This window comes from Primulina huaijiensis, chromosome 3 (assembly GCF_012295235.1).
Source record: "Primulina huaijiensis isolate GDHJ02 chromosome 3, ASM1229523v2, whole genome shotgun sequence".
Classification (NCBI taxonomy): domain Eukaryota; kingdom Viridiplantae; phylum Streptophyta; class Magnoliopsida; order Lamiales; family Gesneriaceae; genus Primulina; species Primulina huaijiensis.
In genome coordinates, this window is record NC_133308.1 from 18,517,724 (window position 1) to 18,589,812 (window position 72,089).

General features: G+C 35.1%; 3 protein-coding genes across 7 annotated transcripts; 2 read left to right on the forward strand and 1 right to left on the reverse strand.

Annotated features, from left to right (window-relative positions):
* Positions 1-4,399: 4,399 nt before the first annotated feature.
* Positions 4,400-7,374, reverse strand: LOC140973573 (glutamyl-tRNA reductase 1, chloroplastic-like). Its single transcript, XM_073436483.1, has 3 exons — positions 6,924-7,374; positions 6,149-6,390; positions 4,400-5,898 (listed from the first exon to the last, which is right to left on the reverse strand). Exons 1-3 carry the CDS (start codon positions 7,207-7,209, stop codon positions 4,759-4,761), a joined length of 1,668 nt encoding a protein of 555 aa, XP_073292584.1. The 5' UTR covers positions 7,210-7,374; the 3' UTR covers positions 4,400-4,758.
* A 23,061-nt stretch (positions 7,375-30,435) lies between these two features.
* Positions 30,436-32,856, forward strand: LOC140973574 (peptide methionine sulfoxide reductase B5-like). The gene is made up of 3 exons (XM_073436484.1): positions 30,436-30,861; positions 32,081-32,237; positions 32,335-32,856. The coding sequence occupies exons 1-3, from the start codon at positions 30,524-30,526 to the stop codon at positions 32,497-32,499; spliced, it is 660 nt and encodes a 219-aa protein (XP_073292585.1). The 5' UTR covers positions 30,436-30,523; the 3' UTR covers positions 32,500-32,856.
* A 5,905-nt stretch (positions 32,857-38,761) lies between these two features.
* LOC140973575 (K(+) efflux antiporter 3, chloroplastic-like) lies at positions 38,762-60,042 on the forward strand. 5 transcript variants are annotated; one of them, XM_073436489.1, is made up of 20 exons: positions 38,795-38,889; positions 39,024-39,088; positions 39,842-40,225; positions 40,603-40,704; positions 48,171-48,251; positions 49,142-49,243; positions 50,179-50,256; positions 51,425-51,493; positions 51,674-51,724; positions 51,806-51,919; positions 52,008-52,109; positions 52,386-52,520; positions 54,498-54,679; positions 54,760-54,895; positions 55,582-55,653; positions 55,729-55,827; positions 58,325-58,486; positions 58,823-58,912; positions 58,990-59,151; positions 59,614-60,042. In XM_073436489.1, the coding sequence occupies exons 2-20, from the start codon at positions 39,053-39,055 to the stop codon at positions 59,869-59,871; spliced, it is 2,415 nt and encodes an 804-aa protein (XP_073292590.1). In that variant the 5' UTR covers positions 38,795-38,889; positions 39,024-39,052; the 3' UTR covers positions 59,872-60,042. The 5 variants fall into 5 exon arrangements, with proteins under 5 accessions (XP_073292588.1, XP_073292587.1, XP_073292586.1 ...); XM_073436487.1 differs by lacking the exon at positions 39,024-39,088 and having other exon boundaries at positions 38,762-38,889; XM_073436486.1 differs by having other exon boundaries at positions 38,775-39,099; positions 58,990-59,127.
* The last annotated feature ends 12,047 nt before the right edge of the window (positions 60,043-72,089 follow it).

Consider the following 72,089-nt stretch of genomic DNA (forward strand, 5'->3'; position numbering starts at 1 on the left):
TCCCGTACCCTCGATGCTACGTGCATGGATGAGTGGCGACTTGATGTTGCGTTGCTACGTTCCTGGCATGGGTGGCCACTGTTACTGTTGTTGATGCGATTCATTTGGACTCCGTTTGGTATCCGTTATCGGTTGTTACCTTACACGCATTGCATTACATTGCATTGCATCGCATTTTACTTGATTTTATTTCATGTCAGTTATATTTGTTGTAATATTACAGGTTCGTCGTACTGGGGCCCGACCCCTCGTTTCTTTTTATGTTGTGGTTGTTTTTGATGCCATAGCAAGTTATCCAGGAGGATTTGACGCGTCTGGTGGAGCGTCAGGTAGTGGTGCCCAGTCTTCAAGTCATGGTTGAGAGTTCCCAGATATATATACTATATTATGGAGTCATACATTTACCGGAGAGATGTCCCGTGTAGCTGTACTGTTATTTTTACGATGTTTTGAATTGATAGTTGTGTGATCGAGCCTTGCCAGCTCTGCATGTGTTTAGTCCTGGCCAGTGCGGCTATAGGTTGTGAATTGATGTTATGACTTTATTTCGAGTATATAAATATTATTTGTGATGTTTTGTTTTTTTTTTTTTTTGGGATGTCCTATTTACGAATAGGTCAATGCCGAAATTTCTGTTGGCCCAAAATGGAAAATTTTAATCGCTTTCGCTGTTTGCATTAATAAATCCTGGTTGTTTGGTCATTACATATTAATCAGGAGCACGGGCCCCCACAATCTTGTGCTAAAGCCACGAGTAAAGTGTCATCATACTTTTCTTTCAACCATGTATCATCGATAGTACGACTTTTCTCGTACATCTATATCCCCTCACAGAAGCATCATATGCTAAGAACATGCACTTGAATATATTATGCCCGTCTACTACTAAATTTGTTGTGCTACCTGGATTAATTGTCTTTACCATCTTCAAATAAGAAGGAAGAAGAACAAAACCTTTTTCCAGATCACCTCTAAAGATATCGTGAGCAAATTGTTTGCCTTTCCAAGCTTTGTAATATGTAACATCAACCCCCTGATTCCGTATCATTGTCATAAAAAGATTTCGATTGAGGTGTCATTTGTTGCCCCCAAAAGTTCTCTACCAACATGTCATAAACTACAGATGAGCTTGCTTGTTGGTTTTGTTTTAAGCCTATTGTCACAAGTGTGTGTCTTGCAGTACGTACGAATCTCAAAATGTGTTTCGTTGTCACGTTTTGAAGTCCAAATTCTCCTGCTGAAACCTTTACTTACACAATGAACCGCATATACACTTGAGGAAATTTCACACTTTCAAACTCAAAAGAAGAGTTCAAAGCAATTTTGGGTAATTATTTTTTCACGGTAGCATTATTTTAAAATTCATGACCAATATAAAGGTCAGAACCAGAATCTCAATATCATCTTAATGCATAACAATGTGCTCGATATCATTTTGCTGAATGAAGACATTATCATCCACATGCACCTCAGCCATGTGCTCTTCATTTTCCCAACTGAGCACATTATTTATTGCTATTTTTGATTTGAACAAACATTATTCACATCTTCGAATACCTCATTGTTGCAACAACGATCATCAGAGACAAAAGTTTGATCAAAATAGTCATCATACAAATATTTTTCATTACCATTATTGTATTCATTATCCATATGTCCATCATTCACATTTATATCAACAGGCACAATGCAATCAATTCCAACAGTATCAAAATTTCTATCCATCTCAACAACATCCAAAGTAGCAACAATATTGCGTTCAACTTAAACATAAAGCACAAGTCTGTCTCTTGCACAACCAAGATATAAGTACGCTTTCAAATCATTATCATTCACAATATACATAGGGCGAATATTGCAAAGCTTCACATCCGGTAAATAAATCAATCTCAATTGTTTTGTGCCACCTAGATTCATAACTCTGTATATCTCACATCGTAAATATTCCATCGAACAAATTTCGGAATCCACAGGAATGGCTATCCACTTACTAGTAGACCATTGACGCCATTTAAATATATTATTTTCATTACTTTATCATTCAACGTCATATTCAAAGACAACGACTGTTGGCATATCCTATAAAATTATAAACATATGTTACATGTTATAATCAATCCAGTGTATAGAAAAATTATTAATTCAAAATATTTATTTCAATAAAAAACTGACCAAAAGTGATGGAACTCGACCGAACATTATGAGATGCGACACAACATGATGAAACCCGACCGAACACGATGAGATGCGACCTAACATGATGCAACACAACCCAAAATGATGAAACTGAACCAAACATAATGTCACTCGACCCAACATGATAAAACACGATGACGAAACCCGACCCAACATGATGTCACTCGACCCAACATGACGAAAAACGATCCAACATGATGACTCACGACCCAAAATCATGACACTCGAGCCACAACTCGACCCAAAATATATTGTAAAACCGAAGCAATATCCGGCCCAACATGATGCAACTCGACCAAAACCTCTAACAATGCTGAAACGCAGCTCCAAAAACACGACCCAAACCCTTGAATCAACCTAACACTTGTAAATTACAGACAACATTTTCATTTTCATCGTAAACAAAGAGATCATTATAAAAAGTTGGGTATAAATAACATCTACATTGTAAAATTATACTTATGTTTTTCAAATGATCTTTGCTTCAATAATTCTTTGGTTTCTTTTCAGGGAACATATATCGGGATCTTAAAGTGGAGGATGAAATCAAATTATAAATTGATAAGATCTTACCTAACTCTCTTAATTAATGCATTAATAAGTCCACTCTCTTTCACCAAATAAAAAAAATTCAAACACATTTCATTTTAATTAAATTTCAAATGAGTCATATATTTTTTCTTGATACGAGATTTGAATATATTAAAAAAATATTATGTTATATATGCTAATTTATATTCAATTTTTAATATTGCTAAATTTGTTGATGACGTGTAGGATTTTTTTAGTAAAACACAATAAATATATTCAAACTATACAATTACAAATAAGACAAGGTATGACAGATTAACCAGTTTTTTAGTTATTGTACGAACAATATTATTCGTGGATCGTTTAACAAAAACAAAAAATAGTGATCGAAGTTTTAATGGGAGGAGTTTGCAATATTCCCTGATTGATCTTGCGATGGATGAGTCTTGTGTTGCAGATTTAATAGATTCAAGAATCATGAATGCATCTGATTCAAGGATTAAGTTTTTGAGTTTCAATTCCTTTGTTCAACTTGAATCTTCCCTAATTCATAAAGCTTCGGCTTTCAATGGATTAGATTTTCATGAAAACTGCCGTGAATAGCCATTAATACTTCTCCAAAATCGTTTTTGATAATGGCATGCTTTACCAGTGTTGTAAAATTCATCGCATAGAAGTTGCATTATTTTAAAACTTCAAAATTTCACCTGAAGTCAGAATTAATTTTTTTCCTTTTGAATAAAAAATACAATTTTATATTTTCAATTTTCAATAAAACTTAATACAAGACGTTAAATCTTTTCCATTTAAAATTAGTTTTGTTGAACGAATATTCTACTCGACTCGACTCGACTCAACAAAACTTATGAAAAATATTATTTTTTATGTCAAAAGTATCACTTTTCATTACATATATGGATTAAATCGATCTGTCTAATGAATATAGATCCGAGAGACCACCACACAAATAATCAACTTCATCTAAAATTAGTGATTATGAATTTTTCTTCTTGCAGATTTCAAAAGCCGAGATAAAAAAGTTGAACCAATAGTTGAAGTACTAAACACGCGGAATAAAAAAAACACCATCTTTTTTTTAGTTTTTATTTGATATTAATATTTCATAATTTTTATTAAAATTTCAAATCATTTCCCATGAATAGTATTAGATGAACTTGATATAAAAGAATCCATTTTTCTAGTTTTGATATTAATATTTCAAAATTTTAATATTTTTTAAATTATTAAAATTTAAAACTTCAGATCTTTTTATCTTTCCTCAATATCAAAATTTATGCAATTTACTTTAAAATTTATTATATATAAAATTAATTTGCTGGAAATAATTAAAATCATATAAAAATATAACACATATCTTCACGTTTAATTTTTGGTAAACATACTTAAAATATATAATGCTTGATCTCAAAGTTTCTTAGAGATTTTTAGAACGTTGTCTTAACCCAATGAATCAGTTAAACCTTTGCTGGGCAAGTTTATAGATCAAATACGTGTAACTGAAATTCACGTTAATCTTGTTATTACAAACTAAAAAGGAAGTCAACGAGCCCCAAATGCCTGCCCATCAAGTCGCAAAGCACCTACAACAAATTAATACATGGATGCCACCAATACTCAGAAGGTAAAGAAAAGATTTGAATGAATGAATGAATTAGACGCCAACCAGGTTGGCCAGTAAGGTACATTTTCGTTTATTTTGTCACGATATACTCGTGCCAGGTAATGATTACGTAAATCAATAGTTCAAACCGCACTCAAAGGTAGGGCATTTCCCAACTCTCCAAAATAATGCCAGTCTTTGAATCTACACTACTCGGGCTCGACTAGAAACAATAATCGACACAAAAATCGGGGACCTCTAAACATCCCTTGGGTGTGTTCATCTCTATACAAATTATGGGCGGCTCGGAAAAAATGCAATAATTATCAGATTAATATCAAGCTCAAGTGGAGGAGTCGTAACTGCAGAAAAAGAAACAACAAATAGTTGCTGATGCCGAGAGATGAGGCTCAAGAATCTTCTTTCTGAGTCTGCTTGACCTTAGCTCGTATCTTCTGCTCCAGTATTGACATATCTGTACCAAGGTCGAATATTCTGTTAATGACACGCATGTTTTCCAGGACTTCATTCAAACCCCGTTTGTCAGCTGCGTCACAGCGCAAGTTTTGCATTGGACCATGGAGGAGCTTGTTCACAATTCCTGTGCTAAGATCATAAATAGCTTTCTTTTGGTTCTTTGTGAGATTGCCGCCTATTTTTGACAGGCACTTTTCTACCTCGGGAGCCCTGATATCGTTTGCATAGTCCCTAAGATTCTTGATGACTGGAACGGTCTCAAGTGAGTCCTTCCATGCTTCGAATTGTTTGACTTCATCTGCGATGATTGCCTCAGCTTCCATTGCTTTCTGCAATCGGTCCTCCTTGTTGGATGCCACTACTTCCTTTAAATCATCAACATTATACACCAGAACATTTTCAAGATCCTCAACACATGACCCCACATTCCGAGGAACAGAAATGTCGACGAATAGCCTCTGCCCTCCAACGATAGAGTTCACAGGGGGAAGCATCTGAACTTGATCTTTTGAAAAGAGAAGAGTTTCTGAAGCAGTACATGTGAAAACCACATCTGCTTCTGCAGCAGATGCTAACATTTCCGAGAGAGGCTTATATACTATCTCAACATCTTTCAATTCTTCACAGATCGAAGCAACTCTGTCCTGTGTTCTATTGACGACGACTATTTTCTTGCATCCCTTTGCTGCCAAGTGCTTGATCACAAGCTTTCCCATCTTGCCAGCTCCAACAACCAACATTCTGGCAGTGCTATGCGAGATCTCCAGAAGTTTGATCGTTGCAAGCTCCACTGCTGCTGAACTAACCGATACCGACCCTCTGGAAATATTGGTCTCGGTTCTAACTCGTTTTCCAACAGTGATAGCTTGCTTAAAAAGTCCACCAATTCTACGGCCAAACCCACAGACTCCTTGTCCGGTTTTAGCAACTTGTTTAACCTGTGCAAGAATTTGGCCTTCTCCTAAGACGAGGGAATCAAGCCCAGAAGCGACTTCAAACAGATGTTGTGCAGCATCTTTATTGTAAAGCAAAAATCTGTGCTGACAGAGTTCTGAAACTGGCACTGCGCTGATCTGGAGAAAGATGACCAAATTGAGCGCTATTCATATTTTTATACAACATAGAGACATAAATTTCATATTTTTCTAGAAGGTTTTATAGGACAAACACCATTTGAGGAAAAAGGAGGCAACTATTTTATGGGGGTATAGCATCAAATTAGCCTCAAGCAAGTTATACAACAGCATAAGCTATCGCCTATTTCTCTTCAATATTCAGAGTGAAAAAAACTAAACATATTATGAGAATGGGGAATATCATTACCTTAGAAATCCATTCGGTAACTTCTTTTACCCCACGATGTTGAGAAAGAGCCACCACGTAAATTTCCATTCTGTTACAAGTACTAAGAACAGCAGCTTCCTCTATATGATTTAATGAGCAAAGTTCTCCAATCGCTTGAGGCCATTGTGCTTCTGGAATAGAAAGCTTCTCACGTATCTCTATGGGCGCTGTAAGGTAATTAAACCCCACAACCACTATACTGCTCTTTTCCCTTGTATAGCCTGAGACAAAAATCATATATTTTCTAAGATCATTTCCCATAAAATTTTTATCATCTACTTAACAAAGCATTGACGAGTGATAGAATAACCAAAATAATCATAAACTTACTTATTCTCCAACTCCGTATATAACATGTTAAGCCATTAAAGTAGGTATCATTAAAAACCAAGATGGATGGATAGTTGCCAAAAAATAGCTTAACTAAATGACAATTATCTTCGTTTTCGACTTCTTATCAGAACAGATGCACAAAACTACTCACCATTCTTAACAAAACCAAGAAGATTACAACAAAGTAGAAGAGAAGATATATAAGAAAATGGCAAAAATGATAGAAGCAAGTCAAATCAACATGGCTACCATGCGGTCGGTTCAAGTGGGAAAAGTCAAAAAAACAAGCTTCAACTCAAAATCCACAATTGAATCCCCTGAGTCGCCGCCCAGAATTTATCATCATACGTACAGAGTTTCGTTATTACATATCAAAACACTAAACAAGAGCTTGAAAAATGGGAAAAAGAATGAAACTTACGACCGGCTCCGGATGTCTTCAGGAGCTCCAGCGCCGAAATGGATCCAATAACTCCACTCGGAGAAACCTGACATCTAGGCCCTACTTTGAAGGAACCCGTTTCAGAAACCACACGTTTTAGCCTAAAATTATCATCAATCATCCGCGGAAAACAAGCCACGGAAAAGCAAGACATATTCCGAATGCGTAGGCCATTGCTGCAAAAATACATCTTCAATCTAAAATCGGAATCAACGTCACAGTGATTAGAAAAAGAAGAGGTCGCGAAGCCCCTCGCCGCAGCCATTGTAGAATAATGAAGGTTTGAATTTCCAGGCGAGGGGTTCGGGTGGGTGGAATTTATGCGTGGGGGAGGTCAGAGGATTAGGTGGAAATGGAATGGGTTTGGCTTTTGGTTGTCGCGATGGAGGAATTTTTCAACTGTGGAAATTTGGTCGGAATTGAACGATTCCTTCAAATCCTACTTGCCTATCTTTTTTAATCCATTTATATACCTTTTTTCGTTAAATTAATTATAATCTTATTTTCTATAATAAATTTTGACATTTTCATCAATTAAATGACAAATATCGTTGGCATGAAGTATTTACCAAAAGTAATTTTCACTAATTCATATCCAACTGTATGCATGATTCGGTTAAATTGTGTGTTTTTTTAAAAAATTGACATGCGATGTCGAATATTTCAATAATTTTTAACCAAAAAGAAAAAAGAATGATCAAGCAGATATCAAAAAATTAATAATATATTTATAAAATTTAAATTGATAAATAAAAATATATAGAACGTTTTGTTTTTCGAATGAAAACCACAGTCCAAATCGTACTAAATAAAATCAGATGAAACACTAGTCACCCTTGATGATTGGAATGAAACAATAGTCACCATGTGCCTAAAATGTTACACTAGTTATTTAGCGAGTTAATTTGTAGTTTAAGTTTTATCGATTCTTATATAAAAATAATTTTTTTATATAATGTTTTACGATTTTATCCAGTTATGATATTTATTTTATATGTATAGTCGTGCAAGATGCATAAATAAACTCCTTGAATATATTATATGTACCATGAGAACTGTCTCGCAACGTAAGGTCATAAAACTCATTAAGAAGTGCACATTATATTCTAAATATGTTCTTAATCGAATCAACAACCTAAAATAAGAATAAAGATCGCTTGACCTTGAGACTAATATATTTGATGTAAACGACATGTTTAATTGGTAAGAGCATAGAGATGTTTATCCATACAAATGAGTGATCATATAATGATGCACTAAACAACCCTCCTCCGACCTGCCCAAGTGGTTATCAATTATCGAGTAAAATAGTCTGCGGTTATGGTTATATGCCATCAGTGACCCGAGAATATGTAGAAGCTCTATATACTAGCATTCACTTTGATCCGTTTACCGACTCAATTGAGGGTCATCAGTTAGTGAGGGTTGGGTATAGTTTCAAAATATGTAGGAGCCAATACATTGTAGTCGATGATTCACTGTTTACCTGCGGGTGAAGATATCATATGTGATATGATGAGTTAATAATGCAAGAAATATCTGACCAGAATAAAACATATGCATTTCGGAAATGTGTTTCCTCAGTTGCACATATCATATCATTGTTATTACTCAAAGATATATCACATCGTTATCGAATTCATTCACAACTCTCGATATACAAATAGTTGTGGATTCGATAAGGACATATGAGTTGAAAATGTCATATTGTACGGTAATTATAACTTAAGGTTATTACAGTCACTATCAATGATACCTAGAGGATCATGGACGACGCTAATAGACGCTCTTAACATGATCCAATGAGTGCAATCAGATTTGAGTTTTGACATTCTTGATCAAGAGGTTGATGAAAAGAATGAGGCTAATTAGGATAAACCCGAATAAGAATAAATATTGTTTTGAATCACATGAAGTTGTGAACCCACGACTAGTTGTATCCCTGAACTATTAAAAGTCACACAAGTATCGAATTATATGTTCATGTTGAGTTAGTCAAGTTGAAAAACTTGAATTTGGCTACTATAGTTTGATAAAAATCAAACAGATTGCTTATAAAAGAGTTTATAAGTTGATTTCATGTATTGAAAGTTGCGGAAGTTAGCTGAACTGCTAATTAAGTAAGAGAAGTGGAACTTGATGTTTTAGTGAAGAAGTTCACAAAACTAACAGCTGTTAAAAATAGATCAGTGAAAATTTTGATCTTCGAAATTTTCATTTTTCGTTATATGAACAAGATTTGTACACTCGAAACATCAACGTTGTCTGATCGTCGATCGAGGTTATACGTTGTCTGATCTTCGATCAAAGTTATAATGAGTTCACAACTATTTATTTAGTAAATTTATAATCTATTGATTAAATAATAATTTTAGAAGTTGTGAGTACTAATTGCAAAATTATCATGAAATATTATAGAAGANTTACTCACAGATTTTTGGCAAACAAAATTTTGTCCACCAAATTTTTTCTCCCCTCTCCCTCACAAAGAAAAAAATCAGCCACCCCAATTTTTCACAGGGAAATTTTTCGGCCACCTTCCACCACCGCCCCGACGCCGCCTCACTACCACCGAATTTCTAAGATTTCGGCGATTCAATCTCGACGTAAATATTTGTAAGATTTCTAGTGCAATCTACATGAAGAACATAGCTTCTGATCGTGGACCTGATGAGGAGATTGAAGAAAGTTCGTAGAGAATTAAAAGAAGGACCATCTCCGATTAAAATCTGGAATAGTTTTGTGTCTAGCGCAGAATACGCAAAGGTAAACAGATCTAAACACCCTATAAATGTTTTAAATCATGCAATGCCCAAAGAAGGTTTCGAACGTCCAAAAAAAAATTTTAACTTTCCGTTGCGCCTTGGGTGCGAGAAAACGGTATCCAACAGAAAATCTAGACACTCGTGATTATAAAGGACTTCCGATCAATTAGCTTGTGCATTGTCTGCTACAAAATCGTTGCTCGAGCCCTAACAAACAAGTTACGGCCTCTTCTCAAGAAGACAGTGTATGAATTCCAAAGTGCCTTCATCTCAGGTTGACTGATTTATGCTAATATTGTCTTTCGTTTTGAGATTAGAAGCAGGACAGCATGGCATAAAGGATATGCAACATTAAATCTCGATATGAGCAAAGTATATGATAGTAAAAATAACTACAATTTAGATATCTAGTGGAAAGGGTGGTAAATCGAATTCAAGGGTGTGGCTGCAAAACCTTCTGAAATCAGGGTAAGGAGACTTTGATCAAATCAGTTCCCAGTCAATTCCCATAAGTGTTGTTTCCGAATCCTCAAATCACTTTTCCGCATTGGAGTTAGACATTTCTAGTAAGTGCAAAAAATTTTGGTCATTGGAGTTACGCAAATCAGGAATGAGTGAAATTTTTCATGCGATCTTTTATCGGTGCTTCGGCCGCGAACGCATCAGCGTTTTTTTCAAAAGATTTGTGTTTCCATGAGTTGAACAATTTCTCTAATTTCAATGGATCAATACCAGATTTTGGTAAAACTAAAATTATGTTTATTTTTTCTTCGGTCGTCAGGAAAAAAAATACATATCGGCTCTGGTGATGATATTGATTAATTTATTTTATTTTTATCAATATGATAAAAAGAATAATTGTAGATTTGACTTGATAATTATTTTTCATATATAATTTTAAATAAATTTAGTTTTTTTAAAAAATAATTAATAAATTAAATTAAATAATCTTGAAAATAAAAATGTGTACCTAGTTGAAATTTTTAATGGTAATTTGACTTAAAATGCAATTTTAGTTAAGGGTAAAATTGATTTTAAAATTTGATCATGTACTAACTTGAAAATATATAAATATTTCATGTATCAGTTAAGTCATTTACAATAATTTACACACCAATTTGATATCTAATCAATAGTTCTCATATCAAATTGAATTTAACTCCTCGAAAATATATCTAAAGTATCATTTTCTGGACATCCTTTATTATTGTGCAAAGGATAATCGAATAAGGAGTAAGGACCGATATATCTGTCTTATTTAGTAGTCTTAGATAGAATATCAAATTATTAATATATAATTGTATTGTCAGGAAAAGAAAATGAATTTATCCAAAAAATGTTAATTGAATAATTTGTATTATTTAGTTGGTTGAGTAGAAAATTAGTGATAAGATGTTTAAAGGAAGAAAATTAAGTAGAATAAAATTATAGATTGAATTTAACTTTATTACATAATATAAATATGCAATAAATATTTATATAAAATAAATATAAATAATAATTATTAATAATTGGGTAATATGGGCGGCACACGCTGCAAATGCCTCCCCTGTGTTAGACTTAGACCAATCAGATTTATTTCTTTATTCCCCCCCCCCCCTTCATTTTTCATGCACGTCGATGTGTGAAAAGAATCATGGTTTTGATTTTGACAAACGCCTAAAATTTATATCACAATTTATCTTTTTTATTTAATTATTTATCAAAATTATCATCCCTAAATCTTAATTAATTTTCAAAACCTACCAGTTTCTTCATATTAACTATTATTATTTCACCCGTATAGTATATGATATGATTAAAATTTAAATAATATCAAAATTTTGACTATGCAATTGAAACATAAAAACAAACTAACTTGACAGTAGCTAATACATTTAACATCTGAAAAAATTTATTACAAATTATGAAAAATTACATTAAATACAGCATTTGTCGTTGAATTTTCTTGGTTACCGTCTGCATCACATATTAAAATTTTTAGACTCTTAGGATTTGTAACTTTGGATACATCGATGTGTAAGCTGGTCATGACTGAAAACAAGTTTTTTAAAAACCAACCTTACATGGAATAACGATTATCTTTGACTTTTATTAATTGCCATTGAAACGTCTGCTATTTGTTTTGTTTAAAATGTACTAGAATTTTTTTTAAAACCTCTCACATATTTCGGCCGAATACTTAAATAAACTTTAACATTTCATGAATATGGACATGTTGACGATGATATGAAAATGTTTGTAGAAAATGGTTATGTTAAAGTTTATGCATCTGCATGAAATGTTATTTTATGTACATGTATTTTTCACTGATGTATGTGATATGTATATGTATAATGTTGTTATCAAGATTATGGTGTGTTGAGTATTTAGATTCACTAGGTAAGATCGATGCAGGTGAGTGTGATGTTGAGGGTAGTGGAGGTCTTGATGCTTGATCTGTCTGGACTGGAGGTGCACATAACCCGAAGACCAACGCTTCTACTTTTCCACATTTACGTTTATGATTTAAGTTAAAGATTTTACGACTTTTAATTATGCTTTCGAGAGGTTTTTGAGAGGTGATAGTATGGGCTATACTTTTCAAATTATTGTTTTTTAGGTTTGGTTTGTTTAAACTATTTTCATGGATTTTTCAAATATTAGTTGGTTGTTTTATTTTAAAATGATCCAAAAATATTTCATATATTTATTTAAGTATTCGGCCGAAATATGTGAGAGGTTTTAAAAAAAATTCCAGTACATTTTAAACAAAACGAATAGCAGACGTTTCAGTTGGTATCAGAGCAATGATTCTGTAAAGGGTTGTGCCACCATCAGTGCCGGGAAGCTCAGTCGTCAAGCCTCAAATTTGTAAGTTTTTATGCTTTATATGGTTTATATGTTGTTACCTGCATAATCACATGAATAATATGTTTATGTCACATGTTTGATAAGTTATATGGACAAATATGTTTTATATGTTTAAAGTTGCTAAATGAATTAGGATATGATGCATGATTAGAAAACTTGGATTTAAATGCATGTTGGTTACGTTGGAATTTGGAAAACATTCAGATATAATGCCTCCTAGACGCGCACCTCTTGACAGACAGACAGAGACCACCGAGGATCAGAATATTAATGCAGCCCCGCCTCCTAATGGGGATGCTGCTACACGCGCAAGAGAGGGGATGGCTCGTTTCTTCAAGCAGCAGTTACAGCAGCAGATACAGTAGGCACCTGGGCCACAGCATGACGTGAATGATAATTTCCGGAGGCTAGGGCCGAAGGAATTTTCTGGCACTACCGATCCCTTTGCTGCTGAGGCATGGATTCGTGCACTCGAGGTGCACTTTCGTTATCTGAATATGGGGGATGCTGACCGTGTGAGGTGTGCCACTTACCTCTTTAGGGATTACGCTTCTTTATGGTAGGAAAGAGCCGAGCATGGTATTAACCTTGCTACACTTACTTGGGCTCAATTCAAGGAGATCTTCTACGAGAAATTTTTACTACAGATTTTAGAGGGCGATTGAAGAGGTAATTTATGACTCTCCGTCAAGGAGACGCTTCTGTTGCTGAATTTTTGAAAAAATTTGATAGGGGTTGTCACTTCGTACCCCTTATTGCGAGGGATACTGATGAGAAACTTAGACACTTCATGGATGGTCTACGACCTATCATACGAAATAATAAGATGATGATGCGTCCTTTGAATTATGCTACTGCTACTACTTATGCATTTCAATATGAGCAATCCTGGAAAGACATCGAGTTTGAGATGCAACGCAAGAGACAGCAACACCAACAGCATAATCAGCCAAACAAGAAGCCATATAAAGGTCCTCCTAGACCTCAAGGGCCTCAAAGCCCCAAGGTCAAGTCAAGAAGCAAGGACCGCAAAAGCCGCAACAACCTGGAGCACCGAAGCCTATTGATAGGCAACCATACAAGGAATGCAATCGCTTTCACTTTGGCAAATGCATGCGGAGATCTTTTCGATGTTTCATATGCAAGGAATAAGATCACAAAGCTGCTGATTGCCCTAAGAAGAATGCACCTACTGTGGGGAGAGCATATGTTATGCATGCTGAGGAAGCCGAGGAGGAGGCAGACACTACGCTCCTTACGGGTAACCTAGTCATTTAACATTTTTATATTGCTTTTACTGCATAAAATGTTAACTTGCTTATCAGAATGGAATTGAGATCAAGACTAACCTAGTAGAAAATTAGGTTGCATGTTCTACCTTAGTTTGAAATTAAGATATGATTATAGAAACCATAGAATTGATATTAATTTTTGGAGCCTTATTTTATGCAAAGGATGTAATAATTCCAAATTATAAGTTTTAAGACCAAAAATTTAAAGAAAAATCATAATTGAGGGTTTGTAAAGGGTTTCGAATTTATTAAGGGGTCTAAGTGCAAATGATATGAATCCTCGTACGAAGAAAAGCAAACACGATTAAATATGAATCGCGCCCTCAATTCAATAACGAACAAGGATCGTTGTTAAGACGTTCCGATCTTTTGATTCAAGCAATTACGTGATCTTCACCCCTAAACTACGTGGTTTGGTAATAAACAATCACAAAAGAAACAACCGAAATCTCGAACGAACAGTCAAAGAACTCATCTTTGACAATCCACGTAAGAAACGATCGACAAACGCCACAAATTTAAAACCTTGATAAGTTTGATTTTGAAACAAAGCTAAGCCTTGAAAAGTTTTGAGAGAAAAACTCAAAAGTTTGATATTCAATCAATAATCTGAATCGTATCTCAATTTTCGTCCAAATATGTTTTAATAAACAAGAGATATCACAAATCTAGTTACCAAAAGAAATAAAACTCTAATTTAGAAAAAATCTGCGCCAAATCGTATAGGACACGGACCCCGTGTGGAGGTCCGGAGTGGGGTCCTTGTAGGCTCTGTAATTCTCCATCTCGAGTGTAATTGACACGGACCCCGTGTACAGGTCCGTGCTCAGGTCCGTGTAGGCTCTGGATTTTTCATGCTCGAGTGTAAGGGACACGGACCACATGTATAGGTCCGTGCTCGGGTCCGTGTAGGCTCTGGACTTCTCTTTCTTTGAAAGCGTATGGTATTCGGGAATCTTCCTCAATTGTTGCTTGAATAATGTTCCTTTGGTCCCCAAGCGTACTCTCATGCATCACGAAGCCTTCCGCACTCTGCACCTCATTTGTAAGTCCTTCTCCTTTGCTCATAAGCCCATGCAATGCTTTCTTGAACCTCTTCAGTCGTCCCCTCGTGATTGGTCCCTCTGGCAACTCTAAAGGATCCCATGCTTTCCTTGGAGCTTGACCATCCGTGTTTGCATCAATTGATATTCTCGAAGTTTGATATTCGTTCTGGATACCATCAGTTAAAAGTGAAAGAGGGGGATGTTCACAAGACAGTGTTTTGTACGAGATATGGGCACTACGAGTTTATGGTCAACCATTTGGGTTGACAAATGCGTCATCGATTTGCATGGATCTCATGAATCGCGTATTTCAGCCTTATCTGGATCAGTTTATTATAGTATTCATTGACGATATCCTGATATATTCCAAGAGCAAAGAGGAGCATAGTCGTCATTTGAAGACATCACTACAAGTACTGCAAGATACAAAGTTGTATGCAAAATTCATCAAGTGCGAGTTTTGGCTTGCTCTAGTGGCATTCTTAGGCCACATCATTTCTTGTGATGGCGTTGAAGTTGATCCAAGTAAAGTTGAGGCAGCGAGAGAGTGGCCAGTACCGAAGAGTGTTACCGAGATTTGCAGTTTCTTGGGACTAACTAGCTATTATCGCAAGTTTATTCAGGGATTCTCATCTATAGAGGTACCCATGACCGCCTTGACGAAGAAGAATGCAAAGTTTGTATAGGGATCCGAGTGTCAAGACAGTTTTGATAAGTTGAAGCAAGCCTTAATATCAGCGCCAGTATTGTCTATGCCATCGGGGCAAGGAGAGTATGTCCTATATACCGACTCTTCTAAACTTGGTTTGGGCGCAGTCTTGATGCAAAATGACCGAGTTATAGCTTATGCGTCGAGACAGTTGAAAATTCACGAGAAAAACTACCCTACTCATGATCTTGAGCTTGCAGCGGTAGTTTTTGCATTGAAGATTTTGAGACATTACTTGTATAGAGAGAAGTGCAAGATATTCACCGACCATAAAAGTTTGAAATACTTCTTAACCCAAAAAGAATTGAATATGCGACAACGTAGATGGCTTGAGTTAGTGAAGGACTACAACTCTGAGATTAGTTATCATCCAGGAAAAGCTAATGTTGTGGCAGACGCATTGAGCCGAAAGCCAGCAGTTATCACACAATTATCACTCCAAAGACCGTTGCAGTCCGAGATACAACGGTTTGATCTTGCAGTGTATGCTAGGGGCGAGGCCCCTAATCTTGCCACATTGTCAGTACAGTCGAATTTGATAGATAGAATTCGCGAGGGACAGCCTACTGATGACTGATGTGCAATTGCAGAAATAGAGAGCAAGAGATGAAGCCAAGGGCCGTAAGTTATACTCTGAGGTAGATGATATAGTTCGTTACCGAGATAGTTTATGGGTTCCTAGTGACGATTCTTTGAGAGATCTCATTATGAAGGAAGCTCATGACACACCATATTCCATTCATCCAGGAAGCACGAAGATGTACAAAGATTTGCAGTTGTTATATTGATGGCCGAGTATGAAGAGAGACATTCTGCGTTTTGTGACCGAGTGTTTGACATGTCAACATGTCAAAGCAGAGCATCAGAGACCAGTGGGAAAACATAAGCCACTCCCTATTCCCGAGTGGAAATGAGAAAATATTACGATGGACTTTCTTGTGGGATTGCCGAAGACTATTAAAGGATTTAATGCTATATGAGTGATAGTGGATCGTCATACGAAATCAGCGCATTTTCTACCTATTAAGATGACCTTCACCATGATTCAGTATGCAGAGTTATATATTCGAGTAGTTCGTCTGCATGAGATTTCTGTATCTATTGTTTCTGACAGAGATCCGAGATTTACATCATCTTTTTTTGAAGAGTCTGCATGCAGGGATGAGGACCAAGTTATTATTTAGTACCACATTCCATCCTCAAACCGATGGTCAGTCCGAAAAGGTTATTCAAATTTTAGAAGATCTACTTCGAGCTTGTGTGATCGATTTCCAAGGCAGTTGGAAACCGAAATTACCTCTAGTGGAGTTCATCTACAATAATAGTTTTCAATCATTTTTGAGGAACTTTATGGAAAGAAATGTAGATATCCTATTCATTGGGACGAGGTTGGTGAAAGAAGAGATATTGGTCCGGATGTGATTGAAGAGACTTCCGAGCTTGTAGTCAAAATTCGTGAGAGGATGAAGATTGCACAAAGCCGACAAAAGAATTATGCTGACAAGAGACGAAAGGACCTAGAGTTTGTAGTAGGAGACCTTGTTTATGAAAACAACACCTATGAAAGGTGTTATATGATTTGGCAGGAAAGTAAAGCTTAGTCCAAGATTTATAAGTCCGTTTGAGATTTTGGAGATGATTGGAACACTAGCCTATAGAGTGGCACTGCCACCGACGCTTTCTGGATTTCACAATGTGTTCCACATTTCGATGCTGCGAAAGTACATGTCGAGTCCATCACGTGTGCTAAATTATGAACATCTACAACTAACTCTAAATATGATTATGAAAAAAGAACTGTCCAAATCTTGGCAAGACAAGAAAGAAGACTCCGGAACAAAGTCATTCCAATGGTCAAGGTCAAGTGGCTGAATCACTCGGAAGAAGAAGCTACTTGGGAAACCGAGAGAGACTTGAGGAGTCACTATCCAGAGCTATTCGGTAAGTTATAATTTCGAGGACGAAATTTTATTTAAGGGGGGGAGGAATTGTAAGGTCCAAATTTAATGCGACGTAATCCAACTACATGCAAATCTAAGAAATATGAAAAATGATTAGTAATTTATGTTAATTGCTAAATTGGTTATGTGACATGTTTATATGATGTTTTAGTAGTTTTCTACTTACATGCACTAAAACGTAAGTTTAAGGGTTATTCGAGTTGAAATCGAGGAACGCAGATCGATGGTTGAAAAATGAAAAATGTTTTTATTAAATAATTATTTTTAATTATTTAAAATATGATTGATATTTTTTCTTATTTTTGAAAATAAGGGAGTTTTGAGGTGATTTTAAATGTCGGGATGTGATTTTTACTGGCGTTGGTTTTTCAACAAAATAATACGAACGTTTTGACAACTCAGCTAATAATTTCACGAACTTTCTTAAACGAAATATTTAAAAATGCACTAATGGCTTAATGGGCCCATGGTACCATGTTAATGGGGCTAAGTTACCATTAGTAGTATAATTAAGTATTTAAAGTGCAAATTTCATTCCGTAACCTACCAAACCCACGCCCCACTTCTCCCAAAAAATCAAAGCACTTTCTCTCAATTTACACGGCACACACCATAATATTCAAGAGGAAAAGCTTCGAAAATTTCAAGGAAATTTGCCCAAGGTTTCTCGTTGCCGTTCTTCGCTTCGTCAACGGATATTCGTGCGTAAATAATGCAAAGGCACGTCATATTTCTTTGCTTCAACATCTGTCACACTATAGTATTTATTTGAACATGTTTTGAAAGAAAACAAGGCACTCAACTTGATATTTTCGTAACTATGCTTACATGTGTATTAAACTCTTGAATTGTGGTTCCAAAATCATGTTTTTATGTTTTTCAAAGGGTTGCCATGATTAAGATATGATCAAGCATTGTTTTACACAGGTTTAGAGTCCTAAGAACACACAAAAAATGTTGCACATCAAGGAACGATCAAACTGGAACCAACCTCGGCTGTGCATGCAAGATGGGCTCGGGTTGAGTTCTGTTGGAAGCACGGCTGGGCACGGCTAGGACCAGAGGAGTCTAGAGTCACGTGAGGGGTCAAGGGTAGAGTCCTAGCCACGCTAGGACTCGATTTAGGGGGTTGGGGGAGGAGTCCTAGCGAGGACTCCACCCGCGCGCAAGCGCATGTGCGCGCGGCTGCGGGAGATTAGGCTCGGCCATGGGGTTTTGGGCTGAGCTAGGTCAAGCCTTTAGGGTCTTAGGAGGGTGCTCGAGGGGATGGTGCAGGGGCTGGCTCAGTCGGCTAGAGTCCTAGGCGTGAAACAAGAGTCCTTGCCTTGGAGGAGTTCTCGGCCATATGTGTTGCTGGTTGGGGGCTTCGGGTTTGGGGCTAGGGTCAAGTCCTAGGGATTAGCTTGGGTCCACTAGGTTCCTAAATGGGCTAGGAATGGGTCGTCTTGAGGTGGTTCGAGCGTGGCTCGATGAATTAACAAGTTGGCTCGAGGGTAAGCATTCGATGGTCCTAGGGTTTCTTCTTTGAGAAATAAATCAAAACCCGGCTCATGGGGGTCGAGTCATGGTTCACGAGAGCTAAAACAATATAAAAAGTCTAAGTTTTAAATTTAAGAATTTTATATTAAAGTTTGAAATTATTCGGGATTAAAACACCTTAAAAATGAATAATTAAATATTAATTAGAAATTCTAGTATTTAAGTTAAATAAAATTATGAGAAATTTAATTTAAACTTAAATAATTATTTGGAACATGTTAGACTCAATGGAATTAAAAAAAGTCAAAAACATGAAATTTTACGTCTAGGGGTAAAACGGTAATTTTTACACCCGAAAAGTAGTAAATATCATGGCAGTGTCCTGAATGCTGTTATACATGCTAATATGATCATTTTAAATGTTTATTAAAATTTATATATTAAAATATTATTTTTAAATGTTTAAGGGTTTTTACGATGAAACGATAACGTTAAAAGACATGTTGCATACTTGGTTTAAAAGAAAAATGTTAAATGCATACTTAATTTTTATAGAGTGACGAGAATACGAAACGTTGAAAGAAGAAATGTAATTGTGACTAATACGATGATATGTTGGAGATATCGTGAGAGAGAAGGTCTCAGTGGGAGCCCGACGATCGTATTTCCGTGGACACGATATGATATGATGATACGTACGTAAGGCTAAGGCTCAGTTGACGGGTGAGAGTGTCGCTGATGTCCGCGCCGCCCAGTACTATGGTTACATGTAAATGGATCCATCGCCCAACACGTAAACGAACACGAAAGTCACAATTAAGGATCTGAATTCAACTAAAGGAAAAAGGAACACGTATATGTTGATGATAATATGAATATGGACATGTTGACGATGATATGAAAATGTTTTTAGAAAATGGTTATGTTAAAGTTTATGCATCTGCATGAAATGTTATTTTATGTACATGTATTTTTCATTGATGTATGTGATCTGTATATGTATTATGTCGTTATCAAGATTACAGTATGTTGAGTCTTTAGACTCACTTAGTGTGATCGATGAAGGTGAGTGTGATGTTGGGGGTAGTGGAGGTCTTGATGCTTGATCTGACTGGACTGGAGGTGCACATAACCCGAGGACCAGCGCTTCTACTTTTCCGCATTTACGTTTATGATTTAAGGTAAAGATTTTACGACTTTTAATTATACTTTCGAGAGGTTTTTGAGAGGTGATAGTATGGGCTATGCTTTTCAAATTATTGCTTTTTAGGTTTGGTTTTATGTTTAAACTATTTCCATGGATTTTTCAAATATTAGTTGGTTGTTTTATTTTAAAATGATCCAAAAATATTTCATATATTTATTTAAGTATTCGGCCGAAATATGTGAGAGGTTTTTTTTAAAAAAAATATATTCTAGTACATTTTAAACAAAACAAATAGCAGACGTTTCAATATCAACGGTTATGTAGGCATCATTTGATTATAGGGGTGTGCAACAGTCAATTTGGTTTGGTTTTAATAAACTTCGGTTCGGTTTTTCGGTTTACGGTTTTTCAAATGTCTAATACTAAACCAAACCATTTTAATTCGGCGTGATTTGGTTTTTTTGTATTACGGTTTGATTATTATGGTCGGTTATTACGGTTTGTGTAATAAATTTAGTTATAAATGAAGTTGTATGTTATAAATTTAAAAAAATATATTAAAAAACCACAATCAAACTGGTTTTGATTATCTTACAAAAATAAAAATAAAGTTATAAAAAACAGGCTATAATTCTTATAATCAATTTGTTAAGTATCTCACAAACATCAAAATAAAATAATAAAAAATATAGATATGACTGTTGTAAGCAATTTGGAATTTGGATATGTTGATAGTGAATAATTCCAGCATTGGATCCATCAACTCGTGCAACAAAAATCCTCATGTGTAGGGAAATTAAAATATCAACCTATTATGAAAAAGAATAAGTTCATATAGATTAGATCAACTTAACAAACTTGATTACAAGTCATAACTATATATCAATAATGCAAGAATCTCTTCCATCATGGATAAAATCTAGAAAAATTTAAAAACGGTTTTCGTCAACCAATAAAAAATAAAATAATTATAATTATAACATAAAAAGATATGAGATGCATTGATACTCACCAGATTCAAGTCGCTCAAGATAATCTAAGTCTTCTTCTACTTTAACGGGTGAAGATTCATTTCGAAGTCAATATTGAACACAAACAAGAGCTTGCACCAATTTAGGAGTCAAAGAACTTCTAACTGAATCAAGAACACGTCCTCCGGTACTAAATGATCTTTCCGATGCCACAGTAGAAATCGGAATCACTAACACATTACGAGCCATCTCAGCAAGAGTAGGAAATCTAGGTTCTTCATTTTCAACCAGAGTAAAATAACAAATTGTTCAATTGCAACCTCATTTTCTTCACCAAGGTACCTATCCAACTCTGTTTTAGCATCCATACTTCCACTCGTTGCTTTATGTCTCAAATATTCTTGTTGTATCAGTGTTCCCATACGAATGCTTCCAAAATTTATACTTGATAAGTCCAATGTGTTACAATGTGAATCGGATGAGACTCCACATGATTTTGAAGTTATCTTTCGATACTCATCAAATAAACAAGTCATATATGTCTTAAATTCATCTAGAATTTTCTCCTCCTTTTCTTGCCCATACATCCTCAGAAGAACAAATGCGACATAATAAAATTTGAATCGAGGATCATGAACACAAGAAACAAAAATCATCTTATTCATATTCTCTAGAACACCCCAATACTTGTCAAATTTAGCTTTCATTCTCCTTGTCATCAAACTCTCCCTCAAGAATTGAATTAAAAACTCCCCCTTAAAAATATAACTATGTACACCAAAAATTTAGCAGCTTTTAATCATTCAAGCAGTTTAGACGAGAAATCTAGAGATATCAATTCAATCACATAGAAACTTCACTAGATAAACATGATGTTTTATTTAATCAAATAGGCCTCCTTTGTATTATACATTTAAGTACATCAACAATTATAAAGGAAATTGCTACTACAACAGCACATTTTAAAAAACATCAAAATATCAGTAATTGTATGCATGACAGAACTGAATATACCAACAAGTGGTTGTCTTGAGCGATGCTGCAATGATCTTGAGTCTTTTTGCCAGAAGAACAGCTAACTACCTTGGACATGATCTTTGTGCTGCCAAACTGGTCGAGCTGACTCAAACTGGACTCAACTGATGTTGAACCGCATTGACCATCTACTTTGATATGATATGTTACACTGCTGATGATTAAGCTCCTAATCATCCAGCATTTCGGCGTAGTTGGATTTCGTCTATTGATCAGCTGTACTGGTCTGTTCGCGACTGAACCTTGTCTTCCGATCAGTTTTGCTGAATGTCTGGCATGTAAGACCTAGAACCCTGCAGACTGATTAAAGCCCCAAAGCTCGGAGTCTAGAGAAGTGGCTACAATGTTAGTTGCAGAACCAATCCTCTCTACTCTTCGCAATGAGCATTAGATAAACATTTTCAAATATTTTCGAAAATAAAATAAAGTACTTTTATATAAATTTTAAATTTATTTTAAGGTAAAATAATTTTAGACAGTTTTCAAATGTCCTTCTTAGAACAGCTAGCTCTGATACCAATTTATGGATCAGTTCTCATACCTGCGAAGGTGCTTCAAACACTATATTCTCCATGAACTGTAATAGCTCGTGTTCTAAGAATGTAAAAACAAATGAATTAAATCGATTTTTGTTTTAAACCAAGCGGAAAATACTCGAAGTAATCTTTCGTTAATAAAGCTGTTTGTTGGATCGAGTGCTGGGCACCAGAGGTGCTTCAAACACAATATTCTCCAAGAGCTGCCATAGCTCGTGTTCTAAGAATGTTTACACCGATGAATTAAATCGAGTTTGATAGAGTATCAAGCAGAAAAGTACTCGAAGTAATCGTTCGTTAAAAAACACTGATATTTTTTTATATATTGTGCAACTGAATAACTGAAATTGGTAGAATCATTTGTGGCACATATCAGTTCATTTATGGTGACAACTGAACTGACGGATGCTCTAACTGATCAAATCAGTTGAAAACAAAAGTTAAACAGTTAAAGAACACATGATATATTTATGGATGTTCGGAGACTTCAACTGCTCCTACGTCACTCCTTCTATCTCCTCGGGTAGGATACACTAGAAGACTTTGATTTATACAACTCTTTGTATAAACCAACCCAGCTTAGGACTTACACACTGCCTAACTGAACTCCTAGAATAGACTGAAGGCAACACCTTCCAGTCAACACTTGTTTAACGTATGTGTGTAAAAAACTACATACACAAGTTTATTTTCTTTGTGCAAGAATGTATTTTGGGTGATGGTGTGTGCGTGTATGAGAACTGATCTCTGAAAAAAAACCCGAAAGGTGTTCTCACACAATGAGGGAAATATGCTTCTAATATAAGATGATAACACGTTGAAGTGTTCTCTCAAATTTGGGCTGATTGCTTCTTTCAAGCTGATAAGCATTAAGTGTGCCCTTTCTTTATTTTGCTCACTCATTCTTTGGTCTTCACTGATCTTCAATTTATATGCAGGAAACTGATCGTACAGCAAGACTCAATTATTGTATCCATTGCATCTTGAATTTGTTCCTTGGATTTTGTGTCTTGACTTTTCCGATAGTTTTCTGGAACATTTTGGCTTTAAGCTTTGCTGCAACGTCCATTATTGTACTATCAATAGTACATATGATTTTGTTAGAGTAGGTGCACGTCGAGCCAAGTCTTGGCCGAGTGTTCACAATGAAACTCTATGTATAAGCAATCTTTATTTTAATAATATTTGAAATTATTGTTTTGGGACATCTTTATCTATATACCCATGCTAGTTGCATATATAAAGCCCTTGAATATACAAATAGTAGAAAGAATATGAGATGCTCATATGATGAGTATCATGAAACTCATATTTGGAATACTGTATATTCTAAACGGTTCCTAGTCGATTCAGCCGCCGCTAAGAAGGATATAGGCCGCTCGAGCTTGAGACTAGTATCTGCGATGTGAGTACCATGTTTCATTGGTAGGGGACATTGTGATGTCCGAGCATGCAGATAGGTGCTCCTGGTAGAGTGCACTGAACAACCCTCCATTAAAGGACTTTCCAAGTGGTTCTCACTTATCGAGTGGAAAAGTCCTAGTTTATGGTTGTACACCATTAGTCCTTATGACCCGGGACAACATTGAGACTCTATGTGCTAGAATTACACTTTGACTTGTTTACCGACTCTCATGGGGTCATCAGGTGGCAAGGTTGGGTGTTCTGTCGAAACATATAGGAGTCGATGCATTGTAGTCGGGGATTCACCGCTTACCTACGGGTATGGATATCCTATGTGTTTTTCATGTATATGTAGTTTGAAATCTCTGATCAGAGTATGGTGGTAATTATGAAAGGGGTTTCATAGATTACACCATCGATGCAACTACGACATGACACATAGTATCGATTCATTGACAACTCTCGATAAACCAATGGTTGTCGAATCGGTCGGGATATATGAGTTGAAGGGACCGTACTGTACGCTAACCATAATTGAATGGTTCTTGCAGGCACTATCATTTGATACCTAGGGAATCATGTAAGCGATGCTGCTAGGCGTTTAACATGATTGGTTGGGTACTATCAGACTTGAGTTCTGACGTTCTTATTATCAAGGAGTTGATAAATAAGAATGGAGCAATTGGGGTATGCTCATATAAGGACATGTTTAGTCCGAATCACATGGAGATGTGAACCCACGGCTAGTTGTATCAATGAACCATTGAGGGCCACACAAGTACTAGCTTTCTAGATCCCGTTGAGAAGTAAAATAGTTCAATGTGTTGAACGGCTTATAAAGGAGTTTATAAGCGTAAGGAAAATTAGAAGTATGACTTCTATAAAGGAGAAAATAGTTCAATGTGTTGAACGGCTTATAAATGAGTTTACAGGCGTAAGGAAAAATAGAAGTATGACTTCTATGAGAGAAATATAAATTTTATTTTTGGAAGTGTTCCTAAATTAAAAGTTTGGCCAAGTGAATAATGTATTTGAAAATTGTGATTTTCATAAACATTATTATGGACTAAATTAAATTAATTCAAGTGTTGAATTAATTATACACTAGTGGACCTAGTAGAGTCCAAATAATTAAATTAATTCAAGTGTTGGATTAATTAAATCATATTGAGTCTTGTAGAGCTCAATTAAAATAATTATTTAACTAGTGGGACTTGGGTAAATTCAAGTAATGTTTAATTAGTCTCAAATATGTTTGAGATAATTAAAATTAAGTCCATGGATTTTTAATTGTTAAAAATCAAATAACAAAGCATGCTTGGGAGGTGGAAGGTTGTGGATTACTTTTTATTAAAATAATACAAGGCATGCACCTTTTGATTTTTGCTTTTCTCACAACCAAGACAAGAAAATTAAATTATTCTCCCCTCCACCAAAAAGATGCAATGGCCGAAAATTTGCTCTTGTTCTCTCCAAGTTTTTCCTCTCATTTTCTTCTTCAAGTGTTGAGGAAAGAAAATTCTTCTCATTGAAAAATCCTCTTAGTTTTCTAGTGCAAATTAAGAGGGGATCTACCTAGTTGGTGGTGGGCTTAATAGTTGAGCAAGGAGTGCTCAAAGGAAGCTTGAAGATAGTTTCTACCATTGAAGAGCTAAGGTGTTTACACCTTAGTTGGAGCCATACATCAATCCTTGTGATTGATAGGTACATTTCTTAACACACTATGAATGTCATTTTGTGTTTATTGTATTTGCTACACAAGAATGTTGCTGGCCGAAAATTTTATGCTAAAATCAAAATTTTTGTGCTTCCGTTGCGTTTCCGGTCACCGTAACCGATCCCTTTTCAGATTTGTATTTTTGTGCGTAGCTGGAATCCACTTAGATAAGCTTGTCTTGATCTGCAACTGATTGATTCCTAACTGGTCATTTGAACTGATTCTTCAGTTGGGCTGGTTAAATCAGTTGAACTGATTTCACTCTTTCAGTCGAACTAGTCAGCTGGGCTCTTCATCAGTTGAGCTCTTCATCAGCTGACCGGGCTTCTGAAGTTCTCCTGCTGAACCACCTATCATCTGGACAATCAGTTGAACTGTTATCTGATATATCTGTTGAGCTAATCAAGTTTAGGCAATCAGCTGGCACTTTCAATTGCGTTTCGATAACTTCAGTTTTGGCTCAATTAACTGATCAGTTCGAAGACTTATCAGTTCCATTTCCTGCGCACTACAGTAAATCATTCGAAACAAAATAAAAAGTTTTGTTAACATCAAAATCAAGATTGCGAACATGAAATGTTCCAACACTGTTGTATTTGAAAGCCTTTTAACGTGTGTAAACTGAATAACTGAGAAGAAGGGGATCAGTTCTAGCATATATCAATTCAGTTATGGTGAAAATTGAACTGATAACAACTCGAACTGATCAAATCAGTTTGAAGTTAAACACACAAGATATGTTTATGGATGTTCGGAGACTTCAACTGCTCTTACGTCACCCCTTCTACCTCCTCGGGTAGGATACACTAGAAGACTATGATTTATACAACACTTTGTACAAACCCACTCAGCTTAGGACTTACGCTACTGCATAAATTGAACTCTTAGCCTAGACTGAAGGCATCACCTTCTAGCTAATACTTGTTTTACGTCTATGTGTTAAAGACTACATAAATAAGTTTTACGCCTTTTTGCAAGACTCACTTGGCTATTCAATACGCTCTTTTCTCTGTATATCTGAGTGGTGATGTGTGTGTGTGTGTGTGTGAGAATTGTTTTATGAATACAACACGAAAGTGTTCTCACACACTGAGGGAATTGTGCTTCTAATCTAAGCTGATAACACGTTGAAGTATTCCCTCTGGGCTTATTGCTTCTTGTAAGCTGATATGAATTGAGCACGCCATTTCTTATATCTTTTCACTCTACTTTTTTTTTTTTGATGATCTTGGTTTGTATTTACAGCAGCAATGCGATCGTATACCAAGACTCATCAAATATGTCTGTTGCAATTGAATTCATTCCTCGATATTTGTTTTGTCCTTTTTGACAGTTATTCTGGAACATCTTGTCTTTAAGCTATGCTACAACGTCCATTATTGTCCTTTGACTAGACAAAAAGCTTTCCATAATGCACGCAGCTGGATTCCATTTAGATAAGCTTGTCGTGTTCTGCAAACTAGTAGATTCCTAACTGATGTTTTGAACTGGTCAGTTGAACTAGTTCGGTGAAATCAGTTGGCTCGTCAGCTGAACTGATTTCATTATTTTCAGTTGAACTGATCAGCTGGACTCTTCATCAGTTGAGCTCTTCATCAGATCGCCGGCTTCTGAAGGTCTTCTGCTGAACTACCTATCGGCTGGACAATCAATGGAACTGATCTCTGATAATTTTGTTGGACTGGTTCAGTTCGATCAATCAGTTAGCGCTTTCAGTTTGCGTCTCGATAGCTTCAGTTTTGGCTCGGTAACTTATCAGTTCGAAGCCTGATCAGTTTCAGATTTCTGCTCACTTAGGTAAATTTAATAGAAACAAAATAACAAGTTTTGTTAACATCAAAATCAAGATTGCGAACATGAAATGCACGGATTCTTCGATTTTTATCTAATAACGACTTTTTTTGAGAACTCGGCTAATATTTTCACAAACTTTCCCAAGCAAAATACTTTAATTTTTATCTAATGGGCCTACTATACTAGATTAATGGGTCTAAGCTTGCATCATGTGTTTTATATTAAACTTTCAGTTAATAACCCCTCAAAAAAACTCACGCCCCTCACCCTAGAATACTACAAAGACTCTTCATCAGCACACAGACTTACACACACCACACGAATTTGAGAGGAACATTCACGAAAGCTTGAAGAATTTTAGCAAGGTCTTTCCCTCGTCACATCCCTCGCATTGCAAGCCGTTTTTTCGTGCGTAATAAATGTAAAAGCACGCTTTAATCTTCATTCACTAATCTTTCACACCATACTATATGTTTTGATACATATTTGCATGAAAAACATGATACACTTTGTATTTCGTTTTTATGATATAAACATGATAAAACTAGAGTTTTCATCTTTTAAAACTCTTCCTTATGTTGCATAAAAGGGCTGTCATAATAGGGATATGAGAAGAGATGTTTTTTAACATGTTTAAGGGCCCTTAGGTGTATGTTTAAAGGCTAGATAAGATAGGGCAATAAGATGAAAAAAAATTGGTTTGTAAATGGGTTAGGGTCCGGATAAGGTTTCCTTAGAGGGGCATGGCCTTAGCTGCTGTTAGGACATGACCAGTAGCCCTAAGGGGGCTGTATGATGGTTCTAGGGTGGCCACACGATGGCTGGTGTGAAGGCAAGGGGCTAGGACGCAAGCATGAAGTCGCGCAAGCCTCCTAGGGCACGCCTTGAAGGGTTGGGCACGTTTGGGGTGTTAGGTTCTGTCCAGTAGCTTGCTATGGGTTCGGTTCAGGTCCTAGGGTTGATGGTTAGGGGTTGGCCATGATGGCTAGGGCTTAGGCTTGAAGAAACTCAAGGTTGGCCAAGCTAGGGTTCGAACCTAGGGCAAAGGAAAGTTCAGCAATTGTCCTAGGCTTGATCAAAGGTCTTAAAGGGTTGTATATGGTATGATTAGATGTTAATAAGTTATGGTTCAAGTTTGGTTAGTTTCGAGCCCATTCGGGTTAAAACCGAGACGTACGTCTAAATTTTTTAAATACGAATTGAAAAATTAGTCGAGGAGCTTATGTTTATGTTTAAGAAATATTTATGGGTGTATTTTAAGGTGATATGTTAAGTTTGGATAGATTTGGTTCGTCGTTTTAAGGTCTAAGGGTAAATTGGAAAAGTTAGGGTTTAAGGGACAAAATAATCATTTTACACCTGAAAAATGTTAGACGTCCTGGCAGTGCCTTAAATAATGTAATGAATGTTAAAACGCTTATTTTAAATGGTTATGAGATTTTGTGATGAAACTTCAATGCTAAAAGACATGTTGCATGTTTGATTTAAAAGAAAAATGATTAATATATGCATGAATTTTATAAGTGATGGAAATATGAAAGGTTGAAAGAAGTGAATTAATTGTGATTAATACGTTGATACGATGATATGTAAGGTCAATATTCAGTTGACGGGTAAGAGTGTCTCTGATGTCCCCGCCGCCCGGTACCGTGATTATACATAGATGGATCCATCGACCCACAGCTGATATGAAAGTCACAATTAAGGATCTTTCAATAAAAAGATAAACATATAATGTAAATGATGAAAGAAAAGAAAAGTATACGATGAAAGGAAAATGTTTAAAATTTACGTTCATGTTATTAAAAGTATCTTTCACTGTTGCTTGTGAATATATATGTATTACTTGCTATCATGGTTAAGGTTTGCCGAGTCATTAGACTCACTAGGTGTGATCGATGCAGGTGGACATGATGTTGATGTTAATGGAGGACTTGATGGTTAAACTAGCTGGACTGAAGGTGCACACAACTTGATGACCGTTGCTAGTTTTCCGCAAAATTACGTTTATGATTTAAATTTTTTTCAAAGATTTTATGACTTATGATGCTTTGAGTGGTTTTGAGAAATTTAAGAGTTTATACTTTATTTTGAAGAATGCTAAATTTAGGTTTGGTTACCGTTTACGATTTTATGTTTTAAATACGTTCTTTTGGATTTTCAAATAATAGTCGGTTGTGTTATTTTAAAATGATGCAAAATATTTATATAAATATATATGTGATTCGGCCGAGTAGTATAAAAGAGAAAAAAATTTCTAGTATATTTTGAAGAAATACGAGTAGTTGACATCTCAGAAGATAATTTATCAAATATTAAATTATAGATGTTTTACCGTATAAGTTTTCATGTACAAGATTGTTGATATAAATGGAAGCCAACACAACATTATATTAGAAGTTGAAGAAATTGCTTTTGGAAAAAAAGAAAAGAAGAATAATAATTAAGAAAGAGAAGGTGCAAAAGAATTTGTATTCATTTTCTTCAATTTGATAATTGAAATAATAAAAAAAGAAAAAAAATTCCAAAACCAAATCCACTCCATTAATTTGGATGAGTGTGTCTCATGTGAGACTGTTTCCCGGATCTTAATCTGTGAGACGGGTCAACCCTACCCATATTCACAATAAAAAGTAATACTCTTAGCATAAAAAATAATATTTTTTCATGGATGACCCAAATAAGAGACTCGTCTCACAAATAAGACCCGTGAGACTGTCTCACACAAGTTTTTACCAATTTGGATCATGTATCCAACCAAACTTTATCCATATGGTTGCAGCCAGCATTTGGTGGCGCGAGGCTGTCACGCACTATCTGGTTGAATTGGCCATCTGCACCGCACAAAAAAATTCGATCTTTCCCACCAAATGGGCTCCCAGATCCTTAGAATATCGCCATTTGCATCTTCTAGAACGCTCGTTCTCCATCCCACCTCTCTCATCTCAAGATTTATACCAAGATCAGCATACCCAGTTACCAGTTCCAACAGAGACCACTCCACCCATTTTCTATTCACGAAGCCCCTGGGATATTGCGTCGTTTCATCTGGTGGGTTTTGTGGCTTCAGCGTTGATCGGTGCAGGAGAGAGTTCAGAGGCGGAGTTGTGGCTATGACGGCTTCCGGGCCTGTGCAGAAATCAGAGGAGGAGTGGCGTGCAATTCTTTCGCCCGAGCAGTTTCGGATTCTCAGAGAAAAAGGCACCGAGTGAGTTCGATTCCGTGTTTATGTGTTCGGTCAAGTTAGATTGATTGCTCGTCAGTTCTTGTAATCGTTGTGGGATTCATTGGTCTTGGCATTTCTTGAAATCTAGCTGTTCAAGTTCTTGATTTTGCAATTCTTGTTTTTAAATCTTGGTTTAAAGAACTTGGGTGCTTGGGATAACTGTTGTTTTCCTCCTCCGAACACTGAATATCACTTCATGAACGGATAATTTGGTGATGATTTTATTACTTTAGTTGTTGGGAATCATGTTAACTTAATAATTTCTCATTTTGGTGTGAAATGGATGGAAGTTTTTCGCAATCATAATAATGATAAGGGAATGAAAGAGAATAAAAACAATTCAATCCATCAAAAAAAAATCAGGCTCAAGGTCTGCGTCCATGGCCAAACTTTTGAAGCTAAAATTTGTATTTGTTCTCTCTTAATTGTCTCAAAACAACTCCCCTTTATATATCTCAGAATATATACTACAAGTAAGCATTAATCTTTATGATTCACATATATATTTATTGCAGTTTTATTGCAGTTCTGATAATCCTGAATCGAGTTTATGACAATCATGTTAAAGATCAAATCTGGTGTCCCTACTGAATCGAGTTTTTGACAATCATGTCAAAGATCAAATCTTTTTTGACCTATCCTAGTGTATCAACCGGTGTCACTGGCTTTATTTGGATTAGGAAGTCTTTTTTTTTCTTTGTCAATTGCTTGGTAACAGTTATATGTTGCAAAGTCAGTCAATCTGCTTATCTGTTGAGAAATGATGATAGCTTCCGAAATTCTTGATTGATTTAATCATGAGGCTCAAATTTTTATTCCTAGACCTTTTCTTTCTTGAAAATGTAAGGGAAGGGTGAATTTGGGTGCTAGTGTGCCAGATATTCTAGCACGTTTGAGCGGTGATGAAGCTGGTTTTTGCCTCAGTTAACTGAAATTCGCATTTGTTGATGTTTTTAGTGCGTTAGTGGGAGAGAATTCAACACCAATTGTACTTGATTTTACTCAGTTTTTTATTCCCCTCTTGTCTGAACCTGAAGGGAAGCTGCCATTAATACTCATCATGAAGTACCATAGCTTCAATCTTGTTTTGCTCATTTCAAGGATATGTTATGAAGTAAAGGGTTGAATTACTATTTTCTGAAGTTTGAACCACATGTCACCAATATCTACGACATTTACTTGTGCATACAAATGCTAACAGATATCCAGGTACTGGGATTTATGACAAGTTCTATGAAGAGGGTGTATACCAGTGTGCAGGGTGTGGAACACCTCTGTACAAGTCCACAACCAAATTTAATTCGGGTTGTGGTTGGCCAGCATTCTTCGAGGGTCTCCCTGGAGCCATAAACCGATATGTAGGTTCCTCTTTTTTCCATTCATTCCATCTTTCCATACTTCTCGTGCATCTTAAAAGAAGCGAGTTACATTTGCATCGTGCACATGTTCATACAGCCTGACCCCGACGGAAGGAGGGTAGAAATCACATGTGCAGCTTGTGGGGGACACCTCGGGCATGTTTTCAAAGGTGAAGGATTCGGTACACCCACTGATGAGCGCCATTGCGTCAATAGTGTGTCCCTAAAGTTCACTCCAGGAAATTCCGGTTCGTCTTCGTAAAGGGCGCATTACGTGCTCGTCCAAACACACTGATAATTGTGTAAACTGGCTAATAAACTAAACTTATGCTGCTTTGGAACATGACTTTATGTAACTGGATCATGTTAGAGCGAAAAGGTTGTGTGTTTTTGGTCATGCCTGGTACATTAGATGGTGGTGATATTTCATTGACGCAAAATTGTTCTTCCATACATTCTTGGGTTTTGATATGGCATTGCTCGGTGTTAATGACCATTAATTAACCAACCTTGGTTAAATTTTTTTTTCGATTTATGATCTCCATTTATTATTATTTATTTATGAAAAAGATCATATTTCAGGATCTTTGTTTAATATATAATTCTGAATTCTTCCTTTAATTTATCCTTAATTTTCAAGTGTTTTCTGTAAAATCTCGGTAGTTATTAATGATATGAAAATTGGAAGTGGTGGGGTTTCTGTTGGTTTTTATGCTTGATTAAAAGGTAATAATAATAATAATAATAATCATCATCATCTGTACTTCATTTGTACTTCTATATAATGAAAAAATGGTTATCATGTTGTTAAACAATAAAGATATTTTACTTTATAAGAAAAATTATAGATTTATTCATAAAGGGTTAATTTAAATTGCATGTAGACTTTTAACTTTAGAAGATTTACCAGAAAGGCTAATAGCAGCTTTAAGAGATGGTAGGAATTTGAATTGGAAACAATCTTTCATGAGAATAATTCAATTTAGTCTGGCTCATGGTCGAGTATATTTTGATGAATATCCTAATCATCTTTAATATTATATTTTATAGAATTTTTTGAAATTTAAAAAATATCACTGATATGAGTTAAATTAGGAATATCTTTCTCTGGGTCTTGTACATCTTGCATTTACATGAGATGAATAAATTGATTCTCATTTGATTCGGAAGCCATTGATTTGTCCGATTTGGAGTCAGAATATCCAATATGCTTATAAAGATCTTTCTTCATTTCATCAATATAAACTTCTATCATCAAATCTTTGGAGTAGATATCAGAATTATTTTGAGTCAGAATCTTAAATGGACTCATTGAATCATGTTCTTTTTCTTGTTGTTTGGAAAAGTCTTTCTGATATAAAGAAATTTTTTCTTCCATATGTTGAAGAGATTCGAAACCATAAGGTTTTCCAGTATCAGGATCATCCCTTAATAATTTGTCCCAAAATTTTGTGGAACTGACTCTCCATAGACAAGGAATGCATTCATCAGTGTAACCGAATTCTTGTTGTCATCTCCATATCCATGGAATTCTAAATTACATGAAGAATAGACATAAAGTCTTCTCATCGATTCAATGTTCAGAAAATGATTTTTTAATACTTGGGGAAACATTTAACCAAGTATTAATCATTGGTTTTATGAAAATTTTTGGCAAAATTTTTGTTGATGGACCAAATATTTTTCACCATGTTAAAAGCCAATTAAGAATTGGATAATGGAAAACATTTTCACATATTTTTAAAAATCATGTATGCTTTCTTTTCTCATTTTCATAAAATAGAGTTTTATTAAAACTTTCAACATAATCCCAAAAGTTAAATTTAAAATTCATTTGATGACTTTGAGAATAAAATTCTTTTTCAACTAATGGAGATATACCACATTCTTCAATAGATATAATCTTTTTAATGATAAACTTGGAGAAGTTATAACTTCCATTCTGTTGAATATTACTAAAAAAATGAATTATTTGAACACTTTTTGTAGATAATAGAAGATTTTCAAAAAATCATCTTCGCTTATATGAACCATATACATATGATGTATTGGTTAAGTATCTTTCCATAATAGTCCATGGAGTTTTTTCTCATTAGGTATCTTTTTTTTCTATAAGAAGAATTAAATCTTTATATTTTGACTCTATATATAGAGCTGAATCACCTTCATCATTTTTAATGATGTTTGCATATGATGCTTGAGACTGAGAATCTGTATTATTTCTCTGTTTCTGTTTCAGAAACTCTTGGAATTCATTATATAATGAATCATTTTGCTCAGTATTACTGGCTGATGAACTGGAAATATTCTAGGCTATAAGCCTCTGTTTTCCATGTTGAGCAATTATATTAGGGGGTTTTCCCCTACCACCTCTTCCTCTATAAGAGGAATCTCCTCGTCCTCGAGAATTCATATCTGTAAATAAGAACATTAAAATAAATATTCTCGGGTTAAGAAATCTGATATGTGATTATCTTCACCTTTCTTGTATATGATTTCAAAATTAAAAGGAGCTAAATGAGATTATCATCTTGCAAACATTTGTTTAGAAACATCATGTTTAAAATTTTTTAAAAACATAAATTTTGCAGATTTGCAATCAGTTTTTATAATAAGCTTTTGATTATATAAATCATCTTGAAATTTTAAAATACATCTTAAAATAGATAAATTTTTTTTGCTACTGTAGAGTAATTTTTCTGGGCATTATTCCATTTCTTAGAATAAAATCGAATTAAATATTCTTGTTTTGTTTGAGGATCTATATGTTTTAAGATTTCTCCAAAATCTATATCTGAAGCATCAGTTTCAACAATTTTATCCCATTGAGGATTGACGAACATTAGACAAGGAAGATTTTTAACTTTCTCTTTAATATTTTTTACTGTTTCAGTATGTCTATTAGATCAAGATAAATGATTTTTCTTTAATCTATCATATAAGAGCAAAATCATTTGTTAAATTTTTTATATAAGGAGAAATATAATTTAAACTCCCTAAAAATTTTTGTAACTGAGTTTTATCAGTTATGATATCGGAAAATTTTGAACCAAATTCTATACTTCTTTGTATAGGAATTATTTTTCCTTTTCAATCATATGACTAAGAAATCTAATATTTGTTTGAAACAAAATCATTTTAAACTTTGAAATTACAAGATCATTTTGTATAACAATGTTTTTAAACATATTTAGATGTTTAAAATGTGTTTCAATATTATTTGAAAAGGCTAAAATATCTTCAATATAAACAATTATAAAATTGCTATACTGATAAAAAAATATCATTCATAATTTGTTTAAATTCTGAAGGGACATTTTTTAAGCCAAATGAAATAACTGTCCATTCATACTGTTTTATTGGAATATTAAAAGCTGTTTTATATCTATCAGATTCTTTTATTTGAATATACCAAAATCCTGATTTTAAATAAAATTTTGAAAATATGATTGCATTAACAAGTCTATCTAATAAATCTTTTTTATTATGAATAGGATACCTAATCCATTTCAAAACATTATTAAGAGGTTTATAATTTATTATCAATCTAGGAACTCCTCTTTCCTGCTTAGAATGCTTATTAACATAGAAAGCAGTACAAGACCAAGGAGATTGAGAAGGCTTTATTAAACCTTTTTCTAATAAAAAATGAATCTCATTCTTACATAATTCTAAATATTCAGAATTCATTTGACAAGGACGAGCTTTGGTAGGAATATTTATTTCCTTAAAATCTTTTTCGTATGGAATATAGATTATATGTTTCTTTCTATTCCAAAAAGCATTTGGAATATCATTACATATTTCTAATGAAAATTTATTATAAATAATTTTAATATTTTCCTGTAATTTAGGATTTTGTAATTTATCATCTATAGTTAAAATGTTTATTTCTTCTTTTAAAGAATTAATTTGAAAAGTTTTCCTATCAATCTTTTCTTGTAATTTATTTAAAATTCTATGAACATGTTTAGTTATAAACTGAAAGGAAATAGGATTACCTTGATATGTTCCTATAACACCTGTTTCATCAATATAAGTTAAAAGATAAATTTGATAAATAAAAGGAAGTCCAAGTATGAGTTTGCTAGAAATATCTTTCGCTAATAAAAAACTGGTTGAAATACAGTTTTTATCTTTGCATATATATGCTTTTGGTAATTTATAATTTATTTCTAGATGTTCTTTTCCAGCATGAGATAGAGAATGAGTTGTTTTATGAAAATATTTAGTAGGAATTAATCCTTCCTGTATGACATTTAAATCTGCATCACTATCTATCATAACAATAAAATTTTTCTTATAAGAATTATCAATTAATAAAGTAATCTTAGTATATCATTTTTGAGATATAATCATACTCAAAACAGATAAATGTTTTTGAGTTGGATCAGGGAATGAGATATCTTGAATATTATCAAAAATTTCTGAATTTTTGTTATTATTTTCAATAACTGAAATACGATAATTAAGATTAGTATTATTCTGTTGTAAAATTTTTATTTGTTCTTTAAGATTATTAATCTCTTTGATTAAATCATGTATAGTAAATGGATTTTGATTACTACATTTTTTCTATAAAAGATTTTTTACTTCTTTCATAGAATATACTTGTTCTTGTTTAACAAGAATATTATTATTACTAGTTGAATCATTATTCTTCATTTGATCTATAATTGTATATTTCAATATTGGATCCTTAATCATTTTAAGGAATTCTAAAATATTATTATTAGTTAAAACATTTATATTTAAATCCTGGAATTGAGACATGAGTTTATAAAAATCATCATTTTTATCATCATTGTTTTCTATATGATTTATACAAGATTTTCCTTGTATACAGTTATTACATTCTTCTAGATCTGAAATATCTGATTCATTATCTAGAATTTCTTCTGAATTATATGATTCTGAAGAATTCTCAGGCTCACTATCAGAATTATTATTTGAATCCATTATTATTTTAAATAATGTTTCTTTAAGATTTTCATCAATTTCTAAATTATTAATTTTGTTTTTAGCTCAACATTGATTAGCATAATGTCCTGACTTTTTACATTTTCTACAAATTATTAATTTATTTCTGTCTTTATATTTTTCTGCTTCCCGTAAATCACGGTGTTCTTTTCTTTTCTTCTTTTTATCTTTTTGTCTTTCAGACAAATGTCTTTTCTTTCTATAAAGTTTTCCGTCTTTATCTTTAATTTTCTTCTTACCTTTATTAGGTAGGTCCATATCAAATTGATCACAAAATTTACCTAATTGTTTTTTCTCAAGTAAATTTTGTCTTTTAATTTGATTATTTAATTTTAATTCATTACAGAGAGCTAAATCCTCTTAGATACAAGTACTAATTAATTTAACATATGTATAATTTTCATATGAAATATATATGTCATCTTTTCGTAATATTTTACGAATTCTTTCGGTAAAAAGAAAGGGTAAGCCATCTATAAATTTGGCTTTCCAAAGATTATTATTACAGTCTGGTATCACATAAATACGAGAGAGAAAAATATCTTTATACCATCTAAAATCAGTTAAAGTTTTAAATTTTAGATTACTTAATAAAGTACGAATTTGTTCACCATTATCAGTGAATCTACCAGTAAAATGTTCAATCGTTGTCATTATTAATGAATATACTGTATTTTCTAGCTGAATGTTATTTTCAACTTTTATTGAATTTAAAATATCATCTTTTTGAGATTGATTGAGATAATTATCCCACCAACCTTTAAGTTGACCAGTAAAACCAGCTATAATCATTTTAGCAATATTTTTGTCATTATCGCCTAAAGTTTTACACACAATGTTATACATAAGCATTCTGTGAGCAGTATTATAAATTTCTTTATCACTAAAACCATCTATATTATATAATAAAGTTCAATATATTGTTGTATTTTTAACATTATTTCAAATGATAATATGATGTTGGTTGCAATATCGTTTTGGAAAATAAAACAAGATAAGAGAGGACATTTATTTAATTATTTATTATTGTTGTACCTAAAAATTAAAACCTTGACCGCTTTTTCATTAATAAATCTGGAAACTTTGACTAATGGACATTCTTCTAGGCTAAATAATTTTGTCCGAAAGCAAACATCTAGTATATCTATTTTCTTATTTTTATTTTTTATTTTTATTTTTTGCAAAATAACCTTCAAATACCCAAAAAAAATAAATGCCAAAAATTGTATATTAAAATCTTAGTCCAATAAAATATTATATTTTAAAATTTCTTTGATAATATATCTGTTATCAAACCAACATTTACATTATTTTGGAAGTGCAATTTGATGCTATAATTTTTTTTAGTTTCAAAATATCGATATTAAATCATTCATGGGATGAAAAGATTATATAATTTGTCTGATATAAAAGCAAGAAATAAAGATTATAATAAAATAAAACTCCCAATTTTTTTTTTTTATTTTTTTTTGAAATTCTAAAAAAAATGGGTTAAAAAGAATAAGATTTTGTTATTCACTCGCCTCTCATTTGAGAGCCCCCGTGAGTGGTTCGGTATCACTAATTTGCACATCACTTCACGAAATCATCCAAAACTTCTTTTTTGATCCTACGACCGTTGAGATAAATGTCTGCGCATGCACAAAACGTTCCAAATTTCAATGGCCTAAACGTGTGGCTCTACTCCTACTATTCCTATTTGCACTCTCCAATACATTTTCTTGATGAAATCCCATTTTTTTTAACCCAAAAGTCAATCTTTTGTAACAAATTTAGTGTGTTTTAAATGGTTTATATGTTTAGCAGTGTAAAATTTCGTTTTCTTGAATGTCAATATGTTGGATGCAGTGGCGTGTTGCTACAACCCCAGAGTAAGCTTCTGGTATGCATTATGAATGGCTGAAAAGTGAAAATTTGGGGAAAAGTGCAGAGCAATCACTTGTGAATGATTATCTTGGATTCTAATTTAGTTGGTAGCTGAATCTTGATATGTTTTCGTGTTCTCGTCTGCATATATTCATTTTTATTTTAGGTACTAAGGTAATTTGAGGCATTAAATTGAGGCCTTGAGGGTGTCATTCTTGGATAAGTTACTTGTAGATACCAGTGTTGCTTAATTTGAATGAATAAATCGAGGTGCTATTCTGGCTATTGAATATTTGTGAAATACCATCTTTGTAGTGCCTATGATTGGGCTAGTTTATTATGTTATCTTCTGCGAAAAATATGGAGTTTGATGGTTTTCTATTAATGATAGTAGAATTTTCAGGTTGGTGTATCGTGCAGGGAATTTATCAAAATTATGTGGTTTTAGCAATATCAAGAAACTCATAATGTGGTTTGAGGAATATCAAGAAACTTATGAGTTAATGTTTAATCTAATTTTAATTTCAAGGAAATTGAAAAAAAAACTCTCAATGTTGTGTAACTCTACCGGGAAATACTTGTTCTTGAAATTTCCTTAAGATTTGGTGTCAAAGAAACCGCAAACGGCAACTTTTGACAGCTCCGAACTGTTTGACATTTCATTTTTATATAGATGTTTTTTCCAACTTATTTCTTATCATTGTTTTTGGATGAAGAAAGACAAGCTCATACTGCCCTGCATCCTTTGTGTGACGCAGGGAAGTGACATCGTTTTCCAGGCCAGTTCAATTAAAAGTATATCTTGTGTCCCACGTCAACGCACGCAAAATCTCGATGTCTCGTGTTCTTGTAGTCACTTAGCACATGAGCCATTATTTTCAATACATCACAGGATAAATTATAACCTTCTGTACAAAAAACAAAATGTTTTCAAGATTACTCCTTTATCATCTCTTGGATGCGGACAAGGATTTTGCTTTCTTATATACAGACACATCGAAAAGTTCAAATTCCGGGTACACTCATCACTTGATGTCGCCAATGCTGTTGATGTCATCAATGATTTGGGCATGGACACTCTGACATTCTTAGCAGTGACTGTATTGGTGGTTCCTGCTTTCAAAAAAATCAAAGCTAGTCCTGTAAGTTGACTTTCAGCTCGAAATCTTGAAATGGTGATCTCGAATCTTCAGACGATCACGCATTTCATAAAATATTTTGGTCAAAGTTGAAATGCGTCAATTTCTATATAAAGATACAAATTCTTCAAGGTTGAAATTGAACTAGACTCTATGAGGTACAGAAATAAATGCCTGTGGCATTTTATGAACATGACAAGTCTATAACCCTATTGACTACACTTGGGTACATACTTGTGGATTCATACCTTTTATGGAAACTATCTGATTCCATAATTTAAAGAACGGTCATAATGCTGAATAATCATTTTTTGGTGATTAGTAGTTTCATTGTGGAAAAATTAAATTAACAGGGTGCTAATTGTTATATTTTGTTTCAGATACTAGGTTTCTTCTTCGCAGGGATTGTGCTCAATCAACTCGGCCTCATAAGAAATCTCATCGATGTTAAAATTTTATCTGAATGGGGGATTCTCTTCTTGGTGAGTTCAAAAATATTTTTTCCCCTTACATTAGCGATTGGTCTGAAAACTATCCATGTGGCTCGTTTAAATCAGAGAAATAATTTATTTCTCATTATTGGCACTGAAGCTCGGTGAGGATGTTTGGATCTGTTTCTATACTAATCTATCTTGTTGTCACGATGTTGCTTTATCGACAAAGACTAAAAATTCCAGTGATGTTTCTACCAGATAAAAAATGGTACAACATTTCTACCTTGTCAATGTAATGAGTCAATTAATGTTGAACAATTTTGTTTCTGGAGAAGCAATTTAAAATGTTACTGTAGTTATACTTTAACGTGATGTAATTATTGAACTAAGAATGAATTAGGTTGAGCTGTCTGATTGTCTTTTAATCAGAGAGATGAGTTTTCATTCTCCCTGCTCTTTTTTTTTGAGCAGAAACTAATATTATTAATGAAATAAGTATTACATAATAAGCGGATGAGTAATCCGCACAATCGATAACCAATAAAAAACCATTACAGTGATACTATTATGCCAAAACAAATTTCCAATCCCTAACTAAATCTGAAACAGACACATGACTGAAATCTTTGTCATTAGCTGTCCAAGTAGCCACCCTGAACTTTATCTTCTCCCAAACTTGGCCTTCGTCATCGTACTGTTCTTTGAAATTTCTGTTATTTCTCTCTAACCATATAGACCAAAACGTGCAGTGGACGATCAAGTACCAGAAGATTGTCGTCTTTCTGCTCCAAACTCCCCCTGGCTCAATAACAAACACACATGCTGCCCTCTGTGGGAGGACGTAAGTGAAACCCAATTCAAGCTGAATTTTAGTCCAAATTCCTCTTGCAAAAGAGCAGTGAAGCAACATATGGTCCTGATTTTCTTCTTCATTCCGGCACAACGTGCACCAATGCGAGCTCAACACACAATTCGGCCACCTTCTCTGCACTGAATCACAAGTTGGTAATTTTCCCAATGCAACAATCCACGAGAAAATTTGAACCTTTTTAGGGACAGGTACTTTCCAGATTTTTGCGTGGTAGGCGAATGACGAGAAAGAGTTAAATGGAAAGAAAGAATTGTAAAAAGATTTGACAGAGAAAACACCTGAAGAATCCCCCAACCACTCTCTGAAATCTCCCACTCCCACATCTAATCTAACCGATTCTAAAACTCCTAGAAGCTCAGCAAACTCACCCACTTCTACCTCATTTAAATCTCTTCTAAAACGCACATCCCATTGAAGTGAAGGACCGCTAAAGTCAGATGCGAAGAAACTATTTATTGGTTTATTAATTGAGGTACGAATCTGAAAGATAGATGGAAAACGCTCTTGGAACGATTGAGACCCTCCCCCCACACATCTTCCCAAAAACGAATGATGTTACCTCCTTTTACTACCCCTCCCACAAGTTGTTGAAACGCCGGGTAAGAACGAGAGATGTATTTCCAAAGGCTTCTAAATGTCGAATTCTTTGCTAACCCTGCATCCCACCCATTATCTTGGACTCCATAGATGCTTGTTATTACCTTTTTCCACAACGACTCCCTTTCCACTGACCCTCTCCACCACCATTTCCCCAATAATGCTCTGTTTCTCAAACAAATATTTCCCAGTCCCAGTCCTCCCCTGTCCTTTGGTCTGCTCACCTGCGCCCACCCAACAACATGACAATGCTTGTCTCCATCTGAGCCGTCCCACAGAAAATCCCTCATTATTTTTTCCATGTGCTTCTCTACCCGTCTTGGAACTCTAAATAGAGACATGTAGTATGATGGCATTGCACTCAACACTGACTGTATCAACGTTAAACGACCACCCCTGGATAGAAATGACTTTTTCCATGAGGCCAATTTCCTTGCCATTTTCGATAAGACTGGTTCCCAGAAAATCAATTTCGTAGGCTGACCACCGAGAGGAGCCCCTAAATACTTGATCGGCCAAATATCTCTTCTACATCCAATAGCCAGAGTCAAAGCAACAACTGTCTCTTCCGAGTGATTAATCCCCAACACAGCACTTGTATCCCAATTAACTTTCAATCCTGATTTAGTCCCAAAACACGTAAGCATATTTGCTAAGGCCATTACGTGTCTCTCAGTCTGAACCAAAAACAAAGTATCGTCGGAAAACTGAATATGTGAAATCTCCAATTTCCCCCTCCCTACCTCGAGTCCTCTAACCTCATCCAGCCCCTTGGCCTTATCTACCATTCTTCCCAAAGCATCAACGACCAAATTAAAGAGAAAAGGGGATAATGGATCACCCTGTCTAAGTCCTCTTTCCCCTTTGAATTTTCCCCTCGGCCTTCCGTTAATGAATATCGAAAAAGAGACATGTGAGACACACGCCATCATCCACCTCTTCCATCTCACACCAAATCCTTTCATTTGCAGCACATAATCCATAAATCCCCAATCGACATTATCATAAGCTTTTTCCAAATCAACTTTGAATATCCACCTTTTCTTACGTTTCCGTCGATATTTCTCAATCACCTCATTCGCAATGAGACAACAATCAAGTATCTGTCTTCCCTTAATGAAAGCACACTGGTTCTCCGCTACAGTACTTGACAAAACCTTTTTCAATCTGTTAGTCAATACCTTAGCCATGATTTTATACAAGCTCGTCGTCAAGCTAATCGGTCTAAAGTCCTTGATCTTATAAGCTTCTTGTTTTTTAGGAATCAAGCAGATATACGTTTCATTTGTGATACCATTAACCACCTCACCATCATGAAATTCATCGAACACTTTAAATAAAGCATCTTTGACCGTATCCCAATTATGTTGGAAAAAAGCCAATGTAAACCCGTCAGGCTCTGGTGATTTCGCTTCATCACAATCAAACACCGCTCTTTTTATCTCTTCACCCGAAAACTTAAGTTCCAGCTCGTCCGACTCGCTCAATTCTATGGGACACCATTCCACCCCTTCGATCTCTCTCCCCCCCAAACTCCTTCCGGTTTCCTGTACAAGTTTCTGTAGAAATTGATGATGTGATCCTCGATTTGTCTTTCGTTTGTAATCAATGTCCCGTCATCCAATTCAATTTTATCTATTATTGCCTTATTCCTTCTATTTGTCAATAAGGAGTGAAAGAATTTCGAATTCCGATCCCCTTCCTTTAGCCACTTTAATTTTGCTCTTTGGTTTTCCATTTGAAATTTCTTAAAATACAACTTTTCCAGTTCACACTTAGCTTCCCTTCTTTCATCATTCAAAGATTCCGACCAAACTCCCTCGGCCTCGATCTCATCCAAACTCTTAATCCTTTCTGTCAACTCTTTGTATCTAACACCAACAGCCCCAAAAACCTCTCTGCTCCATTTCAAAACTTCCACTTTGATTCCTTTAAGCTTATTCATGAATTTATACTCTTCCCACCCCTGGCAAACCGCATTGTCCCACCACACCCTAACCAAATCCTTGAAATTATGTTGGGACAGCCAAACATTTTCAAATCTGAACGGAGGAGGTCCCCACCGCAACTTAGAAGTATCAAGTATCACGGGCCAGTGGTCTGAGGTAATTCGTGGTAAGACCATTTGCCTGAAATTCGGAAATAAAGCTCTCCACCCCTCGGAGAACAGAAATCTGTCTAACCGGCAACAAATCGGCTGTGCCCTTAGGTTTGACCATGTATAGCATTCAAAAGTGGAGGATCGTGTAATCTCAGCTCCTCGATCAATCTGTCAAAACACAACATGCTAGCTGTGTTGGATGTACTGTTTAGTTTCTCTCCCGTATTTCTTACCACATTAAAATCCTCTCCCATACACCAATTATCACCACAGATAGAACTCAGGCCTGCTAATTCGTCCCAAAAATTCTCTCTTTCTCTTGGTTTCACTGGACCGTATATGCCTGAAAACCACCACTTTGTATCTTCACTCCCACAAATCTCAATGGACACTGAGAAATCCCCTATCAGATTATTGCTCACAACAACCACTCTCGGATCCCACATGACTAGAATTCCCCCCGCAGTTCCAACCGATGGTAGAAAAACCCAATCAACAAATCTAGATTTCCACAAACTGGCAACAAAACGATTATCCACCTGTTGTTGCTTAGTTTCCAAAATCACCACTAAATCCGGAGCTTCCTTGCGAACCACCGTACGAACCAACTCTCTCCTTTTTGCCGCACCTCCTCCCCTTATATTCCAAGCACAAATCTTCATAACACAAAGATTGATCCCTTCGAGGTCGATCCTCTTTCATAGTTAATTTCACACTTCAATCTGTTAAGTTCTCTTTTTAATATCCCAATTGATTTTTTCACCCCAGACCGACTTGCATTTTCTGTACTCCCCCCCAGTATCATCAACACATATACTTTTATCCAAATTAGCCTTGTTGGAAATCTCTCCCTCGGAACCCGGCGTTTCAACCCCCCTAAAAAACCACTAGACATCCCCAAGACTGAGAAGGACGAAGGTGGTAACAGACAGTTTAGTGAGAAAGGATGATTAAGAAAAGATGAATGAAAGCCTGTTAGTACCTGCCCCGCATCAGGTTGTTCATTAACTGGTGGACCCGCTGGAATTGGTTCAGCATGGTGCGATGAATCTTTCATCGGTGAGAACAGCCCCTTCATTACCGAATCTTCCTCAACTGATTTAAAAGACTCCTCTGATCGGTAAGAGTGCTGGCTTTCAGAATCAGAAATTTCAAGCTCATTCTCGAAAGAATCATCCTGCGAGTCATCAAAATCTGGGTCTTCTCTATCATCAAAATCGTGGCCCCCCTGCTCCCAGCAATCTTTGTTTGTAAAAATTCCTTCAGCGCAATTCCCGTCCTCGACAATTCCCACCTTTCCTTTACTTTTCCTGGTATACACTTTCCCATAGGAAGGCACCCATGGATAACTGCTTTTCGTGATACCCGATCGATTTTGATCCATGGCAACATCTTTACTCATAAAGTGTATTGGTGAATTTCTGAAATTTTCGACTTCTTTTGAAACAACATTCCGTAATATCTTGAAGACCTTTCCCCCCAACTTTGAATCTACTGGTTGGTTCTCTGCAACAAAGCTTTGTTTATGATTCTTTATCGAATTGATTTCCTGCGTAGTTGAATTCTCATGCGTAACAGGATTTGTTATTTCATGATGATCATTGCCAATTGTAGCCTCAATATCCTTCGTGGCCACATTTTGCATTAAAGTAGTATTCGCATCTTCCCGACCTCCAGTAGGCCGATACTTGGGCGCCTCCTTCCGCATCCTATTCATTTCCAAATTTGTGTTACCCCATCCCGCCAGTGTTTTCTTGCCGTTTACTAGTACTTGTGCATATGTTTGGCGCTCGTAGTGTTCGTAAGCTTTGGAGTCAAACGAATCTACCCGAATTCTAATCTCTATGCTCCCCTCCTCAACTGGAATAATCAAGTTGTTATTAATAAATCCTCCAGCCGCTTCACCTTAATCTTGGCTGCCTTAAGATCGCGGAAATGCTCTGTATCCTTGCTAATATCCAGCAACCCTCCACATTGATCCTCAATAATTGTAAAGGTGTAACTGGACCATAAATGCCAAGGTAGCCCCGATATGCTAAGCCAGCTATTACAACATCTTTCTACCGCATCTACTGAGTTGATATCCTGTCTCCATGCCTCAAACATCAAGGAAATCCCACCATCGAAGAATCCTCTACGCAGCTTTAAGAAATATGAGAACTCTTCTGAATTCGATGGCCACCACACCGCTTTATTTGCTTGGAACGGAAACAATTCGACTACTTTGTTTGGAGAATTCCTGAGGACTGTTTGAATGCGATCCCAAGAAATATTGACCCTATCTTTTGTAACAATAAGTGCTTCATTCCACTTCAATTCCTTTATAGCCCTGTCAGTGTCCTCTTTAACTGCCATTGAACCTCGTTCACGTTTCCTTTGCATTGATCTATCATCGTAATTCTCTGTGAGTCTTCTCAACGTATTGTACTCATGACTATGTTCATGCTGTATATCTCGGTTATAGTGATTACCTGACAGAAGCTTGCCCATAGTAACCGATATGTTCTTCCATCCCCCTGATTTGAATCCACTCGGCACAATTGTGATCTGTTTTCTTCCTCTCGATCCGTATTTGTTAACCTCAACAAAACTACCACGTTTGTTAGTGAATCTTTGTACCGTGAAGACCGCATTCCTTCCTCTAAAACGATAGAACTCAGCGCATGACCCGGAGTTGTCTGTGAAATCCTTGAATCTTGAGCTTAACCACCATGCCTCCTCCCGATCGAAATCCATCATGTAGCTCGCTCTCCTAGTTCTTTCAGCCCACCATACCGATCTGCCCCCATTACCCAACCTCAAGGTGAAAACTTTTTGTTCAATCTTAATCACTTCATCCCTACTAGGCAACCCAGACTCCAAACCCCTTCTGATTGGAAAGTTCATAACGACCTACCCACCGCTTCTCTGACCTAAATCCGCCGGAACAAGAGACACCTTAGCCTGATAAACGCACACCCAACAGAGAACCCCCGGCGATTGCGTCACGAAATAAAAAGCTAGGACGATAGCTCTGCAAAATGATATCAAATACCTGTGGTGGATGTCGGAATCAAATAACCTTAATAACGAGGAGAACGGAATAGGCTGGAAAAATGAAAGTGAACCGTTGCTTCGAGAATGAAACAAAGGAAGGGCATTTTCGTATGATATCGTCTAGGTAAACTAGAAAAACTTAGAATGAGCTGGCCGCCGACGGCCGTCGGCCGGCGTCGGAAACGGAGGGAAGCGCTCGGAATAAGTCAGGAAAAGAGGATGATGATAGAACAGTTGAAGAAGCCGGTAGCTCGATTTTTGAAAATGAGAGAGAGCATTTTCAAAATTTTCTCTCACTAGGCTTTGATACCTCCCTGCTCTTTCAGTAGGCTGCCAAAACAATCCACTCATTCTCACTTTTACAATTTGATGATTGTGTGTTAAGAAACTTTTGAAATATGTTTATGCAATTCTGGGAAGTTAGCTTGGGACTAATGGGCTCACACAAAAGTCACTTTGACTAGGTGTAAAATACCTGCATCGAAACTTGTAGCAGTTAAATGGTTAAGCTTGAAAATTTGTTTCGAGCACAAGGAGGCAACAACAGAGGTTTCAAAACTTAGAGACACATACAGCTTTTGTTACTTCTAGCTAACAGTTTGTTTGATAAATTTTGGAATTGTATATATAGACTGTTGGTAGCATTAGTGGAATGTGACAACCAGTTGATTACACTGGAAGGTCACAAATTTTGTTATATTTTGTTTATGAGTATTGAATTGTAGAGTATTACTGGTAGTCGACTGGTATTTGAATTTTTTCATGTGTAAAGGTATTATAAATTTTCATTGTTTTATTATATTTTGAAGTCAGTTTTCTAAGCTGTTTAGGCTTTTTACTTTGCATTGTCAAGTTTGTTATTCCTACTGAAAAATGTCATCTGATGTTGTCAACTAATGTTTCTTGCAGTTATTTGAGATGGGTTTGGAGCTCTCACTTGATCGATTGAGAGCTCTTGCGAAGTTTGCATTTGGCCTGGGGCTAACTCAGGTATGCTTTCACAGCAATTATAGCGTGATGTACAGGGTGTGGATATGTGGTTCTAAACATGCAAATAATTCAAATAATGGACTAGGTTGTAGTTCTTTATTTTCATTTAAGTAGTGTAACACTTGTCCATGCAAATATATCATAGTGTATGTTTGGACTTTCTAGTGAACATCAGAACATGAGAAGGACTTCTTGAGCTTAAAAGTTCCGATGCTTAATGTGAATCTTGTCAAAGAGGCTAGACTTCACCCTGTATATCTGTTTTCCACCTGAATGTTTTTGCTGTGCATCAACTACTGCACATTTAGATGCAGGCACTTGATTACTTTCTTTTCAAATATTGTAAAATATCCACCTTTCTCTTTAGCAACCACTTATTAAAGTCTGCCCTGGTGCCTATCTGCTTGCACTTTATCGTCAATCAGGAACATGTATTCTGCCCCAAGTCCTTTCTCAATCCACAGTTCTACCCACATTTCTGCCCCAGCACATTTTTCCATCATGATGCCCATCGTGTTTTCTTATGTTCGTCACGTGCAATGGTAGTTATTTTCTTGTCCTTGCTGAAGAGCGATAATTCATTCACTGGCCTGGGATCTGGCTACAATTTGTTTTTGTATCCCCAGTTCTGATTCTTCGTGCGGATGTGGCTACAATGAAGAGTATACTCACAGACTCACCTAGCGACCAAATGTTCATCCCCAAAGCTCCCTTTTCTTGTGCGGGACAATGCTTTTCTCTTTTGGCTAATGAAACCTCAATACCATATCTTGGATTTTTTTTCACATGATCACATCTCGCACATCATGATCCTTTCAGCTGTAATATTGGACAAATGCTAATAAAATTTTGTATAACTCAGTATTTTTTGTGGTTTTTCTCTGTTGAAGGTTTTATTATCAACTCTCGCATTCACGGCATTTGAGCTTCCCCCAAATGGTGCTGTCGGAACAATAATTTTGGAGTTTCTGTTTCACTCGAGACCTGATTTGGTAAGAATTTTTTTTACCAGCCAACTATTCTAATTGACAGTGAGCTGTCTCAAAGGTTGATCTTGGACTTATCTGTATTTTGCACTTAATATGCTAAATGAAAACAGGGAATTCAATCATGGTTGACAATTTTTTTAAACAGTAATTCTAAAAATTACTGATACTGTTGTTTTTCTCGAGCTGTGGCAAGTTGATATTTATCAATCATACTAGCTTATGTCAAATTGGCATTTGGCTGGATGACGATTTGGAAAAGATAAGAGAAAAATAGAGAGACAAAAACTGAATATTTCCTTCAAGGACAGTGGTACGGATAATTAGAGAGCAATTCTAGGACTAATTTTAGGAGCAGTGAGCAATTCTAGAAATACTTTAGAACTATAAAATCAGAATAAATTAGAAATTTTCTATTACTCCTGATTTATGCTTGTTCCTAATATAGGAAAAAAAGAAAAGAAAATGGCTAACAATCCTTTAATTGTCTCATGGAACAAATATTTCTTCTTTAGCATCCTCTTGACCTGCCATATGCAAGGAAGCAGTTCTTTTATATATTTTTGCTTTTGAGTCGCAGTTTATGATTTCATTCTTCATAATAGTTTTCAATATGATATATACTACCTAGAAGCCACCATCTATGTTTATGCAGTTCCTATTTTAATATTCCCAGGTGAATTCCTAACTACAGGTGCAACCTGTTACAGTTGTCGTGCATATTGTGATTGCTGATCTGCCAACAGTCGATTATTGTAACCTCATGCGTTGATGTCTTTTCTATGTATTAGACATACAATGAGTGTTAAGCACTGAGATTGCCTGATGTCTTGATTTATTATTATGTCATGTTTTTATTTGTACATTTGTTATTATTTTTTAAGTCACTGGTATTGTCTTGTCTTCTGTTGGACCTGCAAGAGAGTTGTCAAAAATTGTAGGTCAATATTCGAAGTGTTGATGAAGCTGTGGTAATTGGTGCTGCACTTTCGTTGTCGTCTTCAGCCTTTGTTCTTCAGGTATTTCAGCTTAAATGATTAGAAAAGAGGATCATTTTTTGTATTCAGACACTTATAAAAGTGCACATTACTCTCCAAAAGATGCCAGATTTTTCTCTAATATTTCATGTCCTTTTTAATCTCCATTTTGTACCATCTAATCTAATCTGTTTAACTTATGAGGTGGTAGTGCGTGCATGGAACTTTTATTTGAGTATCTTTAGAACCTTTATCATGTATAAAACTATATTACATGCAAACTAATTCATCATGCAATAATTTGATTCCTATGTCAAAAAGAAATGTTACGATAGTATGATCGTCAAGTCTCGAGGTACCAGTTAGTAATCATTAGTTCATAAAAAATTATGATGTTTATAAACGGCTGTATTGCATGTTTAAAATTCTAGATATTCTTTTATAAAGAACTAATTACCTAAGGTATGATTAAAATACACTAGTACTGGATTAAAATTTTTAACCTTTACTACTCGCATGTTTGTCAACAATTCCTTGGCCAAAACAATTATTTGTACGCATCACCGTTTTGTCTATCATGTAAACACAGATGCTTTTTATTGTTTATAATTGATAGTGTGATCTTTAGTACACAATAATCATTAATAAGCTATCATAATGGCATTTTGAAACATATTTCCTGGTTCTAAAGCCTAACACCAAGATGTAATACAATCATTTTCTTGAAGTAGTTAGCTTTCTCCTCAAGGAGTTATTGAGCATGCTAATAGTTTTGTGTCATGTGCTAAAACTGATTTTAACTCTCCTCATTTTGAAGACTTTTCAATCGTATTTATTTACTTATAATGATGGTGGTGCGTTGGGGACTGTGGACTGTAATAAGCTCAAGTTTAATCTGTGTGCGTTTTAACTCTCCTCATTTTGAAGACTTTTCGATTGCGTTTCTTTACTAATAATGATGGTGGTGTGTTGGGGACTGACTGTAAAATGCTCAAGTTTAATCTGTACGCGTTTTAGGGGATATGGCTGTACCAGATTGCTTTTCTCTGATATAATTTTTGTCTGTGATTCTCTCAGCATCTGTAATATTAGGAAATGAAGAGAATAATCCGATTTTGATACGACATGGGTTGAGTCTTTTTGGATGGTTTAGTACCACCATATATGCCTCTTGGGTCTTAGTGACATTATTATTTCATGTGATATATAGCTTCTCGCAGAGAGGGGAGAACTTCCAACTAAATTTGGCTCGGCAACACTGGGCATACTTTTATTCCAGGTTCTCAATTTCATTTTCTTTATCCCTTGTTTCATGTATTTTCTTATTTTTCTAAATATTTCTTATCATGCTCTTGCTTTCCCTTTTTTCCCCCTGAACTGGCTGGGTTGGTCTTACTCAATTCGTCATAACATTTGAAGTCTGTAACCCTTTTTTTGGTCGTATCACGCATATTTGTAGGACATTGCAGTTGTCCCCCTTCTCGTTGTATTGCCGGTGTTGGAAAGCCAGGTAGTTTAAATACTTATTCTTCCAAGCATCCTGACGCTGCTACTCAACTTATACTGGCACTTCAATCTGTATAATCTGCAGAATTTCGCGCAAGAAAGTATTTGGCCAATGCTAGCTGAAGCAAGTTTAAAAGCTTTAGGTGGACTAGGTCTGCTTTCTCTAGGAGGAAAATATTTTCTGAGGCGGGTTTTTGAGGTCTGCATTAGCGTGGTTTGAGGAGAATAAATTTTCAGATGCATTTTTGTATATGCTGTAGTTGTTGAATCTTGGTTGTTCATTGCAGGTTGTTGCGGATACTAGAAGTTCAGAAGCTTTCGTTGCTCTCTGCTTGCTGACTGTTTCTGGGACATCACTTATAACACAAAAATTGGGCTTCAGTGACACGGTTTGATTTCGTATCTTTTGTGAACTGATGGATAAGACTGATATAAACATAGTTGTCAAGTTGAATATTTCAAATTTTATTTCGGGTATATATGTTGACATTTTGATAGATTCTGAGACAAGGTAGATGTAAGCATATTATTTTGTTTTGCACCATATTTTTATAAACAATTCTGAACCTTATAGGTAGATGTGATTATGATTTTGGGGGAGAGGTTTGTGTAATTTGGTCCCGAAGCATGGGAAATAGATGTATTGTTCATATATTCATTTGCAGCTAGGAGCTTTTCTAGCTGGGGCTCTTCTAGCAGAAACAAACTTCCGCACACAAATTGAAGCTGACATTAGGCCATTTAGAGGATTACTTCTTGGGTTATTTTTTGTGACGACTGGGACTTCTATCGACACACAGGTATTTATTTGTCTTGTCAGTTTTCACCAGCTTAGATTTTATCGTTACATTCTCGAGCAAAGGATCGTGTTATAGGTTGATTGATGAGGAAATCTGAAGATTCCAGATTCCCCTTCTTCTTATTAGATTTTCTACCCTTGTGACCAACCATATAAAATGTGACGAGGCTCGATTTAAGAGAACCTCAAGATCTCAACACTTTTGTTTGGAAAATATTTGATAACTTTTAGTCAAGGCAAAATGAACATAAATACAAGAGAGTCCTAGACCACCAAACGCTAAAGAAGATAAACATCAAATCTGAAAAACAAAACCAATCCTAAATGCCAAGTCCTATCAAAATTCAAAATAAATTGATATGTGAAAATCCAAATCCTTGAGCTTGAAACGGCCATGGTTGTTGCCTCTGGTAAACTTGGATTCCTGGACTTCCTCGCTTTCCTGGATCGTTGCGGTGCTTGTGACATCACCCACGCCTTGAGTACGGTGGTTGTCTGCAAACACGAGGCGGGAAACACTGCACGAATAATGAAGCATCTTCCCAAGAAGCTTCAGCTGGTGATAAACCGTGCCAATGGATCAGCAATTCCATCCTGCCTTTGTGAACATGCTGGTCAAGGATCACCTAAGGAGTAGGAAGGGTCTCGCCTGGATGGAGAGAGGCAAGCGTGGGCTCGCTGGACTCAATCCCAAGGAAAGGCTTCAGGAACAACTGGTGGACTCCAGAAGTTCCCGCTTATAAGAGACTGAACCAACACATGCCAACACCTTATAAGGCCCATAGAACCTGGGAGATAACTTCCGATTAGCTCATGCGGACAAACTCAGATGGCGGTAAGGCTGAAGTTTCAATAAAACCAAATCATCCACATCAAAGTGCAACTCCCGGTGGTTGCTGTCGTATTGCACTTTCATATGGTTTTGTGCATGCAACGACTGATACCTTACATCTTGCAGCACCTCATCCCGAAAGAGTGACACATGATCCACAGCCTCTAGGCGAGCAATACCTAGGCAATATGATAACAGTCGAGGTGGCTGTCGGCTGAAGAAGACCTCAAAATGTGAAGCCCACAAAGTAGAGTGAAAGCTCGTATTGTAGCAATATTCAGCCCAAGCGAGCCACTCCACCCACTTCTTCATGTAATCAATCACATGTAAAGCACCATAGATACATCTCTAAAACTCTATTAACAACCTCTGTTTGCCAATCCGCTTGTGGGTGGTAAGAAGAACTGGAGCAAAGCTTGGAACCTTGCAACCGATTTCCAAAAAGAACTCATAAAAGTAACATCCCTATCGCTGACGGGATTCGGGCAGCCTGTGCAGTTTAAATGCATTGTCAAGGAAGATTCTGGCCACCGAAGCAGCCGTATAAAGGTGTGGCAGGGCAATAAAATGTGATCGATCAACGACGACGAAGAGCACATTTTTCCCATGAGAAGAGGGAAGACTTTCGACAAAAACCATTGAAATATCCGCTCAAACCTGATGTGGGATAGGTAGGGGTTGCAGGAGCCCCGACAGCTGAAGTTGTTCAGCTTTATTCCGTTGGCAAACAAGGCAAGTGGCAATGAAGTCCATCACATGCTGCCACGTACCCGCCTAGTTGAAATCATGAGCCACCCTCTGTAAAGTTTTGATACCCATCATGGCATGAATTGTGGACAAAAGCAGTAATACGAGTTATCAAAGGCGAAAGCTTTTGCAGAAAAATCCGATTTTTATACAGAGACCGAAAAATTTATGTGGTTCGGCCATAAAGGTCTATATCAACGACAAAATGTCTAGAGGGTTGACTATATTAATCCTCTCTTAATTTAGAATGCATTTCACTTAATATCAAATCTGGTGCCAAAATATATTCTGTAACTACCTTTACCTTTACGTAATCTTCTTCTCAAATGTTATTTTCACCACGCTTTTGTCCTTTAGAAAGTTGGTAACATGTTTTACAATTGTACTTGTTTTGTGCAGCTTCTTATCCGAGAATGGCCAAATGTATTTTCACTCTTGGCGGGGTTGATAACTGTCAAGACATTGATTATAACAGCAATAGGTCCACGAGTTGGATTAACTCTCCAAGAGAGTGTAAGGATAGGTTTGCTTCTTTCCCAGGGAGGTGAATTTGGATTTGTTGTTTTCTCTTTAGCAAACAGGTTTGTGACTTTTCTAGATTGAGTGCAATGTTCTTTATTTGGGTTTCCTATTACAGGCTAACTTTTACACACTTCCATAGGCTTGGTGTGCTGCCACTAGAGCTGAATAAACTTCTCATAATTGTTGTTGTTCTGTCTATGGCACTGACCCCCCTACTCAATGAAGTAGGAAGAAAGGCAGCTGATTTTATTGGTGAAAAGTTTGAAAATGAGAGTGTAAGTCTCTGAAAAGCATTGAATTTTATATATAGCAACTATAAAGGATGGGGCTAAATTATAAAATGTACACCTGTTAGGCTGCTTCAGAAATGGAAGGAGAGCGGAAAAATATAGTAATTTGATTAATGAACGAAAATGAAATAAGACATTTAAGATAACTTTTCCCAGAGTAAGTCTCTTTTGTACTCCCTCGCACTAGCTACTAATATAAAATGGAATATTCTCAATCAATAATCAACTTCCTCTCTCCCTTCTCTAATATGTTATCTGCTCACCCCTTTCCCACGTAAATTCACTCTTGGGCCTTAGGCCTTCTTTTATATAGTATAATGGGCTTTGATTTAATATCATAATCCCTAACACCACCACAATAATTAACATGGTTCAATTAGATAGCGAAGTTAATTTGTACCTAAAATAACTATCTTGTGTTGTAAACATCCACACTGGCACAAAGTCTCGATGGAGAACACTTGGTGGAATGATTAGCTAAAGGACAAGGCCACTTCTTTGTATCTTTCATTAGTGCATTTTTAGGCAATCTACAAGGTGTGACATCCTGATCTATGAATGCTAAGACAGCTTTGTTTTTCTCTTGTTACTTCAATTTCTTAAAAACAAATCTATCTGAAATATTTAAATAATACTTTTGAGTTATTGACTGAAGCATTATGATGATGCAGAAAACCGATGACTCAGTAAATTTTAATGCCAGCGAACCTATTGTTATTGTTGGATTTGGACGAAAAGCTCAGGTACAGCAGTTTATAAACTATTTGTTCAGCTTAACCGCATTAGTTGATTTTGATCGACAATTTCTCGTGTTCAAGGTTCTTGCCAATTTCTTATCCACTCCATTGGCTTCTGGGATAGATGGTGTTGCAGGATGGCCTTATGTTGCTTTTGATCTTGACCCTTCCATTGTGAAGGTAAGTGTTAAGAAAATCACATGAGAATGAAAAATCAGTTTTTGCAAGGAATAAAAAATGTTATGAAGGTTTAGGTGTAGTGCTTACTTGTTTAGTTTTGTGTAGCACACTACTGATAGTGCTGGTGTTATATCGCGTGTTTTTCGCTCACAAGCACATGATGTCAAGTTTTAGTATATGATAAGTAGAGTATCGTTCTTACAAAGAATGAATAATTGATATTACACTAAATATATGAAATGAATCTGAACTTAATCCTATTTATAGCTTCAATGATGTAGGATAATCGATTACTAAAATTTTGCAAGAAACATATTATGGATTTGCAAACGAAGATCAACTAGAGAGAGAATTCTAGATGTGCGATATCACTCGACCTTCCACCATGTTTAGTTTCTAACAGCATGTCCACTACAAACTCTTCAAATTTATTAGCCAAGAATTCACAAAATGATCTATTCTTTTTCCCAAGTGATGAATAGAATTTAATTATCTAATATCGATTCTAATATTCCTATTAACAATCAAATATTAAATAACATGAACAAAACAATAATTCCTTCAAAGGCTTCAATGGAATTATAGGCCTTCTGATTTGGTCATTCTTCAGCCCTTCCTTCTCTCTTTTCCTTCCATTTTTCAATGCCTTTCTTTGTCATTTATGCCACAAGTATTTAGTTGTTGCCTAGTTTCCTACAAACGATAAAAAAGACAGCAAAACTCATAACACCGCTCAAGAAATAAAAAAAATCTAAGTTAAATACATGCAATAGAAATACGATAAATTGCACTTATCAAATATCACAAACTTAGACTTTTGCTAGTCCCAAGCAAGACAAAATAATACAAAAACAAAGAAATAGAAAGCCTACGAATCAAAATACGAGAAAACAAAATAAAGTCGTGAAATACAGTGAAAGAAACAAGCCTCAGAGATCTAACGTTTGAATCTTCCATCGAGTGTTCATCAGTTCTCGCTCAAAATTTTGTATGTGTGTGTGATATGCCAATCCTATCCAACCAATCCAACACCCGGATATAATCATGCAACTGATGAACTTCACAAACTCCTAAATTCCATCACGTAACTCACGTTTCTAACCACCGTCTTCCAAGTTCAATCCTTACTTACACAGATGAAAATGACTTTCCGGGTGAACATTGGGTTCAAAGTATCATCCAAGTCAAGTCAAATATACCCAACAATAATTCAATACATCAGGATGTGTGTGTGTGTGTGTGTGTGTGATTTGATCAAGATCCATACTTATCGAGAGTGTCTCTCGAGCATCCATTGAATAGGTTTGATCGATAATCACAGGCCCAAACAATTTCAATAAATGCCTAAATCATCTCTGTGCTCGTAAAAAACTACCTAGCATCAAAAGGCAGTCACAGAGTATTTAAGAATTTATTTGTCTATTTAGAATCACCGAAGTCACACAACTGTTCTCTAAGTGTTACGGCTGGCGGATGGTCATGGCTGACGTGCATAAAAAATGTGAAAAATTTAGGAACACTCCTACATTCAGTTGTGTGACTCGCTTTTCTCATCATTGGCCACAACTATCACTTCTTCCACCTTATGGACTCAGCAGTTTTTCTTATCAGTGATCTCTCACTCGGCCATTGGTAGTTGTTGATAGTCATTTGCTCGAGCATCTCACATGCAACCTCAGGCGGCCATTGGTAGTTGTTGATAGTCTTCTGATTTTTCTTTTCTTTCTCGCTGCAGTGTAGGCGCGGTGGCGCGCCTGTTTTTGAGAGCAGGGGTGCCTTTAAAGTGTCATGGGTGCGCCTCTTGTTCTGATTTGGTCATTCTTCAGCCCTTCCTTCTCTCTTTTCCTTCCATTTTTCAATGCCTTTCTTTGCCATTTATTCCACAAATATTTAGTTGTTGCCTAGTTTCCTACAAACACAACAAAACACATAACACCGCTCAAGAAATAACAAAAATCCAAGTTAAATACATGCAATAGAAGTGCAATAAATTGCACTTATCATGTTACAACCACCGAAATCATCAAGAATGGAGAATAGAAGATTTAAGGCATAAGCTGCAATATAATTGCATATATAGATAATATTTCTCAGGTTTGCCTCTCTACAAGGATTAAAACCACAACGTAGCAAAAGCTAGTTCAACCCTCAAAATATAGAATAACTGATGCCCAAACCCTAGCTAACTCCCATTTTTTTAATATATAATTTCCATTTCCTCTTCCCCAATTCACCTTTTCTAGAACTCTCTTCTACTTGATTCTTGACTAATCAGATCCCACTAAATTTAGGTTCCTAACACCTAGCGATAATTTTAATGGAATCAAATCTTAGTTGTTCTTTTCTTGGGAAATGTTTCAAATTAATATTTGAAAAGTTGATTATGTTTGAATTTTGTACATTTTCCCTGAATCTTAAACTTATTTGCTCCATGTTCAAAAAAAATTTATCTTATGATCTGATTAAAAGTTTCATTTTTTGTTTTTTACCATGATAGGCATCTAGAAAACTTGGTTTTCCAGTCCTTTATGGCGATGGCTCCCTTCCAGCAGTTTTGCAGTCTGCTGGTATCGGTTCCCCCAAAGCTGTGATGGTCATGTATACAGGGAAGAAGAAAACATCCGAGGCTGTTCAGAGGATCCGTCTCGCCTTCCCTGGGGTAAATTAATCTGTATTTCAAACAATCCATTGTATTCTTACTCAAAAAAAAGCAACAAATGAGAGTAGGTAGGCCAGACCCAAAATATTTTAGGAAGTGGGAGGGAATTGCGTGTGGCTTGCTAATTTGAAATTTGAAACTACCGAAGGAACAGAATAGCCAATTCACTTGGTCATGTGTGGAAGGTGAAAAATAATCCATATTCTTAATTGCGTGTGGCTTGCTAATTAGTTATCTATTAATCGTGAAGATTGGCATGTCACACAGAAATTTACTCGAAGGCTTTACCAAGCTTATAGGTTTTGTTTAGTACATTTGTAACATTTGGCATAACAGGTTCCTATATATGCTTGGGCTCGGGACATGATGCACCTCTTAGATTTGAAGAAAGCGGGTGCAACTGATGCAATTCTTGAAAATGCAGAGGTATCCTGATCTCAATATTTAATAAGGAACGTTTTAGAATGATAAAGTGTTCAGACTGGTTTTATTTATTTTTGCAGTCAAGTTTACAGCTGGGCTCTAAGCTTTTGAAGGGACTCGGTGTTATGTCTGATGATGTTAGCTTTCTGAGCCAGCTTGTACGAGATTCGATGGAATTACAAGCTCAAGACGCGTTAGAAAGGACTAATGATCCAAAGGTGAATGTCATGAAGCCATTGCAGGTACTTAATCACTTGAACACACATCACAGCTATCTTGCATATGCTCAAACTTCTAGAAGAAGTTGTTCTAACATGATATCAGAGGGCGGAGGTTTCAATTTCAGAACTAGTGTGCAAATCCCTTTTATATTCGGTTGAATTGGTTTTTGGATGATTTTTCTGGGTTTTTTCGCACAACACCTGATTGACATCCACGCATATGCCGTAAATATTAAGTTTGAACATACATTCCCTGGTCTCCGACTTATACGCTAAGGAGCATTTCAAGTGTAAAAGTTTACCGATCATCTTTCATAGCTTGAGCTTTTGGGAAATCTGGTTCTAGAAACACTCCTAGTTTTTTTGAATATTTTCCCCTTAAAACTTTGCAAGGATGGCAGTTTCTGATGTATTATTGTGCTATTACTTTTGTATACAAGCTTAACGCACGAATTTTCAACGAGACTTGATTGTTTTTGAAAGGTGAGAGTGGTGGACTCAATGGGAGCACCTCCCTATTCTAATGAAGATGAACCACAGAGAATTAAACGAGCCAATGAAGACATCACATTGGACTCACCCACGACTACAAATCAGTCTTACAACAGCGAGCTTGACTTGAATGATGAAGAAGCTAAAGGCGTCTTATACTGTGAAATTGATGCAGAAAACAATACGCAATCTCTCATCGACGGAGTTGACATGAAGAATCCAGTAGGTGTTACCAGTGAGGATACTTAGTGGTTTCTGAGGCATGTCTAAACGTGAAATCATTGATGTTCCCGTTGGAGGTGTGTAATCAGTAATTAGGAGGAGGCTGGAAATACGAAATTTTGCTGAATTCATTAATTTTTGTTACCAAAATACATTGAAATCCTGCCTTAATCCAACAAAGTATTTTGACTCTGTTCATATCTGTTCATCACAACTCTTCTGGGCCCATAACAAAAATAATCAATTCTTTTCATATATATATATATATATATATATATATATAAACGAAAACAAAAGAATTGATATTTGATCAAGTAATTGAACTTAAGCACATGAGGTTTTTATGCTTTAAATTATGTTTGTCCTTAATGTTTGATTAAAACCGCTAATTTATTTATTTGTGATTATATATTTGCAAATAAAATTTTGATTTTGAACTTCTATTTGAGGTAAGCATTGATATAAATTAATTTATTTGAGTATTTGAATGTAAATTATGAATTTATCACAATCTTGCGTATCGAGTTTATGATTAAAATGCTTAATTATGTTTCCATGTATTATTAGTTATTCTTATTATTTTATTTTATGCAAATAATAATCATAACAATACTTAAAAATATAATAATTACTATTGTTCACTACAAGAAAAATGATTTTCCGCAGCACGTCATCAACGGCATGCATTAAAAGCACGCTGCGAATATTACTTTTAACGGCGTGCACTCATATGTGCGCTGTTGATATTATTGCACTTGACAGTATTAACGGCGTGCATTACTATCCGCAGCGCGCGTTTATGTGTGCCGTTAAAAAATTATATAAACGACAGCGTGCATGTAAATGTGTGCCGTTAATATTTAGCGACGATTTTTTGAAAATCGACGCAATATTTATATTAGCGACGGTTCAATACAATCGTCGCAAATTCAAATTAGCGACAGTTATATTATAACCGTCTCTAATAGCGACGGTATAAGTACGTCGCTATTAGCGACAAACTAACAACTGTCGCCACTGGCGACAGTTTAATACAAAACCGTTGCTAAGAGCGACGGTAAAACCAAAACCGTCGCAAATTGTCTTTAAATATCACCAGTCGAACCATTTCCTACCACACCACTTCATAACACTTAAAATTTTTCTCTCTTAAGCAATTTAAGTTTCGATTTAAGGTACGTTTTTTTATTTCAATTTTTTGTAAATTTTAAGTGTTAGTTAAGATGAATATTGTTAATATAGTGTACGTTTTTTTAAGATTTATTAAATTATAAACGTAATTTTTTTTTATTGTAATAACAAGTTTAGCGACGGATTTGGCATAAACCGCTATGACTATCAACAGCGTGCGTAGGCGCGCCGCGAATAATAGTTTTAACGGCGTGCGTGCGGATAATTGCACGCCGCGGGTAATCTTGAACTTTCAACAGCTTGCAACTTTGCAGCGTGCAATGTGCGCCGCGAAAAGCGAATTTGCGCGCTGCGAAAAGCCATTTTTGTTGTAGTGGTTGTTTTATATAGGTAGTATAAAAAAATTAGTATAACAATTAATTTATTTTCACAAATAAGATAAATATTCTTATTATAAATATTGTTACTGTTGTGAAAAAGTAAAAATTTACGGTAAAAAGTAAAAATCTCAAACTCTCAAAATTATCACACTACACACTTTATAATATTTTTCTCTCAACTCAATTGTGATTTTCTTCACAAATGAGAGATCTATTTATAGAAAATTTTTACAAATAATCCAAAAATAAAATACATCATTACCTACATCATCACACACTAATTTTCAATATTCAACACCTAATTTTACCTAATTTTCAACATTCAACATTCACATTTTCAACACAAATATTTTTCACATTTTTAAATAATTTTTCAACACTCCCCCTTGTAATGATGATCATAATGATTGTCTTCATTACGTGTTTTTATACTGCCTCGTTAAAAACCTTACTAGGAAAAACCCATTGGGATAAAAACCATAGTAAGGGAAAAAGAGTGCAGTCACGTAAACTCCCCCTCATGTTGACACGAACAATTCTTCACAGATTTCGTAGATTGCGCATCCCAATATTATATATGTGCTTTCTGAATATTGTCGTAGGAAGTGCCTTTGTGAAGAGATCTGATGAGTTTTCACTTGATTGAATGTGACGAACATCAATACATTTATTCTTCTCAAGCTCCTTGGTGAATGCGAAGAACTTAGGAGGAATATGTTTAGTTCTGTCGCTTTTTATGTATCCTTCTTTCATTTGAGCAACACATGCAGCATTATCTTCATATAGTATCACAGGCTTCTCGTCGAATGATAATCCGCATGAGATTTGGATATGTTGGGTCATTGATTTTAACCACACACATTCACGGCTTGCTTCATGTAGTGCAATAATCTCGGCATGATTTGATGAAGTTGTTACAAGTGTTTGTTTCTGTGAACGCCAAGAAATTGCAGTGCCTCCACGAGTAAATACATATCCAGTTTGAGAACGTGCTTTGTGTGGATCAGATAAGTATCCAGCATCGGCATAACCAATTATACTTGGATTAGCATCTTTTGAATACAAAAGTCCCAAGTCTGTCGTTCCTCGTAGATAACGGAATATATGTTTAATTCCGTTCCAATGTCTCTTTGTTGGATATGTGCTAAATCTTGCCAATAAATTTACGGCAAAAGATATATCAGGCCTTGTACAATTTGTAAGATACATAAGGGCACCGATAGCACTTAGATATGGTACTTCTGGACCAAGAATATCTTCATCATCTTCACATGGACGGAATGGATCCTTTTCTATGTTTAATGATCTAACAACCATTGGAGTACTTAAAGGATTTGATTTGTCCATATTAAAACGTTTAAGGATCTTTTCTGTATAATTTGTCTGGTGAACAAATATTCCACATTCTTTTTGTTCAATTTGTAAACCCAGACAATACTTGGTTTTTCCAAGATCCTTCATTTCAAATTCTTCTTTCAAGTATGACACAACTTCTTGAATTTCCTTATTTGTTCCAATGATGTTTAAATCATCAACATATACAGCAATAATTACGCATCCGGATGTTGTTTTCTTAATGAAAACACAAGGGCATATTGAATTATTTACATATCCCTTTTTCATCAAGTGATCACTTAGCCTATTATACCACATTCTGCCGGATTGCTTCAACCCATATAATGATCTTAGTAATTTCACAGAATAACATTCTCTGGGTTTTGAACTTTGTGCTTCAGGCATCTTAAATCCTTCAGGGATTTTCATATATATATTACTATCAAGTGATCCATATAAGTAGGCTGTAACAACATCCATAAGACGCATTTCTAAATTTTCAGATACTGCCAAGCTAATCAAATACCGAAACGTAATTGCATCCATCACAGGAGAATACGTTTCTTCATAATCAATTCCAGGCCTTTGAGAAAAACCTTGTGCAACAAGTCGAGCTTTATATCTTACTATTTCATTTTTCTCATTTCGCTTTCGAATAAAAACCCATTTGTATCCAACAGGTTTTACACCTTCAGGTGTAAGGACTATAGGTCCAAAAACATTACGTTTATTTAGCGAATCCAATTCAACCTGGATGGCATCTTTCCATTTTATCCAATCCTGCCGATTTTTACATTCACCAAAAGATTTTGGTTCATGATCTTCATTATCATTTATGATGTCGATTGCCACATTATAAGAAAATATATCATCAATTTCTTCTATATCTTTTCGGTTCCATATTTTTCCAGTATTAATATAATTGATAGAGATTTCATGATTCTCGTCAGTTTGTGGTTCTGACAAAACATTTTCATCATCATGTGTTTCTTCAGGAACATCATTCTCTATTTTGTGATCATTATGTGTTTCTTCAGGAACATCATTCTCTATTTTGTGATCATTGTGTTTCTCTATGAATTTTCTTTTTCGAGGATTTTTATCCTTGGAACCAACTGGCCTTCCACGCTTCAGGCGTTTAATGACATCATGACTATCTTCAATTTGTTTCTTCGGAATTTCAATTCGAGCAGGGGCATTTGCAGCATGTATATATGATTTAGTTACCCCTTTTGTGTCTGCAAATGCATCTGGTATTTGATTTGCTATTCTTTGCAAGTGCACAATTTGCTGTACATCTTTTTCACATTGTTTTGTTCTTGGATCCAGATGTAACAATGATGATACATACCATGTAATTTCTTTTTCGGTATGTTTCTGTTCTCCCCCTAACATTGGGAAGATTTCCTCATTAAAATGACAATCAGCAAAACGTGCTGTGAACACGTCGCCTGTCTGTGGTTCAAGATATCGAATGATCGATGGACTATCATAACCAATATAAATTCCAATCTTTCTTTGAGGTCCCATTTTCTTTCGTTGAGGTGGTGCAATAGGCACATACACCATACATCCAAAAATTCTCAGATGAGAAATGTCTGGTTCTTTACCAAATGCAAGCTGCAATGGGGAGTATTTATGATATGCACTTGGTCTGATGCGAATTAATGAAGCAGCATGTAAAATTGCATGTCCCCATATAGAAATAGGGAGCTTTGTTTTCATAATCATTGGTCTAGCAATCATTTGCAGACGTTTAATCAATGATTCAGCCAATCCATTTTGAGTATGTACATGAGCAACAGGATGCTCAACAATGATTCCCATAGACATACAATAATCATTGAAAGTCTGGGAAGTAAATTCACCAGCATTATCAAGTCTAATTTTCTTGATTGTATAATCGGGAAATTGATTCCTCAATTTTATTATTTGAGCAAGTAATCTTGCAAATGCAACATTTCGAGTTGACAATAAACATACATGTGACCATCTGCTGGAGGCATCAATCAATACCATAAAGTATCTGAATGGTCCACATGGTGGATGGATTGGTCCACAAATATCACCCTGAATACGTTCAAGAAACATTGGTGATTCAGTTTGGATTTTGGCTGGTGATGGTCTTATAATAAGTTTTCCAAGAGAACATGCTTTACATTGAAACTTATTATTCTGAAAGATCTTCTGGTCTTTCAATGGATGACCATGTGTATTTTCTATAATTCTTCGCATCATTGTTGAACCAGGATGTCCTAATCGATCATGCCAATTGGTTAATATTGAAGAATTATCAATTACCATGTTTGATTCAATGGGACGTATATGTGTATAATGCAATCCAGTAGGGAGCATTGGTAGTTTTTCAATCACATATTTCTTTCCTGATTTATATGTGGTAAGACACATATATTTCTCATTCCCTTCATTCATTGTTTGAGTATCATACCCATGGGAATATATATCATTAAAACTCAACAAATTTCTTTTCGATTGTGGTGAATATAAAGCATCATTGATCAAAAATTTTGTACCATTAGGTAACAAAAATTGTGCTTTACCACATCCTTTAATCAAGTCTACAGGACCTGATATTGTATTCACCGTTGTTTTTGTTGGTTTTAGTTCCAAGAAATATCTTTTATCTCGGAGGATAGTGTGCGTTGTACCACTATCGGGTATGCAAACTTCAGCTTTGCTCATAGCATTTTCCATATTTGAACTTCAAAAAATATGCAATGAAAAAAAATTAATGACAATACATATTTAAATATAACACATATCATAATTGTACAATAAAACATTATCATATAAATACATGAAAAATAAATTATTGTACATTTATATTCTACCACTATATTGTTCATTTTCAGAGAAATCATTGAGAAAATCTGCAGCATCAATATTGTTCATTTCTATCCCACCAACATATTGATCATTTCCAGAGAAATCATTCATAAAATCAGCAGCATCAAAATGAGTTGAATCACTCAAACGGTCACTTCGCTCAGTGAAGTTGGTCTCCTTTTCTTTCCCCTTTATCGATTCTTTATAAAGTTTGCAAAGATGCTCAGGGGCTCGACAAATACGAGACCAATGTCCTGGAGTACCGCATCTGAAACAAGAACTTTCAAATCTTTTCGAGTGATTTTCATTAACACTCATGTTTTCTTGATGCCTTTTCTGTGGATGGTTTGGGACGTTATTTTGAGATGAGTTATAGAAATAACTATCTCGATTATTTTCAAAACCACGGCCGCGTCCACGACCACGACCACTTCCTCGTCCACGTCCACGTCCACGACCTCGACCTCGACCTCGACCTCGACCAAAACCTTGTCTTTGAATTTGATTTTGGTTTCCAGGTTTAAATTCATTTTTACTTACAGCATTTACTTCTGGAAATGCTGTTGATCCAGTGGGTCGGGACTGATGATTTCTCATTAATAGCTCGTTGTTCTTTTCCGCCACAAGAAGACAGGCGATGAGTTCAGAATATCTCGCAAATCCACGCACTCTATATTGTTGCTGTAGTGTTATATTTGATGCGTGAAACGTGGAAAATGTTTTTTCAAGCATTTCCGATTCTGTAACCTCATGTCCACAAAATTTTAACTGCGAGATTATTCTATACATCGCTGAATTGTAATCACTGACTTTTTTAAAGTCTTGGAATCTTAACATATTCCATTCATCACGGGCGGTCGGAAGTATAACTTCCCTTATATGTTCAAATCTCTCTTTTAATCCTTTCCACAGAGCCATGGGATCTTTTTCGATGAGATATTCACATTTTAAACCTTCATCAAGGTGTCGTCGTAAAAATATTATAGCTTTTGCTTTTTCTTGTGATGAAGATATACCATTTTCTTTAATGGTCTCGCTTAGACCCAATGACTCAAGATGCATTTCTACATCAAGAGTCCATGGCATATAGTTTTTCCCAGTAATATCAAGAGCGATGAATTCGAGCTTTGCCAAGTTTGCCATGGTGGTACTAAAAATTACGATGCATTTTATTAGTTAATGAATATTGCAATACAAAGTAATGGATAAACAACAAGTACAAGTATTCGTAAAAATAAAGAAAACACACGAGGAGGATATTCTCCGATAAATACAAGACTGGTGAGTATGATAACCAAAATAATTAAAAATAACCTCGTGAAAGCCATCTTCTTTTTTTCTTCGAAAATTTGATGAAGAATAATTTTTAGAGAAGAAGAGAAAGTTGGAGTGATTGAATGTATTTGTGAGATTGTATTTATAGAGCAAAAACTAGCCGTTTTGTTACCGTTTATTACCGTTGGTGTATAAGAAAATAAATGTATGTATTTGTATAATTTTATGGTAATAATATGGTGTATATAATATTAGTCATATTTAAATAATTATGTATATCATATCACATTATTATAATTAGGTGTCATAAGTTATTTTGTTTAAAAAACCTTATAGGCTTTTATACTTGTCGTATCCCTTACCGGGAGTGTGGGATGTCGTCTTAACATCCTCCCAGGATTTATAACAAGTTTTTGAAAAAATTATTTTTATTATTTCTAACAATAACATTATATTATATATTACATATATAAACAATAAATAAATAACAGTAAAATAAATATTATTACTTTTGTTACCTTTTTCTTCTGTTCGGAGCTTGGAAAAATATGGAGGACTTTTAGAGCTTCGTGCTGATAACGTGTTGTGAAAAAGTAAAAATTTACGGTAAAAAAGTAAAAATCTCAAACTCTCAAAATTATCACACTACACACTTTATAATATTTTTCTCTCAACTCAATTGTGATTTTCTTCACAAATGAGAGATCTATTTATAGAAAATTTTTACAGATAATCCAAAAATAAAATACATCATTACCTACATCATCACACACTAATTTTCAATATTCAACACCTAATTTTACCTAATTTTCAACATTCAACATTCACATTTTCAACACAAATATTTTTCACATTTTTAAATAATTTTTCAACCGTTACTTTTATTTTTAACTTTTTAAATAAAAATACATATTACAATTAATTTCATTTCTTATTATTTTATTTGACATGCGTAGTATCATAAAACTTATTATTATAAAAATTATTATTTGTAGTATTATTGACTTATAAGATACAACTAAGAAATATAGTTTTTGTATTTTAGAATAATAATCATCTTTTTTAAGGAAAATAATAATAATATTTATATTTATAATGTAGCATATAAAAAATTAAGTATTACAGTTAATTTATTTTACACAAGTAATATAAAATTTATTATTGTAAGTATTGTATTTTTGTTCTTAACGTATTAAACATAAAATAAGTTTTATAATTAATTTATTTTGTTATTATTCTATTTCACAAGCGTATTGTGAAAACTTATTATAAAATTATTATTTTATTATTATTAACTTATAAGATACAAATAAGAAATACAATTTTTTATTTTAAAATAACAATAATACTTATAATTGTAATTATTATTGTTGTTTTTGTTTTCTTTATGTAGTATATAAAAAAAATAAGTTTTACAGTTGATTGATTTTACACAAATAATATAAAATCTATTATTATAAATATTTTTATTTTTGTTCTTAATTTATTAAATAAAAATAAATAGTATAATTTTATTATTAATTTTATTCCGATTTAGTATCACCGTTTATTTATTTTACACAAATAATATAAAATTTATTATTATAAAATATTTTTTTATTAAAAAAGTATACATTTAAATGATTTTACTATCACGTTTTTTTGCCTATTTAGTATGAAATTGACTATCATAATTATTTTTATTATTATTAACTTATTAAATAAAAATATTATTATTATTATTATTATTATTGATAGTTGTAGTATAGTCAAAAAAATTTAGCATTTTCATCATCATTATTATAATTAATACTAATAAAAATCAAAGCATATGTAAATTAATTTTAGAGTTTATTATTTTATGATATTCCACATTTTGTTATTCAATTGTAATTAAAAAAAAATTATTATCATCTTTTATTTTGTGTGACCTATTGAGTTTTTTTTTTATAGGAATGAATAGTGTGACGATATTTTTATTCGTAGGTGGTAATGTTATTATAGGATATCATACTGTAAAATATAGTATCGTTGTGTTTAGGGCAACACGAATACCAAGATCTATTAATTTTCATGAATTGAAGGAAATATTGTACATGCTGACAAATATTGAAAGTTCAAAATTTAACTTAAAATTGTCAACAAAATATTCCTACATGGATAAGTCACATTGTGTAGAAGTGCATTTTGACATCAATGATGATAACAATTTACAGTTTATGATGGATTCTAGTAACGAAATGTGGTGTATTAAATTGTATATTGAAACTGATTTCATCAAGCATAATATACATGCTGAGGTTCCTGAATCATACATTCCATGTATAACTGAAGGGTTCAAATCGATGGGATTTAATGATGAAGTTGGTAATTCCGTTGCTGCTTTTTTCGAACCAATAGATGAAAATCGGTTTTATTCCGATGATTGGACTGGGGGATGATATCGGTATATTTCGGGAAGCATAGAAGAAAATGTTAGCTGGCCGATTTCCACATGAGGTTGGGATTCCGGTGCAAGAGGATAGTACTCGGCTGATACAAATCATGCAGGTTTTGATCGTTCACTGAGTGCGCATGCTAGTGGATCAGGTCATGTATTGACACCTGTCGTACTTGATGAACAAAGATCACGTGAGTTGTCATTAGATGTTCACTTTTACGCCACCGAAATATTTACTGAACCTGATACAACTGCAAGTGAAACAGATGAAGATTAGCATGAGGACGAAAATGCGGCATTTGATGATATTGGTCAATCTCATACCGACACCTGTGATCTTATTCATGCATATCCTTTTGAAGGCATTTCAAATCTTGAACACTGACCCGATGCATTACCATTATCTGTCCCACCTGTCGGTCTATCCTTATATGATGTACCTCAATTCTTTAGTACAATATATGATGAGAAATGCCTTCATTCTGTTGGAATTCCATCTGCATCGAATTTGAGTTATTACAACGCAGATAGAGGAGAACTTTGCACGAACATGATTTATAAAGATAAAAAGCATTTGATAGAAGCAGTAAGGACTTTTCAATTAGAGTTGCTCGACGTGAATATCTTGTGGAAAGTTCATTGTAAAAATAAATATTCAAATATCAATTGTAGGTGGGGTCTTCTACATCGTTAAAATCAAAATTGAGATATTTCAAGATCACGAAATATGGTGGTCCACATACATGTATGTCCATCCAGATGGGGTTAGACCACCATAAATTGGACAAAAATATGATTGCAAAAACACTTGTCGGTATTTTTCGGTGTGATCCTTCGTGTGATATTAAATATGTTATCCAACTTGTCAAAGATCGATATAATTATCAAATATCATATGGTAAGCATGGTACAGTTTAAAGCGGGCGGTGGAAAATGTATATGGTATATGGGAGAGTTCAGTACATCTTTTGCCAAGATACATGGGTGCCCTTGTGAAATACAATCCAGATACTATTGTAGAGTGGAACCATTTACCGACATACAATTCTGAATAGAAGGTGTTAAAATACGTGTTTTGGACCTTTCGACCATGTATAGATGGGTTCCGACATTGTCGAAAAATAATTAATGTTGATGGTACTCATTTGTACATGAAGTATAAGCACAAGATGCTTATAGCTGTGAGATGCAAACAACAAATTCTTACCCTTAGCATTTGCTATTGTAAATAAGGAAATATACGACTCCTAGAAATGGTTTTTTGAACTTCTATGCAAGCATGTGGTTCGAGGATCCACATGTGTGTGTCTTATCTCCGATAGACATCGTGGCATCATTAATGTTGTTGAGGAGATACCCGATTTTAGATATTCATGTGGCGTACATCATTTTTGTCTTAGACACATATGTTCTAATTTCAATACACATTTCAAAAATGTGCACCTAAAGGATCTATGTTGGAAAGCAGGCACACAACATCAAATACATAAATTTGATTCCATCATGGATGAAATTAAAATCTCGAATTGAGAGCTTTTGTTTATCTCTTTGAAATTGAAGGGTGCTCGTCGACTTCCTATATCAGTGTTAATTCAGTTGACATTCAATCATTGCGTGTAGTATTTCATTGATCGTATCACACGAAGTCAGCGTATGACTCAGAGCAATCAACCTTGGCCTGATTACGCCTTTCGACTGTATGAGAAATGGTTTTCGAGATCTAGTGAACACACTGTTGCTCGTACGAAGATTAGATACCAATCGACATATGTTGTTACGGGGGGCGACAAGGTTGGGTGAACATGTATAGGTTTTAATCCTTAGTCTTAATGTGCTCATGCGAAAAATGGACTATTTTTGAAATTCCGTGTTCACATGCAATATGTACAGCCAAATCGTATGGATTAGATCCTACACAACTTGTACAACGTTGGTTTCAGATGAGAGAATACGTAGACACGTACGAGGGAAGGTTTCGCCCAATTGCCGATGAGGAATATTGGGATGAACCAACATTCGAATTGTGTCACAACCCGAATAGGCGTCAAAGACAGAGAAAGGGGAGAGACTGAACTAAAAGAATCAGAAATGAGATGGACCGGCCTTCAACACGAGAAAGGCAATGCATCCATCAAGAAAACTCATCACAACAACGTCGTAATCAGAACATGTAAAGGTAATTTTTTTATGTTTCAATTTTATTTTTCATTCATCATGAAAATATAATATTTTATTTAAGTATTTACGTGTTCATTGTTTGCAGATTTACGTGTTTACGTGTTCACATCAAAGTCATCTCGTTCTGTTTTTTATTTTATAGTATCACCATTGTTTCCTAATTATAGATTGTGTAACAACAAATATATATTTATCATATCATATTTATCACCTATTTATCTTATTTATTATATAAACACAATCTAATGCCATTAGTGAAAAAACAAATCAAAAATCTGAAACTCAAAACAAATAGATTTACTTGTATTCAATATACATAATTTATACATTCAAATATTTTAATTTTTTTTCCTACCCAAAAGATGTCCAGTCTCACAATCTCATGGCTTTGGGATTCGTTTACTTTTATGCACCAACTGTGGGGCTTCTTCTTCTTCTACATATTTCTTCATTAACATTCACTCCAACGTTGGAAGACACATCCATATCAATGTTCAGGGGAACCAGACTTGGTGATTGAGGATGAGAATATCCCAAGTATGAAATTGGTGATATGTTATAATTTGGGCGGATTTCCTCATACTGCTGGCGATGACCGTCAAATAAGAGTTCTGTAAAATAAGGTTCGTAAACCTACTGTGGAGTTTAAAATTCATGATCCGTGCACGAAGTACCTAACC

Coding starts and splice junctions, on each gene's coding strand:
- LOC140973573 (XM_073436483.1), bottom strand. CDS start 7,209: ATGGCTGCGGCGAGGGGCTTCGCGACCTCTTCTTTTTCTAATCACTGT. Junction 6,391..6,923: donor GAAGACATCCGGAGCCGGTC/GTAAGTTTCATT, acceptor TTTTTGTCTCAG/GCTATACAAGGGAAAAGAGC. Junction 5,899..6,148: donor TTACCGAATGGATTTCTAAG/GTAATGATATTC, acceptor ATCTTTCTCCAG/ATCAGCGCAGTGCCAGTTTC.
- LOC140973574 (XM_073436484.1), top strand. CDS start 30,524: ATGGGCTCCCAGATCCTTAGAATATCGCCATTTGCATCTTCTAGAACG. Junction 30,862..32,080: donor CTCAGAGAAAAAGGCACCGA/GTGAGTTCGATT, acceptor AAATGCTAACAG/ATATCCAGGTACTGGGATTT. Junction 32,238..32,334: donor CTGGAGCCATAAACCGATAT/GTAGGTTCCTCT, acceptor ATGTTCATACAG/CCTGACCCCGACGGAAGGAG.
- LOC140973575 (XM_073436485.1), top strand. CDS start 39,004: ATGGTTTATATGTTTAGCAGTGTAAAATTTCGTTTTCTTGAATGTCAA. Junction 52,110..52,385: donor AATTGGGCTTCAGTGACACG/GTTTGATTTCGT, acceptor ATTCATTTGCAG/CTAGGAGCTTTTCTAGCTGG. Junction 58,913..58,989: donor CAATTCTTGAAAATGCAGAG/GTATCCTGATCT, acceptor TTATTTTTGCAG/TCAAGTTTACAGCTGGGCTC.